General features: G+C 42.0%; 2 protein-coding genes across 3 annotated transcripts; both read right to left on the bottom strand.

The window, feature by feature from the left end:
* Positions 1 to 4703: 4703 nt before the first annotated feature.
* On the bottom strand, positions 4704 to 5447 carry LOC147448006 (uncharacterized). Its single transcript, XM_086524471.1, has one exon. The coding sequence runs from the start codon at positions 5283 to 5285 to the stop codon at positions 4704 to 4706; it is 582 nt and encodes a 193-aa protein (XP_086380597.1). The 5' UTR covers positions 5286 to 5447.
* Positions 5448 to 49496: 44049 nt separating this feature from the next.
* LOC147448005 (putative TPR repeat-containing protein At2g32450) lies at positions 49497 to 53496 on the bottom strand. Of its 2 annotated transcripts, none has more exons than XR_015189670.1 (2): positions 50429 to 53496; positions 49497 to 50265 (listed from the first exon to the last, which is right to left on the bottom strand). XR_015189670.1 is itself a non-coding variant. In XM_086523902.1 (2 exons), the coding sequence occupies exons 1-2, from the start codon at positions 53076 to 53078 to the stop codon at positions 50208 to 50210; spliced, it is 2553 nt and encodes an 850-aa protein (XP_086380028.1). In that variant the 5' UTR covers positions 53079 to 53496; the 3' UTR covers positions 49497 to 50207. The 2 variants fall into 2 exon arrangements, 1 of the variants encoding a protein (XP_086380028.1); XM_086523902.1 differs by having other exon boundaries at positions 50584 to 53496.
* Positions 53497 to 72089: the final 18593 nt, after the last annotated feature.

The following is a 72089-nucleotide window of genomic DNA, read 5'->3' as shown; positions in this document are numbered from 1 at the left end:
TACCAAAAGACTACGGATAAGATGGATCAAGCTGCTTTGCAACCTAGTTTTCGTGAGCTGAGCAAGATTGGACATAAGTTTACACATGATACTTTGAAGGAGTTAAAGATTGGTTGCAAGGATAGTTTGACACAGGTTGAAAGAATATTCTTTGAAGAAAGGCTTGTAAAACATGGAAAGGCTTTTGCATTCGAGCTACATGAGATAGGGTGTGTTGATCCATCCATTGTTGCTCCTGTGGTGATCTTCACTATCCCTCATGTACCTTGGAACTTGAGGCCTATTCCAGTTTGAAAGGCCAATTTGGCAAAACTCATTGAGTTGCTTAATCAAAAGATCAAGATGGGTATTTTGGAGCGTTCTTGTGCTCCGTATTCAAACAGGTGGTTCATAGTTTCGAAGAAAAATGGTTCTTTAATCTTTATTCATGATATGCAACCTATGAATAAGGTGACAATAAAATATGTGGGTACAGGGTCAATTGTAGATAAGTTTGCATAGGCATTTGCCTGAAGGGCAATATATTCTATGGGGGATTTGTACTCAGGGTATGATCAGTTCTAACTAGCTATGGAAAGCAAGGACTTGACTACCATGAGAACACCTTTGGTTTTGGTAAGGATGTGCACCTTACCTCAGGGAGCAACTAATTCAGTTGCACACATGATGAATGGTATGAACAAAGTCCTACATGACTTCACACCGCAAACTACAATGCCCTTTCTTGATGATGTGCCAATTAAAGGATGTGATATGAGTTATATAGATGTGGCTTTGGACTCGAGGGGGTGCCGCAAGTATGTGCCAAATCATATCAATGATTGTGATGAGATCTTGTAAAGATTGGAAGAAGTGAACCTTACCTTTTCTGGGCAAAAGTCAGTGTTTGATGTGAACGAAGTTCTTATTGTGGGACATATGTGCAAGCCATATGGTAGAAGGCCTTGTCCAGCAAAGATTGATGTGATTCAAGGAATGAAGGAGACATGTATTAATGTAACGGAGGTTTGAAGGTTTTTGGGTGCATGTGTGTTCTATATTATCTGGATTCCACATTATGTGCATGTGGAAAAACCTTTGTATCGACTTTTGAGAAAGAACCAAAAGTTTCAATGGGAAGAAATGCATACCCATGCCATGAGAAAACTAAAGAAGTTGTTGCTTATGTCTCCAACTTTGAGGAAAGTAAACTATGAATGTAGAAGATATGTAATTGTGATAGTGGATACTAGCCCCACAAGAATTGGATGGGCGATTGGGCAAGATGATGATGATGTCAAGCGATATGTGGTGAGATTTGGAGCAAAGGTCCTAATTGCTCGTCAATGCAACTATCCACAGGCAAAAAGAGACTCTATGGGGTGTAGTCACAACATTGAAATGTAACAAAGAGTATTTGATAGGAGCAAATAAATAGTGGAGCTATCCCCTCTTGAAATGATCACAAGCTGCTCAACTCCCGACATTGCTATGTTGAGATGGATTGCCTACATACCGAATTCTACAATGTACATAGTGTGATATATGCGAAAACGGTTGCCATAGTTGCAGCGTGTACATACCTTGTCGGGCAGGCGAGGCCGGGGACGTGGTACCGTTGCATGTTTTAACACATTAAAGCATGCCTTATTTTGTTTAGGAATGTACAAATGTCAAGTGTTTCGAAGTGGCACGCTCGTTTTGACTAGAAAGTTCCATGCGGGTGATCTTGGCAAAAAATAGCAGGTTTCATACGTGAGCGAAAAAGACCTGTTCAAAGTGCTTACCAAGTGGGAACATGAGGTTCAACATTAAATTTGAGCTAAATGGGAATTTTCCACAAAAGTAGGGATTTTTTCGAGCTCGTTCGGACATTTTACGCACAAAAAGGGACATTTTTGGGCAAAAAAGGACTAAAAATGGTCAAAAATAGCCTAAAAGTAGCAAAAAATGACTCAAAAGGCCACATCAACGACGGTATTGTCGTTACTTAAGTTGAGAAGGAACTTATAGAGCCAAGAATGAGGTCATTTGGGCATATAAGCAAGGAGATATAACCATTACAATCCAGGGTGCTAGTGCAATCCCGTGCTGCTTCCACTACATTTGGGCATAATAAGCAAGGAGATATAACCATTACAATCCAGGGTGCTAGTGCAGTCCCGGACATTTTACGCACAAAAAGGGACATTTTTAGAAGAAAAAGGACTAAAAATGGTCAAAAATAGCTTGAAAGGAGCAAAAAATGACTCAAAAGGCCACATCAACAACGGTATTGTCGTTACTCAAGTTGAGAAGGAACTTATAGAGCCAAGAATGAGGTCATTTGGGCATATAAGCAAGGAGATATAACCATTACAATCCAAGGTGCTAGTGCAATCCCGTGCTGCTTCCACCACATTTGGGCATAATAAGCAAGGAGATATAACCATTACAATCCAGGGTGCTAGTGCAATCCCGGACATTTTACGCACAAAAAGGGACATTTTTGGGGGACAAAGGACTAAAAATGGTCAAAAATAGCCTAAAAGTAGCAAAAAATGACTCAAAAGGCCACATCAACAACGGTATTGTCGTTACTCAAGTTGAGAAGGAACTTATAGAGCCAAGAATGAGCTCATTTGGGCATATAAGCAAGGAGATATAACCATTACAATCCACGATGCTAGTGCAATTCCGTGCTGCTTCCACTACATGTTTGAGGCTATAAGACCTCCAATTAGGGTTTCCTCTCCTCAAATAACTACGTGGGCTTCTCCAATCAAGTGCTAAAGTTTCCATGAAATGATCACGCCGAAGAATCAAAGCGTCAATTTAGGGTTTTTAACATGTCAAAAGAGAACTGCATCTATGCAAATGGGAGCGAGGCTATACCTAATCTTCACACGCATAATAGTTTTGAGTTAATCTTGGTTCTTTTTCAAAGTGGAGCTTTCATGGCTGCAGTTTTGTTCTTTTTGAGTGTGGTTTTAGCTTCAAATAATCTATGTCTTGCTTGATTTTGCTACGAATCCTCACAGACAGAGGCCGAACACTTTCCTAGCCGCACTGCGCACCTCTTGACAACGTTTCAATAGACGAGTATTTCATATCTTGACTAAGGGTGGCTTCACCAACTGGCACCACCGATCGTGAAACTTGATGCCAATGGGCAGCCCAAAAATTTCGTGGCCGGATGGATGAGTGACGATCCATTCAGAGACAACGGACAAAAATGTTTTCCCTTAAAAGGTTAACATGAAAAGCTATTGGTTGGGTTTGTTACTCTACTTGGCGTGTGAAAGTAACCTTCAAAGATCAAATCTCTTGGCTTAACTTTTGTTGAAAAGTTGCAATGTCAGTAGCACCCATCCTTTTTTTTTCTGTTTTGGGGGGGGGGGGGGGGGGGGGGGGGGATGATGGGACTGCCCACTCCCGCCCTTTTAGTTCTTGTGTGAATCAAAGCCATGGGCCCATGTCTTACGTGGTAGCACAACAATGGTTGTTCTCTTTGTCCAGAGTGAATGGGCGAAGCTGCCTAGCGCCGATTTTGAAAAACCAAAAAGTTTCAATACTGATAGAGAGAGATTTAAACTATCCTTCACATTAGACGTTATTCTAAAATTCAACGAGCAAACCTTAGGTAGCCTATTGAAGTTACGAGGAACTCCAGTGGCCGGGAAAAAGGGGCTGGGAATCATGGGACAAAATGTTATTGGGTGTGGCAAAAATTGGCCACTAAAATTAAAAGACTACACGCTGGGGGTCGAACACAACATGATCTTTGTAGTCATCAATCCACAGAGCATCAGGATTGCTCCTGCAGATGACAATGTTCTGGTTGTGGGTGTCAAAGCTACTTCTATGGAGTCTCAAGACCAGTTGCCCATCAAACATGCCCACCACTTCCACCTTCCCCTTCTCTGTGGACATCACAAACCTTGCCTGCCTCTCCATGCCAGACAATCCTTGCTGTGAATTCGTGAATAGTCGCCACGACTCCTCCACCGGCACCGCAAACTCTCTCTTCCCTTGGATATCCCTGCACTGGAAAATGTAATGGTTTGCTATGCCCTTTCTGACCATCTCCCTCTGCAATATTGCCAAATCCTCACTATTGTCATTCACCTTCCTTATAATGGGAGTTTGATTCCTCAAGCTTATGTAGTGCCCTCTCTTGTTGAACTCCATTACTGCTTTCTCTGTGACATCCAACCACTTGTAATTACCTGCAATCTTAGCATCACTCTCAAAGCACCGGCCCGCGTTGTTACGCCGCCAAAGTCCATTATAATCCTCCGTGTGCCCGTCATTCCCAATTCTGGAACAACTAACAGCTACAGCTTCACTTATGCCATTATTACTCAGGTCACTCTTTGACACAATCCCTCCATTCAGTTTTGGCGTATGTGAGCGGCCAGTCTGCGTGCTGTCCTCCCTCCCATCTATGGTCTGATACTCACCATCCTCCATCTTCAAAAACTCAGCAGGATGTGTGAAATGGACTGAGAATACAATCCTTACATGTGGATAAGCTGCATGTATCATATCAAGCATTGCAAAGAAATTAATGTCAAATCTGTAAGGGAAATATGCCAGCTCTTTCGTCCCAATCCTGATAGTTAGTACGCCTGCCTCTGCAAGATCGATAATGTACTCTGCCAATGTGGTATTAGGTAGAATCATGGGATCACCTCCTGATAGAAGAGCTTCAGAAATCTGGAAATGTGGGTATTTTCTCATGCTCACAGGCAAGCTATTGAACTCCTTGATATACCGCGCCGCATCCTCACTGCGGATGACGGTCTTCCCGCTCTTGTTCGTGAAGAGATCAAATCTGTAGCAATACCGGCAATGAGCACTACATGTCCGGCCACAAAGAGCAGCACCATCTCATACTTGTGAAGCAAGCCAGGCACAGGCGAGTATTTGTTCTGGTTAGAAGGATCGACAGAGCCCGATAGATCACGCGTCTCCTCCGGCCTCGCTTTAACTAGATTCATCAGGCTCTCGCTTTGCAAAGCAAGGTTGAGGTAATGATCTGTAATCTTCACCGTCATTCTCGCCTCCACATCTCTGTCTGTGGATTGCAACTGCTGCAGCTTTTCGAGTTCTTGCGGGGAGTAGACCGTCTCGAAGCCCAAGGGGATTTTTCCAGTGAAGAAGGGCTTTAACCCTACCACCCCACTCCCATACAAGCCTCCTCTGTCAAACCTTGTGTTCTCAATCTTAGCTAGCAAGCCCTCTTTGTCGATGGAGGGGCCGGTTGACGATGTGCTTGGGATTGGTAGAGGGGGTGTAAAGATGGTGCACAGAAAAGATGACATGCCTCTAGCCAGCTGCAGCTGCAACGCAGATGTAGAATTTTAGAAGGCCTCAGAAGTTACCTAGGCTACTGTGATGTTGGAATGGCAGGAAGCTTGAGAGTTCAAAAATACACATTAGCCATTCATATAAGCTGGCAGAAAAAGAGGCAAAGCTTGGCACACATGAAAGCTACCGTCCGTTGGTTTGTAGTGAGCACAACTCACATGAAAGCTGGAGCTCTCGGGTACTGATTATAGAGAGCAAAAGGCTGACACTTACAGTACAACTTTTAAACATTTTCTCACTTTGAGCAAAAGGTCCTTTTTCTACCCCTTTTTTCCACCCTAATGTGAAAAAAAAACATAGCAAGTGTGAATTATTTTTCTCATTGCTTTTTTTTTTTTTTCAATTGTCACTTTTCTTATCCATGCGTCAAATTTTCTCATTCTCAAAATGAGAATAAATCTCTTGCAAAATAAAGTAGTGACGTGAAAGATAATCAAGCTCATAGTTATTATTTTCTTTCTTCAATTCATAAGAGAAAAAAATTGTTGATGCATAATAATTGTTCATCCTATGCAACAAAAAACCAAATTCACAATATGAAAATAATTTTCACTCATGACCTTGCAAGTTCATGGTGTGAATTTTTTCTAATTTAGGCTCTTAAAGATTGTGTTGTACCACAAAGTAGGTAAAAATTAGCACCATAAAAATATTTTCATTCTACATTTATATTGCTAGTGCAAATATTTTTTACTCACACATCTTATAATGATAAATATTTCCTCTCTTAACTGAGAGAATTATTAATCTTGAGTGTAAATTATTTCCACTTTTGACATTGAAAATTTTTCATTCTTAAGCTGATTTTTTTTTAACGAGCTAATTAATACATTGGATAGGTAGAAAACCAGTGGAATTTATTTCTAGCTGGAGCCTTGTCCTTATTTTCTATGTAAAAGAGAGACATTAATGGTCACCGTTAGTGCAAAAAATTGAACATGGTAATTTTTTTTTCTCTTCACAATGACCAGGGATTTTAATTACGCGATGACGCATTTTGTTAAATGTTAATTATTGTTGTTATTATCACTATTTTTTTCATGTTAATAATATATCTAATGTCATGACTTATGAAAACCGGTAGAAAACGTAGAACCGGCGGGGCAACCAATAAACCTCGGCAGGCCCGACGGGCACTTTACAAACCCCGGCGGGCCCGGCGGGCAAAGCAAGACTCCCGCCGGTCCGGTCATGTTCCCTCTCCATATTTGGCGGCTCTATATAACCTTGTAGTAGACATCACATCATATCACCGCTTCCTCTAAATTTGGTCATCTTTTAAAATTTAGAAGAAAAACTAAAGGTAAAAAAATGAATAGTCTTTAAAAAAAATTAAAACTTAATGAAACTCTGATCATGGATCATTAGTTCTTTTTTGGACTGAACTGATTTTTGAAAGGAGGTAGAAAGGTGAATCTTTGGGTCGGTATCTCTACATTTGGGATGGACTAATCTCATGTTTGGTTCACCGTTATATTTGCTAAATTGATTGCTATATTGATTAAACCTTCTATCATAGGTCATTAGTTCTTTTTTGGACTGAACTGATTCTCGAAAAGAGATAGAAAGGTGAATCTTTGGGTCGATATCTCTACTTTTGGGATGGACTGATCACATGTTTGATTCACCGTTGTATTTGCTTGCTATTCCGATTAGAGCTCCAATCATGGGTCATTAGTTCTTTTTTGGACTGGACTGATTCATGAAAGGAGGTAGGAAAGTGAATCTTTGGTTCGATATCTCTACTTTTGGGATGGACTGATCACATGTTTGATTCACCGTTGTATTTGCTTGCTATTTCGATTAGAGCTCCAATCATGGGTCATTAGTTCTTTTTTGGACTGGACTGATTCATGAAAGGGATAGGAAGGTGAATTTTTGGGTCGATATCTCTACTTTTGGGATGGACTGATCACATATTTGATTCACCGTTGTATTTGCTTGCTCATGTTTGAGTACATTGAGGTTTATTCCCTTCAGGCTTCACTACTACGCTTGTGTGTGATATTGATTATAACACTAATGTTTGGTTTGAATAATACTTGAAAGAAGAGATAGCATACTGAGCTATGTTTATTGGTATTGCAAGCATCCAATAAGTATGTCTTCCACCGGGAATGTGAGCGGTGATGTTGGTGTCTCAAGCCTGGCTTCCTTGAGGAGACCTCCTACCTCGATGCTAGGTCCTGCTTCACAGGGCACCACTTCGCAGGGCAAGTGAAAGGCAGGTGGAAAAAGTCCAGGACCGGAGTGGAATTTTGCCACAAATTTAAATAAGTATCAAGATTGGAAATGTAACTTTTGTGGCGAAGAGAAATCTGGAGGAGCACCACGAATAAGGGATCATTTGCTAGGTGGCAATACCAGAATCCAAGGAGGAAAGTGCAAGGGCTTAGGTGCAGAAGAAGCAGCTATGTGCTTAAAAGCTTTAATTGGTAAGTTAATTTCCACGAGCAAAAGATCAAAACTCTCTACTTTCGACCATCACACCCCCGTATCGATAAGATCAAACCAGTATGAGGATCATTGGGTGTAACGCCCACCAATGGAAGCACTCAAAGTAGGGAACCAACTTCTCATATCGATGGAAGTGCACCTCCAAACCATGGATCTCCTGACTTTCAGGTAGGATCGTCAAAAAGTAGACAGGTTAGCTTACAGACGAGCTTCAAAACACTTGCCTTAGAAGAAGCACAACTTGCACTAGCTAAAGCCGTCTTTTTCACTGGGGGATCATTGGCCATTGTCACCCGTGATGCATGGAAGTCAGCTTGGAAACGCATTGGGGAGTATGGTGCTGGATTTACCCCTCCAATATATCACCATATGAGAAACCAACTGTTGGATAAATGTTACACAAGCACACAACAGGATATTCAAAGGGTAATATTAAATGCAACAGAACAATCTGGATACACCATAGTTAGTGATGGTTGGTCCAACGTTCAAAGGCGGCCATTGATCAACATCATGCCTGTATGTCCTCGTGGTGAATGTTTTATCAAAGCTGTGGATTAGCTCTGGTCAAATAAAGTCTGGCAGTTTTATAACTGACATCATTGGCGATGCAGTTGAGGAACTTGGAAAAGAAAATGTTGTCCAAGTAATCATGGACAATGCCAAAAATTGCAGGGCTACAGGTAGAATACTTGAAAGTCGCTTCTCACCTATATAGTGATGGTTGTAGTACACACAGCTTGAACTTGGTATTGCAAGATTGGTACAAGAGGGAGGACACAGAGTGGTTCAAATGGATAGTAGACAATGCTCGCTTAATAGTCAAGTTTGTTTTGAAGCGTCAGAGGGTTCTTGACATGTACCGTCAGAGGATGTCTACTATGTTAAAACTGCCGTGCGAAACTAGATTTTGCACCAACTACTATACGGTAGAATCACTAATAAAAAATAAGAATGCTGTGATGGAGACATTTGTTTGTGCCACTTTTTCAGAATGGGAGCTCGGATGGCCAGCGTGCTCATCGCAATGACCTTGGATGCCATCTTGCGAGTCTCAAACTCTATTTGATAGTGGCCACACCCAAGGAGCTGAACGTTGATGATCTTGCCCACCTCTGCTAGAGGGCCGGCCTGGAGGAGATCACGCACCTCCCCTTTGATGGATCTCGTGCCGAGAATTATGCACATAACAGAGGTGGTCTGAAGGTGTGCCACCTCTGCCTCCAAGCTTGCTTGCTCTATCAATGAAAGAGCAAGTCGGATGGTGGTTTCCGCAGAGTAGGGGGTGAGGGGGCTTATGTCGAGTCCCTGATGCGTTAGTACTGAAGATGCAAGAAGATCTCCGTGTTTTTATGGATAATCAACTACAAAGCTGGCGTACACTTAGCTGCTGAGATGAGACCACAGCCACCCACTCAGCAGGTTGTGGTGCAACACCCCGAGTCATCCAACACTGACAGAGGTAAGAGTGTTGTTCCCGAGGGTTTTGATGCTGTTGATTGGGCACAAGCTACAGAGGATTGTGCTGAAGCCCAGGCTCATGTATCTTGTTTGCAGAAAATGATTCGTCGATTTTGTAAGGAGCGGCGCAGGGTCTGTTTTTGGGTGGAGACCTTAGCTCATTCTTTTTCTCTCAGCATACCACCTTGCCCTCCATTTTGGTCTTCTCTTAATAGATACCTTTCTCGCTATTATCCTTTACATACACCTCTTGCTCCTCTGCCACAGGCGCCTCAATCTATTTCTTTGCCAATGCAGTTTATTCCTCGGGCCCCCTGGCCGGAACATTTCGAGATAGATCCACATCTTTTGGACGAGGTCTATCGGGCACATACTGCAGATTTTTGAGGTTTTGGCTATATTGATATTTCCTCTTCACCAGAGAAGGGTACAGAGCAACCACCGGAACCTTCCAACCAAAGGTGCTGAGTGTGGATTCGCGCAATCCACCGTGCATGCTAGGTGTTACGACATTAGCCGCACATGCGGTCTTGCGGTCCTGCGGAGGTCTGGACACTGCGGATAAGGAGTATGCGGTATGCGGCGGCCGTAGCGGCAGTTCTTCACAGGATATCATGGGACAGGAGTGTGTGCACCGTTCCCGATCTGCGCTAGAGCAGCGGTTGTATATGGAGGGACATACGTGTCTTTTGATGTAACTTAACCGATCTCTATGATATTCATGGCATCTACTGTTGTAACTCTGTGTCTGGATTACACATAAATGAAGCAAGAGGTGTTCTGGGCCTATGTACTGTGTACTTCCTTCTCTTGTCATTCAATATGTTGATGTTCATATAATGTAGTTGCGGGTAATCATTCCTGTAATGCCTATTGCTCCTGTGCGGGAAATAGCTATTACAAGGAAAGATATGTTCTTTCCTCCCACTTTGAACTTCTTGAGCTTGGATGACCTCTTCCATGCGGCAAAGGATTTCCTATGGCCTCTTCTCTTTGATGGTTCAAAAGTTACACCTTTGCTTTCTTCAAAAGATGAAGAATTTGAGGAAGATGGAGAAGAGGGTGACCTCTTTCTCGCCTTTTTCTTGCCTTGTTACTCTTTGTCTGCACCATCACTTTCTTCATAAGAGGAAGAGGATGAAGAAGATGGAGAATAGGGTGACCTCTTTCTTGCCTTTTTCTTCTCTTGTTTTCTGCCATCCCTCTTTGAATTATGGTGTGGAGAAGTGTGCGATCATCTTCTCCGTTTATGACGTGATGGAGAGTGTTTTTCCTGCTGTCTTCATGGAACCATCTCCGCCGAGGTGGCAGGAGACTCACTTCTTTCTCGTTCTTTTGGTGGGAGCTCTTGAGTTCTCCTTTGGGAAGGAGATGCATCCTCAAGTAGTAAATTTTTGAGCCCTTAGTACGAATCCTCTTCTTCTTCCCGAATCAAAGAGAGGCCTCTTTTGGAAGTCTCACAAGGATGCTTCCTAGTTAATCTCTCGTCATGGTGGGGAGTTTGGAGAATCCCATGAGCACGTAGCTGCTGTTGCACTTCACTTTGGAGGGATGGATTGCAATTAATAATACCAACTATTTATAGCTAGCTTGAGGACCTCCCTTCTTGATCAAGAAAAGAGAAACCTTGTGCTTTGATATCAATGTAACATTAATGGCCTAGTAACTTGTGTGTAGCGGAAAATAGCATAGACATGGTGAGCATTTCATAAGAATAGATTCCTAATGAGCATAACAAGAGTGCTTGGATGGAGAGAGCAAAAAAAAGCATAACACCTAGTTAGATAGGCATGAAAAATACTTCAAAAGAGAGAGAAATTAAGCTATTGACAACAGTTGAGTACCGGATTTACATGGAGCCGGGGTTCCCCCTCCAAAAGGCTTTGTATTATAGGTTTCCCCCATCAAGGGAGACATTTTACAATATAATACTTTGTGCTCCTTCAATATCTTGCTGGTGCAATGAAGATGGAAGCTTCAAGAACCATGCACACACTTATAAAACACAACATCAATTCCCTCACTATCTCAGACCCAAGACCTCACACACCTTTGAAGATGGTGAGAGCTAGCGGGGTATGAGAGTAGATTGAGAGGAAGGAGTAGTCTTACAAAAAAGAAGTATATCTCCTTACCTAATCACTCATAATAGCTTAGCATAGCTTAGTAATTATCATGGTAAAGGATAAGAGCATGCATTGGAGCTTGGCTCTTGGCTAGATTTGCATCACAAATCCAAGAGTTGTTGGTGTAGGCCTCCCTTCTCACAAGCTTGGAGTAGGTGACGAAGTTTTCATTAAAGCTTGAGAAGGAGAGAGAGTCTTCTTTGCTTCACACATGAGATTGTGTGATTGTGTGTGATAATCCTTGACAAAATCAGTCCCCTCTCTCTCTTGGTCAACCCTTCATTCTTTTTACTCATGCTGACACCCCATTGGACCCTGCAAAGCCTAGCCAATGATAATTAAGAAGCATAAGTGATAGCCTTGTGATATGTGTCCCCTTTTCCCCTTTTGTGAGAGCTTTAGGGAATTTATTAATTCAAGTAAACTCTCATTGGACCCTTTAGTCTTCTAGCCAATAGGAATTAGGCAAGCCATTGGGCTGCTGAATGCTCATTGGACCCCTTGGTAGACTGGCCAATAGTCTTCTAGAGAGCTTAATTATTACTGGTTCTTTTACTAAGTGTTTTTAAATGAATTAAACTAGATTTTCTCTAGTCTAATTCTCATTGGTCCACCTCTATGGCCATTCAATAGGATTTGAATGCACCTTGAGGGCAATTGGGCTAGGGAGCTGACATGTGTCCACTATGCCCTTTGTGTAAAGGGGCTTGCATGAGTGTGTGTGTGTGTGTGTGTGTGTGTTTCTCTCTCATCCCCTACTAAAAGGGGGCTCGCCCCCTCCTCTTTAGGAGCTTGCAAAGACTTTTTGTACACTATCAAGCATCCAGTTTTCCTAAGCATTGACCTAACCTTTGAATTTTGAAACCATAGCATTTTGGAAGTCTTGATGGGCTGAACCTTAGGTTTTGGAAGCCCATTGCTTGCACATTGCTCTTCTGTAGATGGTCCCCCTTTGGATCCCTATTTACCCTCCTTTGGATCCCTAATGTGACCAGTTTGCTAGCCTTACCAATAATCTAGCTTTTTCTCCCTTGGTACTTTCTCATTTTAAATGATCAGTTTAACATGAGAAAATCATTAGGAGAATTAGATATTAGTTATTATGACACACACCCCTTGTTGGCCTCTGGTTTGAGCGCCACGAATGCATGTCTCTCTTCCTTCATTGCTGCTATTAGGACCTCCCATCACACTCGAGAGTTCTGGATTTACACTAAGGTGCCCCAAAGGTTGGGCACCTTGACTTTTTTAACCCTAAGGGTGCTTCCACATCCGTTAACATCACCTTGAACATGATTCTTGCGCGAAAAATCTTATTTGCCTGCATAGTATCAACATGAAGTGGACACAACTTGTACAATTTTTGTAGATACTTCGACATGGTCTGCAAATTTTGGCAAGTTTCTCTTGAAATCTTTTCACGTGTTTATTGAAATTTTCTCGCCATCTTCACACTGTTCAAGTTATGGTGCAAAGTATCCGTCAACTTCCACTCATTATTCCAAAAAGTTAGGAAGTTGGCGGCTTTCAAAAGTTAAACTTTGGTGGAAAGTGAATTCTAATGTTCATCATCGACATAGCAACTTACTTTGACTTCACGGTTTTGATCTAGCAAGGCTAATTGATTTTTCTATTAACGTTGCTCACTTCCAATCCTCTTTAATTTCTCCAGAAGATTTTTAAAACAATGTATTCCTCTTTTCTTACTCACATAGCACGGATTTCGATATTGACATACATCATATTTATGATTTTCAAAACCCTGCATCGGTTCCACCTCAGGTTGCCCTACGGTCAGCCACTCTCACATGGGGTGCCTGCATGGAAACTGGCCCAGAAGATAGCATAGAACTGCTTGATATGCAAGAATTTAGGGTAGTGCCTGCATGGAAACTGGCCCAGAAGGTTGCCCTACGGTCAGCCACTCTCACATGGGGTGCCTGCATGGAAATTGGCCCAGAAGATAGCATAGAACTGCTTGATATGCAAAAATTTCGGGTAGTGCAGACATGCAATTTTGCACAGTTAACTGTGTTCAAAATGTTTGATATGCTTGTGCAATTCATGCAACAATCGTCCAAGGGCCCAATTATGAGCAAACTGGGGTTTCTTTGGTCCCCCATGTTTGGGATAAATACCCATGGTATGAAAAAGAAAGGCTCCAATCTAGAGGGACTACCCCTTCTCTCTCAAAAAGAAGTGGATGACTTGTTAAAGAATAATGAGCCACCAATTTCTCAAGGGGAGGAAAAGAGCACAAAAAGGATACTATGAACATATTCCTCAGCAAATGGGATGGTATTCACGATCTTAGACGCACTCTAGATGCCAAGGTGTGGGAACACAAGTAAAGGATGTACCACTAGAGATTCAAGGGGATCATACGTTCTTGAATTTCCAAGTCATAAATATGGATCAAAAAAATGTGGTACTAATTTGGGAGTGGTTATACGGGTTAGGGTCCCCATTATAACGTACCTATGAGCATAATAGTTTGATGTTAAAATCCAATGGTGTGCACGTACTACTGTTGGGAAAGAAGAATTTCCTTCCTCACCACTTATACGTACAACCAAGCTTATGAATCTCTCTTCTCAAGATGAAATAGAATATTTTTTTGTGCTACTCGTTGCGTCAATTTTTATCAAATGTTGATGATGGTTTAATAGATGATGATTCCTTATTAACGCCGCATTCTTCTCTCTCTTCTCTTCCACCTCTAGCTTCTTCTCTATCACCAGAACAAGCAAATGATGCTAGTAAATTTAAAGAACTATTAATGGAAATACAAATATGTGTCTCCAAACAATTTACCACTAGGATTACCGTCGACACGTTTTGTACAACATGGCATATATGTGGTTGCAGATAGTAAGCATGTTAGTAAATTCACCTATAGAATGATTCATTCTAAAGCTATTGAGGTGGAATGTCAGCTTGTTGACTACCTCAATAGAGGGTTCACTCTACCTAGTTCTTCACCATGGGACTCTCTCATTTTGCTGGTGGTGAAGAAAAAGGATGGTAGTACGCGCATGTGTGTAGATTATTGTGGACTAAACACAATTACTATTAAGAACAAGTATTCATTGCCTAGAGTGGATGAGTTATTTGATAAAATCACCATGCTAGTATCTTTACAAAGATAGATATATGGTCAAGGTATCATCAAGTATGCATTAGGCTATTGATATACCCAAAACTTCTTTCCGAACAAGGTTTGGACATTATGAATTTTTGGTTATGTCCTTCGGGTTGACAAATGCGCCAATTACTTTCATGATGCTTATGATTAGTCCTAATTTGGGCAAGTGTTTTATCGTTTCTCTCAATGAAATCCTAGTGTATATTGCCTCTAAGGAAGAGAAATTACAACATCTAAAGCAAGAGTTTGAATTATTATGAAAAAAAAAATGCCAAGGATTTCGAGTCTGATAGATGAGACTTACTATTTGGGGGCATGTTATTTTGACTTTCGATAGATCTTCATATAAATAAATCCAAATTTGATTCCATTCATAGATGTTCTTCTATTCAAAATCCAAAAGAGCTTTAGATTTGCAAATTTGCAGATTTTTATTGACGATTCATAAAAAATTATGCTCATATTGCTGCTCCTAAGACGGATCAATTGAAAGCCAAGGGAAAACCTTGCAAGGGGAGAAGCTCAACAACAAAGTTCTGATGATTTTAAGGTCACATTAGCTACAAGTCCTATTTTGACTATTGTAGACCCTGTGAAATTGCGTGTGCTAGAAATGGATGCTAGTAATCATGCTATTGGTGTAGTCCTTTTGCAAGAGGGAAGGCCAATTTCATTTAAAAGAAAGAAACTTGATTCTATATAGCAAAATTACTCTACTTATGAAAGAGAACTCTATGCAATAGTGTGTGCGTTGAAAACATGGTGACATTATTTGTATGGAGCTCAATTTGAGATTGTGTTAGACCATGAGATATAAAATGGTTTACACAACAAACCAATTTAAAGGTTTCAAAGGTTATGTGGGTTGAGATTCTTCTAGACTATGATGCAAAGCTCCGGTATTGGAAAGGATGATACAATGTGGTAGTTGATGCTCTTAGCCATATGCTCGAGATCAACTCTCTTCTCTTTACATTGCTTTGAAGTGAGTTTTTGGAATATTTAAGGAAAAATATGAGCATCATGAAACATACTCCAAAGTGTGGATCCATGTGAAAATGAGGGATGCTTCTCACTCCAATGCTAGTAGTGTGTCTTTCTTCTCCACACACAATTCTCCTCTTTCGAGTGATAAGGTGCAGAGATGGAAGAATTTATCCATAGATGATGGGTATCTACTCCACCAGGAGAGAGTTTATGTATCGATGGATGCATACATTTAGTACCAAATTCTTTATGAATGTCATGATAGCCCTAGTGCAGGGCACCTAGGCATAAAGAAAACTTATGCACTCGTACGATGATGGTTTTACTAGCTGGGTTTATATGGGTATGTTCAAGACTATGTCTTGCATTGCCAAAAATGTCAAGTTAATAAAGCAGAGCACCTGAAAGCAGGAGGTCTCTTACATCCTTTGAAGATTCCCAATGGTAAATGGGAAAGTATCTTTATGGATTTTATTGTGGGTTTTCCAACCACTGTAGGAGGTCAAAACTCGGTGTAGGTGAAAGTAGATTGATTGACGCACCAAGCCCATGATTATAACTCCAAAGTTAGCAAAGTTATTTGTTGATAATCTATATTAGGCTTAAAGCATGTTTAGGTGGTACCACTTTTTGCACCTTTTGGTGTTACAACTTGCAAAAAGTGGGGACCAATAAAATTTTCACAAATTTACTTAAAAATTGGCGTTCCTTATACTTTACATTCTCCTTAAGAAGAGCTATCTATTGATATATACTATGATAGGTGATATTTTGAATGAAGTGTGAGAATGGGGGTCCCAAAGTACTAATTTAAGTAGTATCCAAGACACCCAAAAGTGGTACCATCTATATATGCTTTGACCCACTAACTATATGGACTGCCCAACAATATTGTGAGTGATTGTGATCCCAAGTTTAACATTCATTTTTGGAGGACTGTTTTTAAATGATTGGTCACACAACTTAACATCACTACTGCAAATCATCGATAAATGTATCGAAAAACTCAACGTGTTAATCAGGTGCTAGAGGATATGGTAAGAGCATACATTATCAAAAAGCAATTTGATTGAGAAGATTATCTTCCTATTATAGAGTTTGTTTTATAATAGTGCAAAGTATGTGACAACTACTTTTAGTCCTTTCATGCTTATGTATGGTTTTCAACCTAGATCACTAATTATGGAGGGGTTGGAAATTGAGAAACTTCAGCAGGTCAAGGATCTTCTCCAAGATCATCTAGATATGCTGAAACTTGCTCGTCAAAATGTTTGACAAGCACAAGATAGAGACAAAAAATACACTAATGAGAAACATCGGCAAGTACCCTTCATGGAAGGGGAAGAGGTAATTTTATGTGCTCCAGAACGTTCAAAAATGTTGAAAATTGGGCCAACACCTAAATTATCCTTGAGATATTGTGGGCCTTTTAAGATACTCAAGCAAGTTGGATATATACTCTCAAACTCTCTTTACCCTCACACTCTCATATTCTTCCGATTTTTCATGTAAGTTGTTTACGTAAATGCTTGCATAGGGTGACAATGTCATTGACCAATAGATTTATCATGATATTGCTCATCTTCTTCAAAGCCACAAGTCCCTACCAGTCCACCACCCTCTACTAGCAGTGTACCCATTCATCAAGACCCCTTCTCCTTGCTGTCTTTTGGAGCCTCTTCATTGCAATTTTATCCTTTCTAGAAGCCTCCAGCTCCCATTACTCCCAGGAGTCCACTCCACCTCAAGTAAATGCAATTCCAGATTTAATTGATTTCCAATCATCCTCCCTCAAGGATGGGTCAAAATCCCAACATGCACCTGACTCTTAAGAGTCCCCGAGTGTGATTGTGCCAATAGCTACTCGAAAACTTTCCAATAAAAGAGGAAGGAGATGAGAAAATGAGATTTTTGATGATGGACCGCTCAAAGGTCATCAACTAAAGCATACCAAGAAGAGTGTTAAAGATGTTGCAAGTTTGTAGGGAGCATTGGGTCATCCAACTCGCCCCATCCTGTATGGAATGAATGATGAATTCACCAAGGCTCACAAGCAAGGTGTCAACCTTTGGAGTAAAGCGGCAATCCATCTTGCTTAATTTCATCTAGATCATGACAAGGATGGGGAGAGCTACAAGAAGTGATGGAATAAAGTTTATGACTCTTACAAGAAGGACAAACTTTACCTCTCAATATCCGATCATGATAAAAAAAATATGATGGGGAAAATATGACGTAATTTTTGATTTTTGCTAGATTGGGATCACACTTACAAAGGTAGATACTACTTTTAGAGTAGCTATACTAGTGCATAAGCGAGTTACAAAACATTTGCATTTTCTAGAAAATGGAGAAAATCTATAGGTGGTAGCAAACTAGTACAACATATTTGTGGTAGCATGTTGACTTCTATGATACTATTCATAAGTCTAGGATGCATGATTTATACATCAAGTGGCCATCATCAATGCGCATGAAATCTCTCATTGCCGACTTTCAAGGATTGCAAGGAATTATTAATTTTATTGGTGTTGTGGATGGAATCCATATCTATTATTGCTCCACATTGCCACCATGAACATTACTTCAACCGCAAAGGTTTCCATCGTGTAATTGTGCAAATTCTTGTCATAGCTAAGTATTTGGTGTGCAATTATCATAATGGTTGGCCTGGGTCAATGCATGATGGCAACGTGTTTCAATTCACATACTTGGGGCAACAATATGAAAATGGTGGGCTTGATTATTGCCTTCATTCTTGGTGAATGTGCGTATCTAGGAAGGTGTTGGATGCTTCCTCCTTTCAAAGCCTACAAAGATGGATTTTTGAAAACTTTATATAATCAAGCTCTCTGAATGGGCTTTTGGGATGCTGAAAAGTCACTTTAATTATTGGTTGGCATGGGTCAATGCATGATTGGAACGTGTTTCAATGCACATACTTGGGGTAGAAATGTGAAAATGGAGGCCTTGGAAATTATCGTCTTCATTCTTGGTGATTGTGCTTATCCGGGAAGGTTTTGGATGCTTCCTCCTTTGAAAGGCTACAAAGATGGAATTATGAGAGAGAAACTACACTAGAACTTTATATAATCAAGCATTCAAATTCCTATGCAATGGATTTTGGAATGCTAAAAAGTCACTTCAAAATCTTATTGAGATATGTTGTTGAGTAATGTTTCCAAAATGGTGGCGTACATGGTCTTGAAAAATACATGTAGCGTCCATGGCAACATATTTGACAACACATGTGTGCAAGAGCCACAAATTGAAAGGACACTAAGAACTATGCATCATCTCCCCCATCCATACTCCTTTGTAGGCCACCTAGCCCCTTTATAATAGACCCCTTGACAATGCATGTTTACCCTAGGACCATGTCCCCCCTAAACCTACCATTGCCTTGACATTTCTCTACCCTTGGAGAATAATTTTTATCCTATTAAAAAGAATTGGGGTTTCCCACCCAAGCTATACCATGATAGTCAAGATTATGTTAGAGTTGGGAGGTTCAATAAAATCAACAAGAACATCTTGATCGATGACATTGTTGTCTCTATGTAGCATTTACATAAACAATTTACATTAAAAGTTGAATGAATTCAAGAGTGTCTAGACTAACTATCTAACTAACTTGAGAATGGGTCACAACACGAGACATACTTTTTGAAGGTTCTGGAACACGTAAGAATGCCTCTTTTTGTGACTTTCTATGAAAGTGGCCAACATTTCCCATTAGCATACTTCTTGTATTTATACAAGCAACTTTTGACATATCCATATGTAATTTTGGATAATGCCCTTAACTTGGTGAATTTTCTTAGTGTAACTGGTGATCTATGTTGACAACCATACATAAGTATGAAGGGACTAAACCTAGTCTTAACATGCTTCACTTTGACAAATTAAAACTCCAAAATATGGAGATAATCTTCTATTTCTTCTTGCTGAAGTATACTCTTAGCATATCCTCTACCACTTGATTAACATGTTTAGTCTTCCCAATATTGATTTGTGTTCCCAACCATTTGAAGACAGCCCTCCAAGAATGACTGATGAACTTGGGACCACGATCACTCACAATATTGCAAGAAAATCCATATAACATAGAATGGTTGGCAAAAAACAATTTGAGTAACTTTGGAATTTTAATGGCGGACTTGGTTGAAATAAACTTACAAAGTTAGTCAACCTACCTACAATCACCCATATTGAGTCACGACCTTGTATGATGGTTGATAGATCCGCAAAAAAATCCATAGAGATGTTGTACTTGTTGTGACTAAAAAGCTTCATAAGCTGCCAAATGCATGGATTTTCATTCCACTATAGACATACCTTTGATTAAAAATAGTGGATCCATAACACCTAGTATGCATTCATTAGCAAAAATTTATTCGAGCGAGCCTACGTTTCCATTATTGGAGTGTTTTGTGTTTGCCAATGCTCATGGTCTAGTTTATGCTCATAGCATACATGAGAACTTGAGGGGATAGATGTGTGAATAGATCTTTTGAAAGAAACTAAACACTTCCCACCGTGAACAATAGCAATTCATAATATGCTAGATGGAATGATTATCAGGTAGTCATGCTAACACATTTGAACCATAATAGAACATGAACATAATTCACATTTAGATACATACAATGAAACAATTTCATTGGCATGAAAAATACAAAAAATTACATCCCCAGGGAGTTCACTAAAGTATATGTAACATAGCACATGAGTTCAATAGAAGGGATTTTATATTCTAGTAAAGTTACAGAAACATGTGTATATAAGGCTTATAAGGGGTACTTTTAATCCATTTTGGTGAACACACATGATATAGGAAAATTTTACATAGAAAACATCCCAGGATTACATATTCTTGAAAAAGCCTTGCTATATGCATAATAGGTGAAGTCACGGAGCGGAGCGTGGGTCAACTCTCTCACACACACACACAGTGAGCTTACACAGTACAGTACGCAGAGAACTGTTAGAAGGGTTATCTCCCAATACCTTAGTATTCACAAAGTATAAGTTAGTATATACAAAGAGTTAGAGGGAAGTGAGTTAGGCGGGCGGCTAGCCATATCTGCATAAGAGGCCACTTGGGATTTAATCCCAACAACCTCCCACTTAAAGTCCAATGTGGCACTTTAAGTAACTGTAAATCTATGAACATAAATGTACAAAGATTTACATGGTTGCCATCTATCCAATGCCCAATAACTCACGACAATGCACAAAGCCCTCTCCTGGAAGTCCCTTTGTGAGTAGATCAGCAGGATTGTCCTTGGTGTGGATCTTCAACAGTTGTATATGCTTGTCTTCAAGTACTTCCCTAATGAAGTGATATTTCACATCAATATGCTTAGTCTTCGAATGGAACACTGGATTCTTTGCCAATTGTATAGCACTTTGACTATCACAATATAACTCTGGCATATCTACTTTGATTCCCAAGTCTGCAACCAATCTACCAAGCCAAATAGATTCTTTGCATGCCTCATTTGCTGCAACATACTCAGCTTCTGTAGTAGACTGCGTAACACAATCTTGTAATCGAGATTGCCATGATATGGCACCTCCAGCCAATGTAAAGACATAGCTTGATGTAGATCTCCTCTTATCCAAGTCTCCTGCATAATCTGAGTCAGTGTATCCTCTGACACTCAAATCCTGACTACCATAGCATATGCGCATACTCTTTGTATGTTTTAAGTATCTCATGATACCTTTCACTGCCTCCCAATGTTTCTTGCCGGGATTTGACATATATCTGCTAACCACTCCCACTGCAAATGCAATATCCGGACGTGTAGCAATCATTGCATACATCAAACTACCCACTGCAGACGCATATGGAATCTTATCCATTTCAGCCTTTTCTTCCTCAGACACATGACAATCTTGTTTGCTAAGTTTCACATATGGTGGCAATGGAACACTCAATGCCTTTCCCTTCTCCATATTAAAACGTTGCAAAACCTTGTCAATATACTCTGTTTGAGATAACCAAATCAACTTCTTTGATCTGTCTCTCTCAATGCGCATACCAAGTATATGACTTGCCTTACCCATGTCTTTCATGTCAAACGATTTTTCCATCTTTGACTTCAAAGCTGAAATTTCTTCCAAGTGTTTGCCAGCAATCAACATGTCATCCACATACAAAATAAGGATCAGCCAACTGCCATCCTTAGCCTTCTTTGTATATAGACATTGATCGAACTCACTACGTTTGTAGCCTTGAGAAAGCATAAACTGGTGGAACTTATGGTACCATGCCCTCGGTGATTGTTTTAAGCCATAAAGACTCTTTAACAACTGGCATACCAAATGTTCCATGCCTTTCTCAACAAACCCTTCTGGCTACTGCATGTAAATTTCCACATCTAAATCACCATGCAAGAACGTTGTCTTGACATCCATTTGGTGCAACACCAAATCCAATATAGCAACCAATGCAAGAAAGCATCTCAATGTAGTCATCTTGACCACTGGAGAGAAGACTTCATCAAAGTCAATGCCTTGTTCTTGCTTAAAGCCCTTGGCAACAAGCCTTGCTTTGTACTTTGGCTGACTATCATGAGCTGTGATCTTATACCTGTAAACCCATTTACAAGGTAGAGCCTTTTTGCCCTGTGGAAATTTAACCAACTTCCATGTCTGGTTTTTATGCAGAGCTGTCATCTCTGACTGCATGGCCAACTGCCATTTTTTCGAGTCAACCACTTGTAATGCTTCCTTGTAACAAGATGGTTCTCCGCAATCTGTGAGCATGACATAATTTAGAGATGGCACATAACGATCAGGTGGTTTGGAGACACGCTCAGAACGTCTCACCACAACTAATTCTGCCTCTCTAGCCCGATTCTCCGTAGCCAAGAAATATACACTTCTTGCTCTTTGGTGTTAGCTTATTTCTAAACTCCTTAGGAATATGGCTATAAGCTTCACAACCAAAGACTCTGAGATGCTTATACGAAGGTGCCTTGCCTGTCCATAGCATCTCGGCCACTGCACTCTTATCCAGAACCCTACTAGGAGACCTGTTGATCAAATGGACTGCTGTAGCCACTGCTTCCGCCCAAAATCCATCAGGCAACTCAACATTTCACAACATGCTTCTGACCTTCTCTTGTATGGTCCTATTCATACGTTCTGCAACCCCATTCTGTGAAGGATTATATGGTGCAGTAAGTTCCCGCTTAATCCCTTTTGCTTCACAAAAGTCTTGAAAAGCTTTGGAAACGTACTCTCCACCATTGTCAGTTCTCAAGCACTTCAGCTTCTGACCACTCTGATTCTCCACCAGTTGCACGAATGTCTTAAAGACCTTGAGCACCTCATCCTTGTGCTTCAAGAAGTAAACCCATACTTTGCGAGAATAGTCATCTATGAATGTACAAAAGTACGCTGCTCCCCCTAGTGACAAACTAGGCATTGGTCCGCATAGATCACTGTGTACAAGAGCTAACCGTTCGTCCCTACGATTCCTCTTTGATCTGTGCGGTTCCTGTGTTTGCTTACCATAAACACAATGCTCACAAAACTCGAAATCTTGAAATGAAAAGCCAGGCAAATAACCATAATGAGAAAGTATTTCCATTCCTCTTTTTGACATATGTCCCAACCTACGATGCCACAGTGACACACTTGGCTGCTCAATCACATTAATTACATGGTTTTTAACCTCTGAAACATGTAGAGTGTACAGAGTTCCTGACTTGCTGCCATGTGCTACAGTCATCGAACCTTTGGAGATCTTCCAAGCGCTGTTCCCAAAAACTATCACATAACCCGCATCATCCAACTTCCCTGTACTAATCAAGCTCTTTCGGATTGCTGGAACATGTCTGACATTCTTGAGCCATAAAGAAGAGCCATTCTGAAACTTCAACTGCACATCTCCCACTCCAAGTATGTCACAAACCTGCTCATTGCCAAGTCTGACATAATCTTTAGTAGCCACATATGATGTAAACCACTCTTTGTGCGGAGAAACATGTAAAGATGCCCCTGAGTCGATAATCTAATCACTCATAGCATGTCCATCCTCTACAGTCAAGAAAACAGAATCAAGATTGCTTGTAAGGAAGATGTCACCAGCTGCTATACCAGAATCACTGTTTGAACCAGATCCTGTGACATTCACCTCTTCAATCTTCACTGAACTCTTCTTTTCATCTTGCTCAGAACTCTTTGTTTTTCCTTTTTCTTGTTTCCACTTCATACAGTCTCGCTTCATGTGACCCTTCTTGCCACAATGGTAGCATTCTATGTCATCCTTTGACTTCGAATCACGAGACTTACTTCGGTTTTGTGCCTTCTTACCCTTCTTCTCTTTAAACTGTTGTCTCCCTCGAACGACCAAAGCACTATTGCCTTTGCCTTTGTCAATGTTCTTCCTGTTCACTTCCTCTGTGAGCAAGCTGCCTTCTACATTGGCACTTGTAAGACCTTCTGGCGCGACAGAATTACTTAACGTTGTACGAAAATTATCCCAACTGTCTGGCAAAGTGATTAAGAGAAACATAGCCTTCACTGAATCTGGAAAGACTATCTCCTGTGCTGTTAACTGGCTGAAAATTGTGTGAAATTCATTCAGATGATTTGACATGGTTGTCCCTTCCTTCATCTTCAAATCCACCAATTTCTTGAGCTAGTAAATCTGAGAAGCAGCACTTTGTTTCTCGTACATACCACATAGCTTTTGCCATACGCCATACGCTTTAGTCTCTTCTGCTACGTTGAAGTAAACATTTTCTGCCAGTGTCAGCATGATTGTGGAACAAGCTAACTCGTCAAGCTCTTCCCACTCATCTTCAACCATACCTTCTGGTCTCTCCCCTTTGAGCTTCAGTGGCTTCACTTGTTTTTTCTGCACCAAAACTTGCCAAATCTGCTTCTTCCAGAATGGAAAGTTTGTGCCATCCAGCTTCTTTATGTTGTAAAGAGTCTCACTTTGAGAAGATGCCATATCTGCCAAACTGCTTACTCCTGACAAAAATCCGACAGAGTTTCCCCTGTAAACTGGCCTCTGTACACAGTAAACAAGATGTAATCAACAAGTTGAACACCTCTCCTCAGGAACTGTCAGTATTTTGAAAATTTTTGACAGAGTCTCCCCTGTAAACTGAGCTCTGGGAACCAAAAGATAGCTCAAAAAACAATCATAAATAGCTGACCAATGACAAATCTAAAAAATCTCTGTAATATGCTGTCCTGTAAGCATACACTGTCTCCTCTCTGGGCGATGACGAAACCTGTATCTGTCTCAAGACTGAACCCTGAACAATGCCTCAACGGCCTGACGCATAAGATGCAATCCAGTGTCTACACAAAGTCATACATCCTAAGGGATAAAAGTCGCCGAAGAGGCTGCGTGTAGAGGGGAACTCCAACAACCTAATCCACCTCACACTGGGTAACCCAGCCCCCAGTGCTTGGCTTCAAAAAACATCACACACGACCCTCTCAGATGGCTCAGCAAACTGCCGAGAACTAGCATACATCCTATAATAGACCAATCACTATCCTACGACCGCTGCGGCGGTCTGTCTGCTAGCGTGACTCACAACTAGCAGACCCACAATCACAGTACATCAATCTACAATACATGCCAGTGGTGTCAAGCCGTCGTATGGCCACACCTCCCCTGGAACCTGGCAAGCACAAGAAGTAGCAATGCAGACTGCAATATATATATCTGATGATATATATGTGTACCTGGTCTATAGATGATGCTCTGAAGACTAATAAGTGATGTATGTCGATGCCGATATTGATGTCGACCACCTCCTGCTTGCCAATCTACACAAGACGGATTTCTTTGCGGCTGAAATCTATCTTCTGCTGTAGTGCTTAGAACGAAATTCTGAGGGCATAAACGACTTCGAAAGGGGGGTAAAACCGCAGGTCGCCTGATGGAAACGCCCCCGGAACGCCGAGTGTGAATTTTCGAACTCCGGATCCAGAATCTGCCGGAAAAGTGCGCGCGCGCGCGATTGCGCAAAATCCGCACTGAACCAAGGCTCTGATACCAATTGAAGTCGCGGAGCGGAGTGTGGGTCAACTCTCTCACACACACACACAGTGAGCTTACACAATACAGTACGCAGAGAACTGTTAGAAGGGTTATCTCCCAATACCTTAGTATTCACAAAGTATAAGTTAGTATATACAAAGAGTTAGAGGGAAGTGAGTTAGGCGGGCGGCCAGCCATATCTGCATAAGAGGCCACTTGGGCTTTAATCCCAACAATAGGTACACACAATTACATCCGTGGGGAGTTTAAAGTATATGTAACATAGCACGTGAGTTCAATAGAAGGGATTTTATATTCTTGTAAAGTTACGAAAACATGTTTACATAAGGTCTATAAGGGGTATTTTTTATCCATTTTGGTGAATGCACATGATATAGGAAAATTTTACATAGTGAACGCCCCAAGATTACATCCATGACCATTTTCTAAAGTTGTTTATAGTACTTGTTACTTTAGCAAGTCTGACTAGATATTCGACAATTTTTTGCCACTGAATTTTTTCCCAATGTCGTGTGTTTAAAATGGGCTAAATAGATTTGATTAGCATAGAGAGAGTCTATTCTGACACATAATTAAGAAAAGGCACCAGTGTTAGTTCTAGAGACACACATTCTCCACATGTGGAATATGTCTCATATAGTGATGTCAATAGATGTGAAATCCATCAAGTACGAGAAGTACTTGTGTGCGGAGGTAGCTGGAAACACTCGGTGATAAGAGTGAGAGGGACCCTCATAAATCTTTCTTGACACTAGCTAAACCAAACTCCATGAGTTCCTAGACCATGTTGTACACCTTGTGATTGACAAGAAGTGCCAAAAACGATCCCTACCTTGTAGGCCTATGATCGCCTTAAGAGAGTTTGACCATTAAAAAAGTTTATAATACCCAGACTGGACCCTTGATTCCCTCATAAAGGAAAGTAGCACGGATAAGGAATATTATCAGATGAGGTACTTGGTACACGAACCTCTAACCCTTCCCATAACTGCTATTGTGCATCAATCAGACATTGTTACTATTTTCTTGAATGATGACATATTTGAGGCAGTTTATGTAGCAAAATAGCCTCGCGGTTTTGTCCATAAAAGGACAAGAAGAAAAAGTGTGCAAATGTAAGAAAGATTTTTATGGGTTGAAGCAATCTCCTTGTGCTTGGTATGAGAATGCTGACAATCATTTGGTTAAACGAGGCTGAGGAAGAGGGTGAAATGTGACAAAGGGGTGGATGTGGGTGCAAATGCAGAGACTCGGGAGGTATCAATATCTAGTCCATGGTGTAGACAGAGAGTGGAAGAGCTCAAGGGTGTGAAAGGTTAGAATGAGTTATGCAGCCCCCCTTTTATAATGGTGCCTTTTTGAAAGAAGACACTTTCCCCAAAAAACACAATTTAGAAAAAAAGCACTTTTATCAAAAATGAACTTTTGTCTCAATGTGACGGCGGGTAGATTTCAATAATAATAAAGATGGTTCTAAAATAAGTTGTACACAAGACGGCTATTGTAGAGTGAAAAAATTATATTCAAAATCTTAAATTTGCCGAATTAAAGAAAATTGATTACAAAGGGGATTGTTTCCAAAAATGCAAGTTACAAAGCTATAACAACGATAGCATAGTTACATCCATGCCCCAATCCTCCTGGACCTTCCTTTTGTCTTTCATTATCTTTCCAATCTGTGGAAATTCTTAACCATAAGTAGGCAATGATTGTCAAACTTTGATGGATTGAAAATTTGATGGAAGGATTCTCAGCTTGTAACCTTGTAGACATGCATATTCATAAAGGTCCTCAAAACCCATAATAGCCAAATTTTCTCGCACATTACTGAGATTCCAATGCTTGTTCACATGGACAACCTCGAAAGCATCATTGGGCATCCTCATTGCAAACAATAGCGCCATATACACTCTATAAGGGAGTCCACACTCCAAGCTTGCACATCCAACGATCATAGTGAAATTGTATGTACAAGGAGCTGTGGAATTTTAATTAGCGCATCCCAATACGTGATGCTTAAACCTTACAACGGTGCATGTCCTCCACAAAATCCCAGTCCTCTTCTAAAAGCTTCCCTAAGTCCTCATAATGCACATCTTTACATACAAGCATTGTGGTAGTCTCCACAAATCCAAACTCTCTGAAGATATGCACGAAATAGTGAATAGGCAAACACCAACTCAAGCCCACAAACCTAGAAGATTTAGAATATTTCAAGGGATTTTGGACATCTATTATCATCTTTTGCTTGAAAGATGCTACCGACCACAAATGTGGTTGTGGCCACTTCATACTTAATAAGGAAGATACTTTGATTGGTTCAAGGTTTCCATACCCTTGTGTAGAAGTAGGCACAATATATGAGTGAGAATAGAAGAATTTTTTTCTTGAACCAGTAGGGGGCACCGGCTGGAGGAAATTAGAAAAAGCACGAGAATCTCATTGAGATGCCCTTCAAGAGCGTGTGCAGCATCGACGATTTCATGAAATTGGCTCCTACTGCATGCTCGTAGTGAAAGCAAGGGACGAGCATGCATGCAAACCGAAGGATTGTCACCAGCGTTGGTGAAGCGACGAGCGGCAGAAGCTGGGGGAGCAGAGGCGACAATGTTCTTTTTTTCAATACAAAGAGATGCCCTCTAAGACAGCATGGCCATTGTGCTAGAATGGTTAGATCACCAAGCATGAGTTGATTTCTCAGCATTCGCAGTTCGTCCTACGTTGGCACTTTTGGCTGGTTGTGAGATAGTGCAAGTAAGTGCAAGTAAGTAGACTACGAAGGGATCTCGGAAGATTCCTATCTATTGAATATGATTTGAACCATTATGGTTAGACAAAGATGTGCAAAAATTGTTGCTCCAATATCCGCATGTATAGCATTGAATGTGCCAGAGAGGATATGTAGTGGCTACTCCTCCACCAATGTGGATAGAAATATGAGTGTAAAATCATGGCAAATCATATTTATGAATCCATAAGAACATTCCACTGTGATTTCACACCCAGCTTTGTATTCTCAAAACATGTACTTACAATGTGTTGGAAATCGAGCTGGTTATTGCAATTGCATGCTTGATAATTTAGAAAACATGTTGTACAATGGCTATGGTCCCCCTGTCTTTACGATTCTTGAAGCCAAGGAGCTTCCTTTCCAGTAATGATCCAAATTTTGCACCATTTCACGCACAAGGAGGGCCAATAGCAGATGGCTTCATGTATACCCAAGCACCTTTGGTGAACTCTTGTGGCACCCACTCACCTTACATACCTCTAGTGTTGTGGCATGCAAGTGTTGTGACCTCATCCTTTGCCACCTTTTCTAAGTAGAGTTGGCCATGGGTGAACAAAGAAAATTAAGAGGAGGAGGAGGATCTTGCTTGCTGCTACAATGTAGGTGGGAGAAAGTGAATGAGTTTGCTCGGTGTGCCAATGGGAGGTGGTAGTGGCAGAGGGGGGAGGAGCGTGGTGGCAATGGATAAACAAGAAGGTGGATGACCCTTGCTTGGTGTGGCAATGGGAGGTGGAAGTAGAGGAGAGAGAATCTCCCTTGCTGCAGCGTTGGAGATGGTGTAGAGAGAGAGTGTTGGAGTAGAGGGTGAGTGTGATGGTTGCAACCAAGGAGGGGTTGGAAAAGGGATTCTAGACAGACTTTTTAACTGAGGAATAATTTTGAGGGGGCTTTGGATAGTAAAAAATGATGTTTCAAAAATTTTCCAAGAAAAGGAATTTTAGGGTCTTTTGGTACACATTTTGACTTTTGGAGGTCAAAAAATGCTTTGTTGACCATAAAATAGGTTTAAGGGGATTTTAAGAAGATAAGATTTTATTTTTGAAAAACAAATTATGGTTTTTTCAAAATTGGGTCAAGGAGGGAATCTTGGAGGTTCCAGCCCCCCCCCCCCCCCCCCCCCCCCCACCTTCTCACTAGGTAAGAGGCCATTAAGAAGTGTAAGATTACTTTGTCCCCCTACTTTTTTGAGGGAATAGAGTGTGTCCACCACCCTCTTCTCATTGGTTGGGCCCCTAAAGGGTTCATATTTTTCCTAATGGATTCAAGGTTAGTCTCTTGACACTAGTGGGCATGGTGATGCAAATATGTCAAGTGGAAGTAGCTAGAGAAACAATCATAGGTAGAGAGGTCATAGTTACAATCGTGCACATTCTCAGGATTGCAAGAATGCACGTAGCAATAGCCATGGATGTGACACAAGAAAGAACACATGAAAAAGGATCTACATTTGTTTCAAAGAGAGAAGAGTAAAGACATTGTTGAAGTCATTCATCTCCTAATAGCAATGTGAAGATAGAGGAGCTCAATGTGGTTGAGTCTTCACATGTTGATGTTGTTCATGGCATGCCACAACCATCAGATGTATTGGTCTTCACTTCTAATTTGATTCTAGAGGCGTTGTTAGCTCTTGATGAATGTTATGTGCAAAATTGAATGCTCTTGATGAATGCTATGTGCAAAATTGGATCATTGACACATGTGCCAATTTCCATGTAACTTCCCATATGGAATGGTTCTCTAGTTATGATTCTACGCAAGGTTCAGTTAGGCTAGGTGATTCTCATCAACTTGAGATATGTGACATTGGAGATGTGAAGTTGTGTTAAGTATGGAGCCTGATTTACCCTTGTAATTTTCTGTGGTAAAAGCGCACATTTGTAAGGCCCCCATTATGAGGAGAAGCCATTGTGCGTGAAGGAAAATCACTCACCGGAAACCAAAATTTTCACGGACAAGAATCAGGGGCAACTTTAAAGGCCTCGGGGGCGGAGGCCCCCGAGACTTTTTTTTTCGCCGGAATATTCTTTTTCGCCGGAATATTATGGCCGGACGGCGGCCGAAAAGTGGTCGGAAAACAACCGGTCGGTTGGCCGGTGGCCGGTAGTCAATGGCCGATGGCCGGTGGTCAGAAGTCAATGGCCGGTGGCCGGTGGCCGGAAGTCAATGGCCGGTGGCCGGTGGCCGAATTCAATGGCCGGTGGCCGAATTCAAAAGCGGACTTGTCTTCTCAAGGGCGGCCACACATGGGCGGATTGGAGGGTCCGATTTGGACTTATTCGCACAAGGGAGGCTACACATGGCTGTCTCTCATAAGAGAGGGCAGCCCTTTTGGCCTATAAAAGGAGGCCATTTCTACACACATTTCATAGTGTGAAGTTGATGCAACAAGGTGAGTGTGAGGTGGTGAGAGTGAAGTAAGGCGGGAGCTCCATTAAGGGTATAATCCCTTTATAAATTACTTCTTGTTTTGAAGTACTAAAGCCATTGAGTGGCTGCTTTCCCGTGGACGTAGCCCACATTGGGTGAACCACGTATATCGTGTGTACTCTCTCTCTCTCTCTCTCTCTACTCTATAATCTCGTGTATGTAAATCTGTCTCTTACCATTAAGTAATCTACTCAATTATCTATTTAGCTACGTCTTATTTCCTAACAACTGGTATCAGAGCAAGGTTTGCTCGTAGCTAAATTATCTCAAGGAAAGATTTCCTAGAATTGAGTGGGAGTTATGGCGGAGGAAGGGAAGCTCAAGATTGAGAAGTTCAACGGCAAAAACTACCAACATTGGAAGATGCAGATTGAAGACTATCTCTACCAGAAGGACCTCTATTTGCCACTAGGTGGTCTTGCGAAGAAGCCCGCAACAATGGCAGATGAAGCATGGATTGTCCTTGATCGAAAGGCACTGGGAACAATCCGGTTAAGCTTGGCGTCAATGGTGGCCTTCAATGTTTCAGAGATGAAGACCACGGAGGACTTGATAAAGTCACTTGACGACTTCTACGAGAAACCATCGGCATCCAATAAGGTATTTCTTATGAAGCGCTTGTTCAATCTAAAGATGGCAGAGAATGGTTCAGTTGCAGAACACCTAAATGACTTTAACACAAACATAAGTCAACTTCGATTAGTGAAAATCAATTTCGATGACGAAGTGCGAGCTCTCCTTATACTATCATCTCTACCAGATAGTTGGGACAGCCTTGTGAGTAATTCTATCTCTGGCACAAGTACTCTTAAGTTTGATGATGTTCTGGGTGTTCTCCTAAGCGAGGAAATGCGAAGGAGAAGCACAGGAGAATCATCAAGTGCTGCACTATCAGTGGAAACAAGAGGAAGGCTTAAGGAGAGGTTCAAAAACCAAAAGGGTCGTGATCGCTCAAGGCGGAGCAAGTCACGCACAAAGTCAGTTCTTGAATGTTGGAACTGCGGCAAGAAAGGCCACGTCAAGAAGGATTGCTGGTCCAAGAAGAAGAAGGAAACAGAGTCTCAAGACAACAAGCCAACATCGGAGGCCAATGTGGCAGGTAAAGTAGAGCAAGATGCTCTAATTCTCTCATTAGACAATGTGTCTAATTCCTGGATAGTAGATTCCGGGGCTTCATTCCATGCGACACCACACAAGCAACATTTCCAAGACTACACTAAAGGTAATTTTGGGTATGTATACTTGGGAGATGATGAAGCTTGTGAGATTGTCGGCAAAGGTACAGTTTCTGTCAAAACTGCTAATGGAAATGAATGGAAGCTTAAAGATGTTAGGCATGTTCCTTCTCTTCGCAAAAATTTGATCTCTACAAGACAATTGGACGATGAAGGTCACAACATTGCATTCGGAAACAAACGGTGGAAGATCTCAAAGGGATCTTTGGTGGTTGCCAAGGGTGAAAAAGTCGGTACACTTTACTTGTGTACTGTTAGCACGCAACCTTCAGCTTGTGTAGCAACTACAGAAGTTGACAGTGCGGTGTGGCACTACCGACTTGGGCATATGAGTGCCAAAGGAATGCAAATCCTTCAAACAAAGAAGCTTCTACCAAGTTTGAAATAAGTGGACTTAGAGTTCTATGAAGATTGTGTTTATGGTAAACAAAAGAGGGTAAAATTTCAAAAATCAGGAAATGAAAGAAAAAATAAAAAACTTGAGTTGGTTCATTCTGATGTTTGGGGTCCTGCAAGTACACCATCACTTGGTGGCTCATTGTACTATGTAACATTCATAGACGATGCGACTAGAAAAACATGGGTTTATGTCATGAAGAATAAATCCGATGTATTTTCCATATTTCAAAGGTGGAAAGCCTTTGTGGAGAATGAAACAGGTACCAAGGTTAAATGCCTTAGATCCGACAATGGAGGCGAATATTGCAGCCAAGCTTTTGAAAGCTTTTGTGCTAGCAATGGCATTCGGAGGCAAAGGACAACCCCAAGGACACCTCAACAAAATGGGATTTCGGAAAGGATGAACAGGACAATCATGGAACGAGCACGAAGCATGCGGCTACATGCAAGCCTACCGCTTGAGCTTTGGGCAGAAGCTGTAAGTACGTCTGTGTACTTAATCAATCGGTCACCCTCAACGGCATTGGATGGGGGAGTTCCAGAAGAGGCATGGACAGGTAAATCGGTGAATTATGCATTTCTCAAAGTGTTTGGGTGTGAGGCTTTCATGCACATAGATAGAAGCCTAAGATCAAAGTTAGATGCAAAGTCCAAAAAGTGTTTCTTCATTGGCTATGGAGAAGGAGACTTTGGGTATCGCCTATGGAATCCTGAAGATGGTAAAATCTTAAGGAGTAGGGATGTAATTTTTAACGAACAAAATATGTACAAAGATTACTTGGAAAGAAAACAAACAAAAGAAACAGTTAGATGAGTACATGGAACTTGAGGACGGTGAAGACTCAAGGACTGCAAACGGTGACAATGTGCAACAACGTCAACCAAATGAGGAGCCTCAACCTATTCCCCGAAGATCTACAAGAGCAAGTAGACCTCCAGAAAGGTTTGTTCCTTCCTTCAACCATCTCTTGATCTCAGATTCTGGAGAGCCGGAATCATATGAAGAAGCTATGCAACATGAATCCAAAGAAGAATGGACGAAGAGCATGCAAGTGGAGATGGACTCACTACATCACAACCAAACATGGGAGTTGGTTGAGTTGCCTAAAGGTAAGCGGGCACTTCAAAACAAATGGGTGTACAAGATAAAGGAAGAAGAAGGTGGGAAGAAAAGGTACAAGTCTAGGCTTGTGGTAAAAGGTTTTTCTCAAAAGAAAGGTATTGACTTCAATGAAATATTTTCTCCTGTTGTAAAAATGAACTCAATTAGGCTTGTCTTAAGCCTTGTGGCTGCTCATGATCTAAATCTCGAGCAAATGGATGTAAATACGGCATTCCCTCACGGTGACTTAGAGGAGGAAATCTACATGCTTCAACCAAAGGGGTATGAAGTAAAAGGTAAGGAGAAAATGGTTTGCAGATTAAAGAAGAGCTTGTATGGTTTAAAGCAAGCATCAAGACAATGGTACTTGAAGTTTGATCGATGGATGTTGGATCATGGATTCACAAGATGCAACTCGGATCACTGCGTCTACACAAAGAATTTGGGAGATGGGAAATTCATCATCCTAATGTTGTATGTTGATGACATGTTGATTGCAAGTGCTAACATACAGGACATCAAAGACCTAAAAGAGGAGCTGTCCAAATCTTTTTCAATGAAAGATTTAGGTGTTGCAAAGAGGATACTTGGTATGAAAATATCAAGGGACAGGACGAAGAAAACAATAAAGCTATCTCAAGAAGATACTAGAAAGGTTTGCAATGCAAAATGCAAAACCAGTTTCTACACCTTTGGCTGGTCATTTTAAACTAACGAAGGATATGTGTCCAAAGACACAAGAGGAGATAGCCTATATGTCTAAAGTTCCATATGCTGCAGCGGTAGGTTCTCTAATGTATGCTATGGTCTGGACAAGGCCAGACATTGCACATGCAGTGGGAGTTGTGAGTAGGTTCATGGACAACCCAGGTAAAGAGCATTGGCAAGCTGTGAAGTGGATACTTAGGTATCTAAAAGGGACAAAAACAAATGCTTTGTATTTTGGAGGAACTAATATTTTTCTAGAAGGGTATGCTGATGCAGATATGGCAGGTGACAAAGATACTCGAAGGAGCACTACTGGCTATGTGTTCACGGTTGGAGGCACAGCAGTAAGCTGGGCTTCAAAGCTGCAGAAAGTGGTTTCACTCTCTACCACAGAAGCAGAGTATGTAGCAATGACGGAGGCAAGCAAAGAAATTCTGTGGCTTCACAGATTCTTAGAAGAGCTTGGATTCAAACAAGACAATTGTGTCTTGTACAGTGATAGCCAAAGCGCTATCCATCTTGCGAAGAACTCAGCCTTTCATTCAAGGACAAAGCACATTGAGGTGAGATATCACTTCATACGCACTCTTTTGGAAGAGGGACAACTAAAGCTAGGAAATGTGCATACAAGTGAAAATCCTGCAGACATGTTTACAAAGGTGGTCAACAAGGAGAAGTTGAGCTTTTGCTCATCTTCAATCGGCATTCAAGGATAAGAAGCCAGAATGGAAAGCAGTCAAAGGTTTGGTTTGGAGATCAGGTCTCCAAGTGGAAGATTGTTAAGTATGGAGCCTGATTTACCCTTGTAATTTTCTGTGGTAAAAGCGCACATTTGTAAGGCCCCCATTATGAGGAGAAGCCATCGTGCGTGAAGGAAAATCACTCACCGGAAACCAAAATTTTCATGGACAAGAATCAGGGGCAACTTTAAAGGCCTCGGGGGCGGAGACCCCCGAGACTTTTTTTTTCGCCGGAATATTCTTTTTCACCGGAATATTATGGCCGGACGGCGGCCGAAAAGTGGTCGGAAAACAACCGGTCGGTTGGCCGGTGGCCGGTAGTCAATGGCCGATGGCCGGTGGTCGGAAGTCAATGGCCGGTGGCCGGTGGCCGGTGGTCGGAAGTCAATGGCCGGTGGCCGGTGGCCGAAGTCAATGGCCGGTGGCCGAATTCAAAAGTGGACTTGTCTTCTCAAGGGCGGCCACACATGGGCGGATTGGAGGGTCCGATTTGGACTTATTCGCACAAGGGCGGCTACACATGGCTGTCTCTCATAAGAGAGGGCAGCCCTTTTGGCCTATAAAAGGAGGCCATTTCTACACACATTTCATAGTGTGAAGTTGATGCAATAAGGTGAGTGTGAGGTGGTGAGAGTGAAGTAAGGCGGGAGCTCCATTAAGGGTATAATCCCTTTGTAAATTACTTCTTGTTTTGAAGTACTAAAGCCATTGAGTGGCTGCTTTCCCGTGGACGTAGCCCACATTGGGTGAACCACGTATATCGTGTGTACTCTCTCTCTCTCTCTCTCTCTCTCTCTACTCTATAATCTCGTGTATGTAAATCTGTCTCTCTCCATTAAGTAATCTACTCAATTATCTATTTAGCTACGTCTTATTTCCTAACAAGTTGTGCATGTGAAAAGTTCATGTTGTGAGGTGTTAGCCATGTGCCAAAGCTAGCTAAGAGCTTGATTTCAGGAGGAAAACTTGATGATCTTGGATACACTACAATGTTTGGCAATGGTTCCTGGATTATCTGAAAAGGTACATTGGTCATGCTCAAAGGCCAAAAGTCCAGCACATTATATTCCTGATATGTCTCTTTTATGAAAGAGAAGTCTATCTATATAGGCGAGCCACCTTCGACTGAGTTGTGGTATAGCAGGCTTGGTCATATAAGTTACAATGTTTTTGCTATATCCCTATATTAAACTATTTTGATTTTAGTTTGTGTAAGCATTGCATATATGGAAAATAGACCAAACTTACCACTTTTCCATTAGATCTAAAGTTAGGGAATCCTCTAGATTTGGTTCATAGTGATCTATGTGGGCCTATGCCGCACAAAACTCTAGGGGGGCATTATATTTCTTGACTTTCATATACAAGTCTACTTGAAAGGTGTGGGTCTACCTCTTGAAGAGGAAAGAAAAATTCTTTAATGTTTTCTAAAAGCTCCTATCTATGGTCGAGAACAAGTCAAGAAAGAAGTTGAAGACTTTGCATACTGACAAAATAGAGGAGAGTACATATGTACTGAGTTCAAGAACTTATATAGCGAAGAGAAATTCATCAATAGTTTACTATGAGTACATACTTGATCAAAGAAGAGTTGTTGAGCACATGAATAGGACTATTTAGGAGAGGGTCACTTCCATGCTATCTATGAAAAATTTACCTCAAGAGTTTTGGAGAGAGCGTTGTCATGCTGTGACACGTACATAGTGGGATCACATGCTATAAGATCTATCTTGTAATTTTTTAGATACATAATAATCTTTCCTATAATGTACATATGCATATTTAAGTATAATAATAAGCCTTCTATCTCATCCTATTATTTTTCTCAAGGGTAACCTATTCTTACTTTACCATCAGAAAATACTATGGGAAAAGCATCAATAGCTCTACCTCTTTAACTTGGGGCAAAAAGCATTGATTCTTTATTTCTACTATCTCATTATCATCTCACACCCTAGCTAGATCCTATATCTAGGGTAAAGTCCAATATATATATATTCTATGTATTTTTTATACTTTTCTTATATTTCTTTTTAAATAGCTACTAGGAGGGAATCAAATCCTAGTGGGACACTATGTGGCATGATTTCAAAGATACACTTATTTTAATGCATTATTGCAATCATGATTACAAAACTTTGTCAAGGAGCAATGTCATGCTTTCATATGGCATGAGGTGTTCTTTGGAATTAAATGAAAGTCTAGGCTAAGGGGACCACGGGAAGACTTTTGCTGCCAGAAATGGACCCTATTTTGATGAATTTTTTACACAAGGTTCCAATCCGAATTGGAAAATGATTTTAAAATGAAAATCCTAGCTAATGAGCTGAAGTTTCTGCCCATATTTTTATGTTTTTATTTGGAGCCACGGTTGAGGAGATATGATCAAAATACTGGACCCCAGTCTGCCCACATCATGCAGGGACAGCTCATTTCCAACTTTTCCAATTCCTATTCACACTGGCTCCTCTCTTCTTGTGTAAACCCTTGGGGGTTCCCTTCACCTATAAAAGGGGACCTCTTCTTCCTTGAAAAGGAACTGAAGCATTCAAGCCATTGATGAGAGGAATTCTTGAGGGAGTGAGTAGTAATGCCTAATTGTACTTAGCCCCATTAACATAAGCCCAAGCCTACACTTTCTCCTAGAGGAAGACTAGCCATTCTTGTACGCTATCCTTGGAAGATCAACTCTAATCAAAGAAGGTGTTGTACTTCGCGTATCAATCAACGTTGAATTCTCCCCTCTTCTTCTCTCTCCCATCAATAATGGTGCCGAAGGGTTTCAAGTAAGATGTGTTCTACATTGATGTTTTCTTGATTTCTTGTTGTTTTCATTTTCATCTCTAATCCAACATATATATATGTATCTAATCTCATCTCCTTAACCAAACCTATCTCTCTCATTCTTAGTAAGTCATCCTCTCTAGGTTCTCTTTGCTACAGGTACATCTCTCCCCGCAGTATCCTTATTGCCTACGGGCAAGAATAGGGCTTGGGAGGGAAACTTCTCATCTCTTCACTTCTCTCATATCTACATTTCTCACATACTATCCTAGATGAATAACCCACATGATGATCATTTCTATCGCTTTCACTCTGTACGATCTATTAGAATTAACGTATGGATTAGCCGAAAAATACACTTTTAACAACGTATAGTGTTTCTCTTTGGCCCAGAAAGGCTTAATGAAATACTTCTATCACCGGATCCCATCATACTACCTCTCATAGACTATAAATTTTCTTTTGACGTAAGCGTAGTTATCTTGCTATGAACCAAGAGGATTTGTACACACAATTAATCCCAATCACTAGACAAAATATATATATTATGGTAAGCACAAAACTACAATTCCAAAGAACAATTCGTAGCCTATTTGGTCAGCCAAGATTGAATTCCATTAACTCATCTATTAACCCTTTCATATTACCCATGATACGATATGACCATAGCCTTGATGTTTTCATTTTTGTATTGTTTTGACATTCTCTTTTGTGTTCTTTCTTTGTGTGTGTGAGTGCAAGAGAGAAAGAGTGAGTCTTCTTTGATTGCACTTCTTTCCAAACCCTAGTCTTCATGGCATCTATGGTTTAACTCCTTCATATAGTTTTTGTTGAGTTCTCTCATAAACTCTCACAGCCATAAGCCCGGTGCTTTCCTGGCAAGACCGCAAATTTCTCGACAGCGTGTTATGACAGTGGTGCATATCATCAATAGGTTGCCTAGTACAACATTAAGCTACAAGATTTTGCTAAAGATGTGGATAGGCAAGAATCCCAATTACGAAAAACTATGTGTTTCTAAAGAGCTTAGAAAGAAGTTGGACCCCAAGTCACACGAATGCACCTTCATTGGCTATGGTCTAGATGGGAGAGATGGGTTATCGTCTCTGGCACCCAAAACCTTGAAGAGTTATTCACAGCTCAGAAGTGATCTTTAATGAATCAAAGATGCACAAAGAACCCATGAGGTTATTGCAACGTGAGAATGTAGTCTCAAGTCCAATTATACAAACAACTTAGCCTACTAGAGATGTACCTACCACTAGTAGTGCTCCAAAGAGAGCTAGTGATGCTCATGAGAGAGAATAGTTCATCAGTCAAGCGGTGAGGAGATCCACATGTGTCTCTCATTCCCCCGAGCATTGTTAGCCAGGGTAGACTATTTGTTGGTCATTGATTGCAGAGAGCCTACTTGCTACCAGGAGGCTATTGACATGTAAGATAGCATAAAATGAAAGTAGACAATGCAATTTGAGTTTAACTCGATCATGGAAAATGAAACTTGGGACCTGACAAAGTTGCCAAAGGGTAAACAAGCCTTGCAAATGGGTGTATAAGAAAAAAGTACACATCAAAAGATCCCAAGCCTAAGTATAGGGCTAGATTGGTTGCTAAGGGATTCCAAGAGAAGAAAGGCATGGATTTTGATGATAATCTCTCTCCTGTAGTCAAGATGGCTACATTGCATGATATGCTTGGACTAGTAGCCACTAAGGACATGGAACTTGTCCATAAGAACATGAAGATAGCTTTCCTTCATGGGAATCTTGATGAGGATGTCTACATGAAACAATGAGAGGATTTTGAGTCAAACCTAAGAAGCTTACGAGGGCATAATTGGTGTGTTGATTGCATAAGTAATTGTATGGCCTAAAACAAGGCTCAAGGTAGTGGTACATGAAGATTGACAAGTACATGTAGTCCCAAGGGTATGAAAGGAGCCAGGAAGGTCACTGCCTGTATACCCAGAAGTTGAATGATTGTTCACTTATCATTATGGTACTTTATGTTGATGATATGCTCATTTCGGAGAAGTGTAAAGACATATGATCATCTTGAGGAAGTCACTTAGCACTCAACTAAGGCTACATTGAGTACCCCTATGCAGGCATATGAAAAACTTAGCAAGAATGATTCTCCTTAGTATGATGTTGAGAAAGAGGAAAGAGCCAAGGTGCCATATTCTTTAGCATTTGGTAGTCTTGTGTATGCCATGGTAGCCACAAGACTAGGCATTGCTTTTGTAGAGGGAGTGGTTAGCAAACTTATGGCGAATCCTAATAGAAAAGACTGGGAAGCAGTGAAGCACAAGTTGAGATATCTGAAAGGTATGGGAGACAAGTCCTTACGCTTTGGGAAGAGTGATGCATCCATTGTGGGCTACACGGATGCAGATTATGCGGGTTGTGTGAATAGTTGAAGATCCACATATGGCCATGTTTTCCTCCTTGTTGGAGCAGCCGTGCCATGCACATCACGTCTCCAAAAGTAGATTTCATCTTCCACCACAAAGGTAGAGTATGTGATAGTTTTTTATGCTAGCAAGGAAGATTTGTGGTTAGCTTCCTAGTGAGAGATCATGATATTACTTTGACTCCAGTGTTGTGTGGTTAGCTCGCCTAGTGGGAGATAAGCCCATTGAGCTAGTCAAGGTTCATATGGATGACAACCTGCAAATGCTCTCACATAGAGTCTACCCTCAGTGCGGTTTGCACATTGCATGGAGACGATGGGTGTAGAGTGAAGCCATATGATTGCTTCACGATTGTATAGATGTAGATAACACCTATAGCCACTTGGGCCATGTTGGCCTCCAAGTGGGAGATTGTTAAGGTTCACACCAAATGGCCAAAACCCCATCACATTGATCGTACTAACCTGATCTATTCTCTGTTTATATAGAAAAATAAGGAGTATTGAGGTATTCCAATCCTCATTGAGAGCTCCATCAACACTCTATGTCTACTCTTCTTCTCCCTCTCACTCCACAGACACCGTACATTCTTTGGATAACCAATTAGTAGGTGGCAATGATGTCCTTGCATTGTAGCAAAAGCATAAAAACTACTTGGGGGAATTAACTCCACCTTATTGGCATGCCTAACATGCAATTTAAAAAAATAGATTGACAATCCCTTGGTTGCAAGGATGGCCTCAATGGTTTTAGCCAATACCTTTAAGTGCATTGCATTATCCAAAACTATCCAATAGCTAGTTTTGAATAGTGCCTTGCACTATCCAAAACTAGCATGGATACATCACAAATTGACCTTGTGATAGTAAAATGTGAACTTGTGTCCCAATAATGGAAATTCACTAGCCTTTGGTACCGTGTTGTCAATCCTATCTCAATGATCATGTTTTATGGGTTGACACAGGAAAAGTGTGATGGTAAATTCATCTTCATTATGAATCTCGATGAGTGCCAAGTGAAATGTCAACTTCTGGAAAGGTAAACACTATCTTGATGAACAAAGCCTTGGTGAGCAACATCAATGTTGAGCTAAATGCCAACAAGAAGGGAAAGAGGTGTTTTGGGGTTCTATTAGAGAAGAGTATTTGGAGGTTGGCAAATTTTCATCTCCCACATGAGACACATCAGTCCCTCAAGTGGTATTTTAATCACACTCCAATTATTGATGTCATTAATTAACAACAACATGAAGGACAAAGATTGCATGTCTTAGGTCTGGATACGTTCTAAGTTGAATGGAACTTGGCAAAAGACTTGAAAATTTTTAAGTGTATGTTAGGGTGCAAGCAAGGTGCCATGACCCTCTTTCCATGCATTTATTACTACCATAGTAAAGTCTCGATGATCAAGGACAAAAAGTGGCAAAGTTGGAGCCAACTCTACAAAAGGTGTGTCTACTACACAAACATTGATTAAAGCACTATAACAATGGTTTTAAGATATCCTCAATTGTGACCAAAGTGTACTCCCTAATCAGGACATGAAAGATCCAAATTGGGATCCTATTCTACACATTCCACCAGCAAATATACATGTGTGTACCCTTCATGCACGTTCAAGAATTCTTGATAGGTTGCCAATGCTCCACATTAATTATGCTTGGAATATGGAGCTTGTAGAAATAAGGGAAGAGTGTATAAAAGAAGAGGCTATTCTATCAAGTGTTGTCTCTATGGTGGTGCGGTTGCGCTAACAAAGGACAATAACGCATCAACAACTACATAGGATCACCCCAATATAATATGTATGGGTGGTAGTAAAGAAAAGCATCTTCTTTCAAACTAATGTGACTCCCAAATTCCTAATGAGTTTCATTTATGGAAAAAGATGTGTGACATAACCACCTATAGAGGTAACAAAGCTGCCTTTGGAATTAAGCGTGCTCATGTGTGATGATATTTTTAGGCTGCTTGAAAAGCGAAAGCTAACCTTTGATGAGCTCTTCACCTTGAATTTTGCAATCAATAGTTTCATAGCCAAAATGGTTGATGCCTCGGAGGAAACACACATAACACATTACATAGTGAGCAAAACACTTAGTCTATGTAGTTGATTGCTTGTGAGTTTGAACTAAAGTCATCTATATTTGTTTGCATCACATATTTTTTTTTGCATATGATGCATTTTTTCTTTGACACATATGGTTCATTGTGAATTTGGAGTAGCCAAGGAATGGAGTGCTTACACTAGCAAACAAAAAAGTCTACTTCAAATAAACATGCCATCGAGGTGGAAGGAAAAGGAGAAATGTTTTGCATTTGATGTTCAATTGATTCTATACAATTTTAGTGAGAAGAGAGAGAAAGAAGACTTGAGCCAAAAGTAGTCCAAAATGCAAGATAACAAAAATGACTAATGTGAGGCAATCAAAATCGTATCATGCCTCAAGTGCAAGAGATTGTTTCTGGCAGTGGTTAGAGACTAGGTGACAAAATAACAGACATTGAATAGAAAATTGACAAATTTCTATCAAATTTACCATCTCTATTGTAAACATGCATAGTAATGCGAAGTGACTTTTTGCTAAGCACATCGGTGGTTTCATGTAGAGAGTTTCATATTTTTTTGAACTTTTATTAGTTTTATAAAAATTCTACTTTTTAAGAATTTAAAGAACTATCCACATGAGGTGACTGCCACTTGATCCAATAGTCCTAGGGTCTTTCCATGTAGCTATCTGCCTACTGCAATTTCATATGGGTTTTTATGAGGGTTGGTCTTTCCTACATCTACTATATGTCTTTCGTAGCTATGGCTACACCTTCTTTGCTATCTAAAATAGTTGTCGTTTTGACGTTTCCGTTTTTAAATGGCAGGGTGGTTCATTCTTCTTCTCCTTCACAATATTCTCCCACTTTGTTTATAGGCACAAGTGCAGTGCTCTTTGTCTCATACATTTTTATTCCTTTTATTTTGTTTTGATGGATTTCTTATAAAAAATATTATGCCCATTTTATTCAGGTTCTTCCCTACTTCGGCCCATGTATGTGGTCTTATTTTCAACAACTACTCAGTCATTCATTGGATGGTTGTTGAGATCCATTCTTGTAAGCTCATAGAATCAATTATTTTTGGAGTTTCCTTATATTGCAATGCATGACTGTGACTTATGATTTGGCTTCATGTTCTCTTGTGTAAGAGGGTTAGGTTTTCAAGGTGCAAGGTTGGCTTTCTCTTGAAATGATAGATGTGAAGGAATGGATCATAGGCGTGCGTGTGTGTAGCAAAGATGGACAGAGAAGAGAGGGAAAGAGAGAGCATGACTTAGGGATGTGGGGTAGAGCTCCCAAATCTCGCTGTATGAGCACAATGTGAGAATAATAGAGATCTCCTTATTCTTTGTATGTATAAAGAATAAGGAGATAAATGTGGGCGGCTAGACACTGATTGGCGGACACGGGAAAATCACGGTGAGGCACACCGCCTTTACCTAACATTCTCCCACTAAAGGCTGTGTGCCAATAAGTGGCAAGAAGACTAGCCTACAACTAGTATATACAAGAGAAGATAGATCTCAACGTATGCACACTGGCTCACTCCAAATATGTGAGTGCATTTGTAACCGCTCTAGTGGAAATGCAACATGCATACCACTACGGCTAGAGCCATGATGACACTCCTGATGCAGGTATTGAGTGACGACCTACATGGCTACACAATGCACAATGCCGATGTCAGTCATCACACAACTGACAACCCCCACTACAAATCCACCAATCGCATAAGCAAGATCAGGTCTCGAGACCAAAAGGTCAGACATGAGAGACCCAAAATCCAATGAAACATGCACTATGTGTGACAACCTATCCCTATCAGCAATCTCAGTGCCATATGCATCCTCATCAAGAATCACCTGACTATGCATTACTATGTCAGCATCGTCTGGCAAAGGCATATCTGCTGAGAATGACTGTAAAATTGAAAAATCAGCACCACTACAATCACACAAAACAATCTGAAGGACACTGTCACCCTCAAACCTATCAAACGCATCATAGAACAATGCATTGGTCTCCGGCTTGGTCTCCGGCTCAACTGATGTCACCTCAACTGATGACTCACCAAGTTGTGCATCCCGAGAGATACCACTGCTTGCATGAATGTCACCCCAAAACAAATGCACAACCTGCTCTCCATGCAGCACATCTTCAAAAGAGACACGCCTTGTCTCTCGCTCCAAACATGGCTGCAAATTCACAGAGACTACACCGCCTCGTGTGTCAAAAATATGCAAAGGGTATACCAGACCACTCCTAGCCCCTCTGGCTATCACCAGTGAACCCCAATGCATCTGAAATGACCGCTTTCCAAGTAGTACACAATGTCCCCTACTCTACAACTGATGCACTAAAATGAGACTCTAACTGAGTCCTGGTACATAACGTACATCTCGTAGCGTAAGCAATGCACCGCTAGGTAAAGACATGCATACATCTCCAACACCCTCTATGTCATATGTTGAACCATCAGCAAACTGCACACAACCAAGTCTCCCATTAGAGAGAGAAAAACAAATTTTTACATGGCATCACGTGAAATTTTGCATGCTCGTCTAGTAGAAAACGCGTAGACAATGTGCTATCCCAAGACACAAAGTAGTCTGAAGGCAAGCTAGACTAAAAAGTGACATGCCCATCATGCATACTCTCTAGTATCTTTTCTCATAGTAGTAGCATGCATCTCCCTCTTTTGTTGCCTCATACTCTTGAAGCAACGGTGCCTAATATGCCCATCGTGGCCACAGTGCCAACATGTCAATCTTGCGATCGTGAGCGAGAACCGCCTCTAACCTGAAGCGCCTTCATATCCATGCCAAAACCATGGCAAACAATGTTGGAATCACAAGACTCTCTCACCCAAGAGCAAACCACTATCTCAAGCAAAGAAGGTGAGCAAACGGTCAAGCTCACTAGCCTCCGCAATAACATATCTGAAAAATTTTTGGCAGAGTCTCCTCTGTAATAACTGGAGCAAAAAACTCAGCAGTAAAGTGCAATGGAGACAACAACAAATGCACAAATGGACAATTTGGGAATGTACTCATCTGGAATCACTTCACAAAGTCATATACAGAGCCAAACCGCTCAAGCCGGAGTATCACTCAACGGTGCCACAAATGACATACATATGTGAGTGAAAAACTACTACCAAAATGTGTCAATGAATGAACAATGTGCTAGAAAACCGTAGCATACAAAACCCATGTAAATGTGGGAGTCAAAACTCAAACACTATCAAGAGTAACAAGAATTGTACTTGTAGAGTAGAACAAACTCATGTATGGATGAAAAATATGGCTGCAAAAAAGCCCCAAATTCAGCTCTCAAATAGTTGAAGAAACAAGTCACAAGTGTGTCATAAATTAGCTTACAATTGAGCCATACGTAGGCACCTACAAAGAGAGAACGATGGCTGAAAAATTCAACTCACAAATGACCCTCAAACCTGCCTGTAAACCTGTCAATGTGAGAGCTAAGCTCGATCACAAACTATGGCGAGTAAACTCTAGCCACTATCCCACAAAAGCATACACAAAGCAAAAGCTCAAGACACCTGCTCTATCAAAACCAGTATGCAAGTCAAAACACTGGAGAAGATGTACTCAATTGCGTACTAGACTCAAAACTGGAAGCTCCAAATGGCCGAGTACTCACAGCTCAAAGACCAAAAATGCAGAGCGGAACACGCCTGCGATGCACCACCCAAAAGGGAAAACAATGTACGCAAATAATGAGTGCTACAAGAAATCGCAATCTTGATTGCAACAATGATGCGCATAAAACGGGTACAAAACCAGTAACCAAAGTGATTGCACACTCAAAACCATGAGCAACCAAAGCGCATCAAACCACACTCCAAATGCATACACCAATCTCCACACTTTGTATACATTATTGCAAACACCTGCAAATTTAGTACACAAATACCTGCTCTACCTGTGACTGCCAAAAAACATGCTCGAGACATACATTGCCGAGCTCAAACTGCAATCACATCAGTCTCCCTGAGCATCAAACCTGTATCTGTACCTGTACTTGAATACTTGTATCCAGAAAAGAAGATCTCCCTCCTACAAAGACAACTTGTCCATGCAAGCGCCTGTTACCTATGTGCGTGCCTCCTAGCATACGAAATCTCAACCTCAAAGGGCTGCTCTGTAGTCTGAGATACACACACCAGAAGAGGGAAAAATGGTCAAAAATCGATGAAAAACGAAATATACAGGTTGCTGCAAAAACTTTTGTGATCAAAATTAGGTCAAACGGACACCACAATTGCATCCAAAACGTGCCAAAAAAACCCCAAAATAGTCCTGGGTTGCACAGATCTGAGTCCATATGAGCAAATTATGGCAAAAAACGTGATTTTCGGGTCCAAACAATGCTCCTACGGATATCAATTTCTACAAATCTTCTACAGTGTGGGTTGAGTTGTAAGCACTAGAAAGATTTTATAAGCTCTCTGTATGGCTGCTCACCTGTCCAAGCTCTCTAACAGCTGCTGCTATGACCACAGTGTTGCGGATTCGTGCCTGCGTCGCCTCCCCTACCAAGCTCTAATACCAATTGTGAAGGAATGGATTGTAGGTGTGCATGAGTGCAATGAAGATATGGAGAGAGAGAGAGAGAGAGAGAGAGAGAGAGAGAGACAGAGAGAGAGAGAGAGAGAGAGAGAGAGAGAGAGAGAGAGAGAGCACGACACAAGGATGTGGGGTGGAGAGAGACCAAATCACACTGTATGAGCACAGTGTGAGAATAATAGAGATCTCCTTATTCTTTGTATGTATAAAGAATAAGGAGATAAATGTGGGCGGCCAGACATTGGTCGGTGGACACGGGCAAAGCACGGTGAGGCACACGGCTTTTACCTAACAATAGATCCCATGTCACCATAGAGAGACATGATATCAAGGTTTAGATGCTTGTGTTCCATGTTTATCTCAAAGATTAGGTTGGATTGATGGGTTGCACTATCCTCCTTTGCATTCCTTATCACTTCCCATAGTTTATTTGTCCATGGTTCCTCAATCTCTTGGATAGGTGCTATCAATATGACTCGTTGTCATCTTTGGTGCTCCTATGGTGTTTGCAATCAATTTGAATTTTTGGTCTAATCATGGCTCATTGTTATTCATCAAGTTGTATTTTTGGCTCATCATCAATTTGTGGTTTTCTACCTCCATGTTTTTTTGTGAATTTTTTGTCTAATCACGGCTCATTGTTATTCATCAAGTTGTATTTTTGGCTCATCATCAGTTTGTGGTTGAGTTTCTACCTCCATGTTTTTTTGTGGTTTTGGTTCCATTTTTGTTTGAGGGGATGCTGCATCAATTTTTTCTTTAAGTGTCTCAAGCTATAGAGGCAACATTGTCTCACATAGTAGTAGGAGAAAACTGCATGTGCTTGACGTGAACGACATGTTTTTAAAACATTGACACGGGGAAAATGGGATAGAGAGAGAGAGGGGGTGCACAAGGGAGGGGGAGAGAGGGTGAAAGAGAGGAATCAGTAAGTGAGAAAGAGATGTGGAGGCAAGGGGAGGGAAAGTGCATGAGAGGTATTCAGTGGATGGAGGATAAGGAGGTGAGATGAAGGGAGATATGGCAATGGCATGAGTGAGATCAAGGTGGGGTGCCATGAAGAGAGAGAGACATGTAGCCTTCAACCTTCAAAATAGGATTAGTGTGTCCTATTTATAGGTGTCAAGATTGGGCTATGAGTGACTGGAACATTCATACAATGTACGATAACTGGTGGTAACTCTGTCATGTACTTGATCACCTTCAAGGTAATTATTCAGAGATAACCCGTTGTCCAAGGCATCTCTTCAAGGATTGCTTCCCACTTTCTACAACAAGCCAAGGGAAAAAACCTTCTAAAGAGGGAAAACAGTGTCTAGTCAATCCTAAGTGTGTTCGCACACATCATTACGATAATATGATAACAGATAAGCATCATTGCTTGCACGCGCGCACACACACACAAAGAGAGAGAGAGAGAGAGAGAGAGAGAGAGAGAGAGATGCCTTCGTGCACGTGGTTGCCATTTTCAAAGAGATAGTTATTCTTCAAAAAAATGAAACATTTTTTTCGTTTTATTTTTCCAAATTAAAACGTGAAGAAACTTCAGAGAGACCTATAATACCTCCTCACTATGTGGGCATTCTATTTCTAGCAACCTTCTGCAAAACTCAAAGAAGAAATATATATTCACCCCTTGCTCTCTTCCAAACCATAAACACATCGTAAAGCCATTTAGATCTTGTGCCATTAGCAAATTTTCGATGTCTGATTGAGGCAAGTAGACAACCATTTCCTAGGTTTTTGGGCATTCTTGGTGTTAAAATCCACCTTTGAACGGCGGTTTTGTGATTGTGTACAAATGGATTTATGACGTACACTTTTTCGAGTGATTAAACATCTACCATATGAAAAAAAAAACTTGCATTCAATTACTAGTTCAAAAAGTACTTCTTTATTGAATGAGGAAGTGGCAATTTTATCATTTTTTGTTATTTTTGCTTGTATTCGTTCTTAGTGATTGGAAGCGCTTTTTTTTTTTTTCCTTTTAAAAAGCCCTCTAAATGACCCCCAAAATCTCCTAATGCCATTTTATAAATTTTGAAAAGACCCTTTTACAAATTTTAAAAAGACTGCAAACAAGCTATAGGGCACTCCACGCCATACATAGCCAGCAGACTCTGAACGAAGATTTTAATCGTCCAAAGTTAAGAAAGCAACTTGCATCAACACCCTCTCTGAGAGAGAGAGAGAGAGAGAGAGAGAGAGAGAGAGAGAGTGTTTAATCAGAGAACTACCATTGTAGGAACAATCCCAAAGTCATCTGGACCATACACAAGAAGTTTTGGACAAATTCTCACAATATTTCCCACATTGTGACTTACTCAACATCATGAGCTTCTGTGAGGGAGGCGCCGCATACCTAGCTAGGTACGATTGGGATGCGGTGCCTCTCGAGCAGAAGCTCATGATGTTATGCATTGTATGAAAAACACTGAGAAAGACTCCGTTTTCCTACATGAGAAAATTTCTAAATCTTCTTGTGATAGGAGTCCTTGGAAAGACTTTATATTCCTAGCGATGGTACTTGCGAGAATTTCTTCCTTTAGGTAGGACTTCAATGTGCTACCATTATCAGATGCAAGGCAAGGATTTGCTGATAACAGAGAGGCATCCTTGAAGAAAGTGGTGCCGCTCTTTTGTAAAGATGTAATGCAACTTCCAGTCAGACCACAGATCTCAATTTTTCACTAATAAAGCATGTATCCAACAAACAGTCAACTTACTTGTCCAGCTCGTGTTATAATATATACTACAGCAAACTCATGTTAATGGGAAGCCAGTGTTGATCACAAGTCTTATTTGTTGCACCTATTTGCTCAGGAATGGTGGAAGCAAATGGTTCCTTGTATGGGGGCCAAGGCGCTCTCTTTAGCACATACGCACAGATTGTTAATACAAAGATTAGAATCTATAAGGGTGGGTCTACTGCAGGACAGCCTAATTGAAATGGTAGCTCTGCTGCATCCATGCAAATTTTGCATTGTAAACAGCAGCAAATTGTCTGCACTATATGGACTCTGCCACGAGTTCGTTGTCCCCTCCGATTCTTCATGGTAGCAATGAAACAAGGATCAAATGAGTAATCTGTCCGTAACCCCTTTACAGGAATCATTCATGAGCCCTTAAGGGTCACCATTGATGGGCCACCATGGGACATCATTGATTTATGATGTCAAAGGGCAATGCTTTGCAGAATCATGCACCTCACTGCACATACGATGTCTGCACCACATGAAGCCATTATCCACCTCATAACTTCCAAGTGATCCTTTCCCCCGACAAAAAACTTGCCGCTGAAGCATTATCTTGTCATTGCAATGGAAATCCAAAACACACCTTCCATGCATTTTTTGTCAAAGGTTGTCTAGAATCCATTCAAGTGGGGCTTTTGTCAAAATAATCATCCGCAAAATTCACGGCTGCTGCAGTTGAGCATCACACCCCAAGATGCAAGAGGTATACTCACCACATCTGCAAAACCATACAACACCTCAAAACGAAACACCAATCCTCTCTCCAAAGAAGAGAATATGTACTCATGAATTGGTCTTTCTATGTGATAAGCTATGTATCATGCATGTTATGGGTAATGTATTCTCACACAGAGATGTAACCAGCATGCTGGAGAAGCTACCTTTGCAATTGTGATGGCCAGAATACAAAAATGCCAAGCCCCATAAACGTAGAATTTACTGTATTATCAAGGTAATGCTATTTCACATGTGCTATTTCACGTTTACATGTTATATCTATGGATGGTGCCGCAACCGTGATTTGAAAAACTTTAACCTGTCTTTGACTGCTTCTACTTCACTGTTGTACTCCTTGAAGTAGTACTCCTCTTGCCTTGATATCAGAGGAACCTTGCCGGTGCTGTAACAGAAAGAGCACAGGCTAAAGTTGGATCGCACTTCTTTGAAGCGAGGACCAATGATAGGATATGAACAGACAGAGCACGTCTGTCGACCGTGCCTTACACGGTCCTCTGTCTCTAGCCTTGCTAGAATATTCAAGATCCCAAACCCCCATTCAGCATCATTAAAAAGCTCAACAAACTCTGGATAAGATATGCTAGTACGATCCTCCTCCTCCTCTCTCGTGATTTCCACAAGTTCATTCTGCTCTTGAGGCGAAGATAGGTACGCAGCCCTCAAGACCTTTATATACTGGCTGGCATCCCCCTTGGAGATTTCCCCACCCTTATTCGCCGAGGATCGCCACACCAGTGCATCGAATGCTGTATGCTTCCTCTTATCTAATGGACCCCCACATATTGGTGCAAGCACCGCAAACACCATGCCCAAGTCTACTCTCCCTGACTCATTCAAATCCAAGACAGTTAACACCTTCTCATTAATCGCTTTCACGGCACCCTGAAAGGCTTCTGGTTTCAGAAAATGAAGGAGCTGCCTCAAAATCCTCTCCAACGCCTCTTTCCTGATGGATTTTTCAGCTGTTCCGGCGCCAGATGTGGATATGGGAGGATTTGGCCTACTAATTTCCTTCTTTATGCTGGATATGTCACACTTGCTCAGCCTTGTACACCTCTGAAATTTCCGGATTTCTAAAGCGCATGCAAGCCATTGGCGGGGAGTAGTGCTCGCATTAGCCCTTCGAAACCTTGCAATTTCAACCGTCGTTGAGTTATCTTCTGCTCTAAAGCTATCTCCTACTGAACCACCATTCTCCTCTCCTCGCCGTAGAAAGCTCGAAAGCCCTTTTGGCCTTCGTTCCATTTGCCTCAGATGTACAATGGCATCATACAGCTCAGCTCTTTTGGTCATCTTGTAAGCTTCTTTAAAAGCTCTCTTGGCCTCATCTATTTGCCCTGCTCCGAGCAACGACACTGCACGATTCAGCTCTGCTCGCCAGTTTCGGCTTTGCAACGCCAGCACTCTTGCATACATATCAGCAGCTCTTTGAAACTTTCCTGTGTCTTTGAAGAGAGTGCCTAGGTTGAAGAGAGCCTCAATGTGATCTTGCTTGAGCTCTATAGCTTTTTGGAACTCCTTCACAGCATCGTCACAATCACCCAGAGAATGTAAAGTGGAACCAAGATCACAATGCGCATCTGCATAATCTGGATTCAGAAAAATAGCCTCTGTGAGAGCTTTCTTTGCCGCTCTATACTCACCAACACCATATAAAGCACTTCCCAGATGCTTCAAAGCTCTATAGTGCTTGGGTTCACGTATAGCCGCCTCCTTATAGTGCTCACTAGCACCAAGAAGCATACCCTCGCCTTCCAAAGCTATGCCCAGATTGACATGAATTTGAGGAAGCAGGCTACCCCATTGACTGCTGCTGATTTCCCCTGCATCCAAAGCCAAGGTATATGCCTCCCGTGCTTCTGAGATTCTTCCCAATGAGTATAATGTGTTACCATACTGAAAATGGGGTCTCACATCTGTGGGTTTCAGCTCAGTAGCTCTTCTGAAACTCACTAGAGCCTCTTTGTAGAGCCTGTGTTCAAAGAGAGCTCTTCCTATGGCCATGTGAGCATCAAAAGCCTCTTCTTGTGTTCTTGTTGCATTTGCCCGTTCTCGAATTTCACCTAAACTTCTTTGAAAGTTGGCATAATCCGTACCAAGTTCTTCCCAAGGTCTTTTGCCGATGGCAACCTCAACTGTAGAAGTATTACCTGCAGCCCCCATATCCCTAGATAAACCAACCGTAGTGGTCGTGGCAGAGACATCATCAGCCTTTGATTTCCTGTTTTTTGCATCCATTTTGGCCTCAATCCTCCTTATAATCATCTCCAAATCCTCAACCAGACGCCAAGTATCATCATAAGCTATGCCATTCCTGGGCGAACCAGCCCAAGACCCAACACTTCTCTTCCTTCGAGAGGCAGGGGTGACGTTTCTGTCATCCCCAGATACAGAGATAGCACCAGATCTCTTGCTAGGTAAGCTAGAAGCTCGAGAAGTACCCTCCAAACTAGCAATGTCATCCTCTTCCTCTTCGCTTGTCTCTTTCAGTCCCTCCAGATTTAGTGCGTCGAAGTCCCTGTCCACATCACCCGCTCCATCATCATAGGTTTGCAGTAGGCCCTCAAAGGTGAGACCTTTTTGACTGTCAATGTAATCGCCATATGTGCGGAAAACTTCATCCAAAATGGCAGAGATTTGGTCCTCACTGAACTGCACTCTAGGGTTCACAGCCACTACTAGAGCTGACATTTCTTCTCTGTTCAAATGCCCATCTCCATTCGTGTCGAATTTGTTGAAGATCTTGGTTACTTTTTGCACTCGGAGGCTTGGAGGATGTCCTGCTGTAGCCATGGTCGACTTTCTGGGTGTGATTTGTAGCAGATTTAAGAGAAGGTTTGGCAGAGCTTATGCGAAATGGAGGCAGAATGGAGGGGTAATTGCAAGCCTCGCATTACTCAAATTTGTTCTAGTTCAAGCAGAAAAAAGCAGAGACTTACTTCGGTTAGCAGAAACGGGGGCTCTGCAGGAACGTGTGTGTGTGTGTGTGCGCGCGCGCGCGTGGGTGTGTGTGTGTGTGTGTGTGTCCCCGGAGCCGTTGAAGAATTGTTGGAGAAATGTGTAAATTCTATTGGGTACTATATGCTCTCATCAGTGAGAGTACTAGACTACTAGTACATGCTCACTCTGTACAGCGAATTGCGTGTGCGTGCGCGCGCGCTAGCTTTCCCCTGTGGGGTGGAAGCTCCGCAAAACGGCTAGCAAATATTAAAGGCAGAATGAATCAATGAGTGTTAGAGAAGGAAGGATTTTAAAGGGGACACATGATGTGAATCTCATTGGTAGGAATGATTCGACAATGAGGTTTCATTGGTAACGTGGTGAGAATTTGCAAGAGGTAAATTGAGAGGAGGGACTTCCTCGTTAATAAATCACACGGGGTGGACCGAGGGATCAACGGCGTGCATCCCATCCACCATTGATCCCTGTTTTTGCGTGACCTCAAAAGTTTAGGCTCCCATCGCCACGTTCGTGCATCAAGCCCCCAACCTCATCCCATAGACTCCGACACCCTATCCAACCCGCCTATCACGCATCCATGCAAGCATTGTGAGGCCGCGCATACAAATCCTCCCCCCCCCGGTCATGTGGATCCGACGGTCTAAAGCCCTCGCCCCGCCGAAAAAGAATCCCTGTCGTAGATCCCATGATTGATACCCCGTGTCACTTATAAACGAGGGAGGGACTTGGGAGAGTGCTGGCCTATGTGGCCACTCGCAAGTGATAAAATTTGTGGGCAACGACAAGAGTTCTCTCTCTCTCTTGTAGCGTGCACATGCTACGGTCACTCCTGCCTTCGATTGCATTTGGAACGGGGCTTGCCGATCGTTTGTTAGCGCACACGACGTGTTGAACTAAACGTTTGTTTTTGTCACTGTCGAGATGAACACAAACTATGTGCACAGTGGAAAGTGTTGCAGTGAGCGCCACCTCAGTCGCTCGATAGCAGCTTTTGTAAGCTCTCTGCGCATCCAGCTTCCTTGTTGCCAACTGAATGTTCAACCGTTCACGTGAACGTGGGGGGGGGGGGGGGGGGGGGGGGGGGGGGGATTATTGCGGTGAGATCCATGACTGAGTCGTTTCTTTGAGACAAGGGTGTGGCGAGCTTCGTTGACGTGGCAGCCCGCCCCTTTTTGAACGAACACTGAGGTGAACGCCTACATGTGCGCAACACAAGAAGCTTTGACTCTTGTAGTGCGCACATTGTACAGCCACTCACAACGTTCAATTAGCTTGGCCCACCATTTTTTAGACGAGTGTCGAACGCTTGGCCAACTAAGCCACCACAATGAAAGCCTCCCCGCCCCCCCCCCCCCCCCCATGCGTTTGCGACGGCCACACACCAAAGCAATTGGGCTCTTCATAAGCGCTACTGCAAGGTGTGTTCCTCCTCATTCTTCTTCTTCTTCTTCTTCTTCTCTCTCTCTCTCTCTCTCTCTCTCTCTCTCTCTCTCTCTCTCTCTCTCTCTCTCACACACACACACACACACACACACATGATGTACAAAACTTGTAGCAGCATTTCCAACACAATATGTTTGTTTCCCAAGCAATTGCCTGGGTATTTTACCCTACACACACACACACACACACACATGCTGTACAGAAATTGCAGCAGCATTTCCAGCACAATATGTTTGTTTCCCAAGCAATTGCATGGGTATTTTACCCTACACACACACACACACACACACACACACACACACACACACATGTCGTGGTGAAATTGCAATTGCATGAGTATTTTTCCTTCACACACACACACACACACACACACACACACGTGTGCTCGTCGAATGTCGTAGCAAGGCCATAGCCTCTTCTTCACACATGTTGTTTAGTACTTGCGACACTTTGCAAAACTGGAACACACATAAAATTTTCTCAAAATTCGTGGGTAAATGGAGAAATTAACAAACTAATTGTCACAAAATATATTGGGTCATCACACATCTTACTTCGCAAGATGTCTTCTCCGCCTCTTGCCACTACTGGCATGCAGAGAGCTGAGCAAGGGGAGGTTGGTAAGCCGTCTAGGCCCTCTTGGGCAATGCATTCGAACTCAGCACTGGTGCTAGAGAAATGCAAGGAATAGGTTCCTCTTTCCCAAGAGACAACGCCTTTTGAGAAGGCAACTTCTATCTTGGTATGATGGAGGAGGCTATGGTTACGCCTCCTTTAACTAGGAAAAAATGGCTAAAGGTAGAGATATATGTGCCAACACATACTTCAGATGAGCAACCACAAGTCACAAATGCGGACACTCAACAATCAGTGTGTTCTCCCCAAGATACAGATGAAGGCAATAAAGGAACGAAGCGCCAGAGGGCAACAACGATAACAACTGATGACAAAAACACACATACTTTAGGGTCGACGGGGATCAGTGGACGGACATCAAGAAGGGTAATTTTTTGCCTAAAGATTGGGAAGACTTGGCTTTTGCTCCAGATAGGGACATCAATGGTAGCTTCAAACCGAAGCATGCACAAAACCGTAAAGAAGCTTCACAAAAAGGAGCTCTCCAAGCAAAACTCTATTGGCAGTACCCCCAGCACTTGGCACTTCTTTAATATGTGCGATGCTTTGTGGGGAAGACTCCAAAGTGCAATAGTAGATGCATTAGGGTAAAGGCGGTGTGCCTCTTACCTCGGTCAGACACGTCATAGATGTCCGACCGTCCATTACTTGTACACACCTTATTCTTTACTAGGTATAAGAATAAGAAGCTCTCTCACACATACAGTGTTGAGCTGTTCCACTCACATCATGTGTTCTCTCTATCTCTCTCCTCATTCGCACCTCACAATTGGTATCAGAGTGCATGGCGATCGCAGAGAGCACGCTGACTTCGAGAGTTGCGAGGCAATAGCTCGCTCGCTTTTGACGATGGAGACATCAAGAAATCTTGAAAGCTTTGTTAGAATGCAATGGGAGCTTGTGAGCTCAGCTGAGAGTGATGTATTGTCATAAAATCTGATATCTAACTTTACCAAATGATTTTCTCATATTAAATTGATCATTTAATGTGAGAGAATAAACGGGAACAAGAGTTAGAATAGAGACATGTGCTTCTAGACCTATCTCATTACGGGATCAAAAGGAGAGATGGTTGCATCTCAATAGGGGTCCAAAAGGAGATGGTCTATCAAAGAGAAAATGTGCAATAAGTGCTTCTAGACTTACCTCAACATAGTCTATCAAAGAGCAACGTGCATCTAATGGATCTTAAAAGACCTTATGGTTAGCTTCATTAAAGACCTCCAATAGTTAGTGTTAAAAGTCCTTTGACCTTAGGAACCTAGGGTTGAGCTGAGGTGGGAACCCGACCTAAGCTTAAGGTGCTTGTCATGCTTGATGACTAAGGTGCATGCTTGATGACTAAGGTGCTTGAGGTGCTTGTCATGCTTGATGACTAAGGTGCTTCAGGTGCTTGACATGCTTGATGACTAAGGCACTTGAGGTGCTTGTCATACTTAATGAGGGGTAAGGTGCTTGAGTCAAAAAGAGACCCTACAAACTTAATGAGTAAGGTGCTTGAGAAGCTTCCTATGCATGAAAGTCTCAAAGTTAGGGGAATCTTTGACTTAACCTCCCACTCACCCAAAGGGCACCCCTTTTCTCAAAGGGCACATGAGACACATGTCAGACTCTCCGTATGCTTAACCACATAGTGTGCTTAAATGCTATTGGTTGGGCTAAAGAGGGGTCCAATGATCTTCTAGTTCCATCCAACAAATATCTAGATATTTTCAAGCTCTCTCTCTCTAAGGGGTAAGGAGTACACTTGTCTAAAGACTACCCATGCACCCATCCAACAAATATCTAGATATTTTCAAGCTCTCTCTCTCTAAGGGGTAAGGAGTACACTTGTCTAAAGACTACCCATGCACTTGAATGCATGCTGCATGTGATTGGCTAGGGAGGAGAGGGGTCCAATGAGCTTGAAACATGTGTAAAAGCTACAACTTGCCCCAAGAAATCAGGGGGGTGCTGGGGGGTATACACCACACACGCACTCATTTTGTGGATTCATTCTCACTTAGTGAAAGTTGAGGAACTCCACCTCCGTCTCCAAGCTTGTGAGAAGTGAGAGCCTACACCAACACTCTTGGCTATGGAATGCAAATCCAACCAAGAGCCATGCTTCAATGCTTAAGCTTGCCATCTTCTCTATCTTCATTACTATACTATTATGTATGCTAGCAAGAAGAGTAATGATAAGTGAGGAACTATTTCTTTCTCCTATGGAATGTTTCTTCTTCCTCTTCCCTATCCTCATTCACCGCCAGCTCTCTCCACCTTCAAAGGTGTTTGAGGCCTTGGGACTGAGGCTTGGGATAGTTAATGCTTTCTACAAAGGTTATGTGATGTTTGTGATCCATGAAGCTTTCCATCTTCATTGCATCACCTAGGTCACAAGGAACACAAAGATTGTATTGTACCAAGTCTCTCTTGATGGGAGAAACTATAAAACAAGTGGCTATTGGAGGGAACCGGCTCCATATGAATCCAGTCCTCAACTATTGTCGTGTTCTCTAAACTCTCTCTCTTGCAAAAGTATTGTTCATGCCAAAGTTAACTAAGTACCATGTTTATGTTGTTACCATCAATTAATTTCACGTGTTATGCTCACAAAGTAATCTCACAAAAGTGCTTCACCTAATTTCCTAATTCCGCTACTCTCAAAGTTCATAGGCCATTTCCATTACATTGGTATCAGAGCGTTTGGTTTCTCTTTTCTGGCTTAAGAAGAGAGGTCCTTAAGTAGCCTATTAATGGTTGATTTTGTTAATTATATTAGGGTAAGTGGGACTGGGATCTATTATCGATTTTGTTGAGCCCACTATGTGGGATATGGTGCACACCTCGGGAGCTTTGGTCTTAATAATGGAGTTTTTTTAGACTTGCCTACGGCTTTACCATTATTGAGCCATTAAGAAGTCCGAAAGGAGCTATCCCTCGGCAACTTCGCTATGTTAGACTCACTCCACTACTCTCTATAATTAACCAATTCGAGCCTTGGGTGTAGATACTTAAGTGCCTATTTTTAAAAGCTAAGAGGAGTAGCAACTAAGGTTTTGAATTGCCAAAGCATACACTAAGTAAACACATAATTTTAATTAACATGGATGACAATAACCAAGAGAGTAAAATGAACATTGATAACTTTGATTTTGCACATGAAGGTGCTAATGATGATGCCCCCGTGTTTGTTAATTATCTTGTTACTAGGTTGCAGCAAGCTATAGGCAACCCCGTTTTGCAAGCCGAAGTTACTTAACAACTTCGTGCTTATGGGATTTCCTTTCCTCTCCAAGAGGAGAGAGAGCTTAGGAGGACTCTTGATGGGACCCCCAAAAGAAGGCTCTCTCTCATACGAGAGGAGGAATCCAAAGAACAAGAAAGTAATGATTCCCTAAGTTTCTCCGAAGATGTGGCTCCATGAAGACTGCGGACTAAACGATCGCCTCCCAAGAGAAAACGATTAGCTCATAGTCCTTCTCCTCGTCACTCCGAAAGGGAAGAGAGAAAACAAAGGAAGAAAAGGGCAAGAAAGAGGTCACCCTCTTCTCCTTCTTCTTCACCTTCCTCCTCTTCCGACAAAAGCAATAGTTATTCTCTTAGAGAATACAAGAGGGGAGGACATCACAAATCTTATTCTCCATGGCGAAGGTCACAAAAGCTCAAGAAGTTCAAAGAGGGAGGAAGAGTATCTCTTTTCTCACCTATGATGGCACCTTTGGTGCTATTGACAAACTATTGGCCTTCATCTAACAATTTGATGCGGCCTTTGGAGAAGAGGGCTTCACGGAGTCCTCCAAGCTATGTCATGTAGCTATGCACTTCCAAAAATTGGCTCGTCAATGGTGGGCTAGCCTTCGTGGCAACGGCGAAGCCCCAAAGACATGGAAAACTCTACCAGTTTCCATCATGAAGCAACTCCTTGCAGGTGATGCAAAGGACAAAGTGCTTACCAAATGGTGAAGTTTAAAGTTTCTCTCTCATAAGTCTATCCACAAATATGTGGACAAGTTTTGGGATTTACATCTCAAGGCTATTGTCTTTCAAAAGATTGACTTTGCCAAGCAAAAGCAACAATTTTGTGCGGGATTACCCAAAGAGATGGCCGAGTATGTCAACTCTCAACGGCCTAGTTCTATCACTGAAGTAATCCACCACACCATGGTTGCTTCGCACATCAATTTCCAACAAGGGGCTAGACGGAATGTCAAGCCCATGGAAAATAAAGACAAAAGTAATGCAAAGGGGAAAACCAACGCCCAAAATTCTTACCAAGGCTATTCCAACAACAACAACAATCGGTCCAAGGAGAAGGGAGTTCACAAAGGTAAATATAAACTCTCTCCTAAAGAGCTAGAAGCTTTTTGTAAGGACCACAAAGTTTTAAGTGTGGGGAGCAAGGCCATGGTTATCGTCCTTGCCCCAAGAGAATTGCCCGCAATGAGACTCCTAGAGCCTCTATGTTTAAAGCTCCAAAAGAGGATGCTCATTGCCAACGATTTCTCCTTTCCTATGCTTGGGGAAAGGTAAGGGAGCATGATGCCTTTATTTTGTTTGACCCCGGTTCAACTCACAACTTCATATCCACGAAGTTGACCACCAAGCTAGGCATACAAGCCCACGAGATGGGAGATGCCGATGGATCTATCAAGGGACAGGACATCTCAATTACTCCCTTAATTGGAAAATTGAGGCTTCATGTCCAAAGCTATGTGGACAAAAAGGATTTATTCATCTCCCCTCTCAAACATGATAATATTATCATTGGGGCACCATGGTTTAACCACATGGCTTCCAACATGAAGTTCCCTGAAAGGAGAATCTACTTCACCTACATGGAAGAGAGCATGTACATAGATGCTAATGAGTTGGGGAACACCATATCCTTGCAATAAAGGGAATCAAGAGGATTTAGAGTTGTCTAATTTCCTAAATGGATCCCAAGATGTTTTCATTTATGACATTCTTTGTGGCTTGTCCTCTTTGTCTTGTTTTAGCCTCAGCCAGTCATTCTCCCCCCCTCCTTGCTCATGTCGTCCCCGACATGGCTGCTGATCCGCTTCTTCATCGTATGGTTTCACGCATCTTGATCAGTGATTCATATCTTTATGCAGGTTCATCATTGTTGGGACGAAAATATCAGTGTTTATGGTGAAGAAGCCTGTGTAGAACGTTTCTTCAAAGGCCTGGAGGTGATAGGATGGTAGAAACATTATCCTTTGATACAGCGCATGTATCACCTCCTTGGAAGGCTGACCAGACAGATCATAAGCGCATCTGTAAGTATCTTGGAAGAAGAAGATACTATCTGTCACCTGGCCTGGCTCGAATGTCTCAAATACTGCTAGAAGGGTTTTGCAGATTTTCTTCATCATGATGCACGTAAGGTCAGGTGAGCCAGTGAAAAATTTGATGGCGCCCGTTAGGGTTTTCACCATGTATTGGACACTTATTCTCTCACCTTCCTTCAAGCCCGACAGTGTAGGATAATTCAGCCAAGTGGGTTGGCTCCTTTGCAAGATCTCCTGGGCTTTCCACGTCCTGATCCTTGGTACAGGACAAAAGCTGAGGTTGTCTCTGATGTTTTTCGATGCCTCTACCAAGTGGATTAGGTATTGTGGGTACTTTGTGAGCCAGGCCTTCCTCCATTTTGGCTGAGAGTCAACTATTAGCTTGACCCCTTCTGGTTGGGAGGTATCTGCGTTGTAGAGTGGTACGGTCGGCTCTTCTCTTATCCGCTTATTGATGGTGGCTGCTTCATATTTCAGCAATGCATATGGGAGAGAGGGTTGAAGCCATTCGCGCTTGAGGTTGCTGTCATCAATCTTCTGAATGGTCATAGACTTGAAAACCCTCTGCTCCCACTCCAAGGCTTCCTTTGTTGTCTCTTTGATTTCCACCTCTATTGCCTTCCTTAGCTTCTCTTCCTCCTCCTGTGTTAGATCTTGTGGCTCTTGAGAGGATCCTTCTAGGATTTCCTCTTGCATAGGCGTGTCCACCGGATCTGCCACATTTTCTAAATCGATGCCCTCATTGGCTGCTGGCCCTGTGCCTTCTTTCTCTCCTGCTTGCTGTCCTCTCAGCTCCTCTATCTGCTTTAGTAGTTTCTGTTTTTCTGATTCAGCTTCTTCGCCCATATTCACGAGGAGGTCATTTAATTCGGCATTTATCCTTTCCGCCTCCTCGAGCTTTCTTTTTATACTTTCTACTTCCTCTTGCAGGGCTTTTTGGTCTTCTTCCATTCTTGTTTGCATGGCAATGGACCCTTCTGCCATCGTCAATCTTTGCTTTTTCTCTAGAGTCAGCTCCTTCTGAAGTTCTTGCATCTGTTCTTCATAGAGTTGACTTTCCGTAGTGATGTGAGTCGAGCTAGTAGCTCTGACTCTGGCAAGGGATGCCCGCAGCCTCTGGATGGTCTGATCTTTCACTTTGAGCTGGTCCTTGAGCTCAAGGAACTCATCCTGGCTGGCTTCTTGATCTATCTCCACCTTTTCTTTGGCATTTCTCATGGCTTCAACTTCTTTGGATTCCTCAGTCAGTTGTAGGGTTAGGTTATCCCTTTCCCTCTCGGCATCTATCAGTGATTTGCTGAGTTGCTGACATTCCTCTTCAACTCCTTGCATTCTTTGGGCTGATGCTTGATTATCTTCCTCCATTGCCTGGCATCTTTGCAATGCCCTTGCTAGGCCGGCCTGTAGCTCCGCTTCTCTCTCTTTCTGCCTTTGACTTTGTCCTTGCAAAGTGTCTACTTCCATCTTAATCTTCACTTCAGTGGCTTTGAGAGCTGCCATCTCATTTTCTGAAGCCATGGACTGCTCTCTCAACCCGGTTAGCTTCGTCATCACCACATCCCAGTCGTTGGAGGGCGGGTGCAGATCCACTGTATCTGTGGCAATTTCTTTTAGTTCCACTAGCCTGATGCCTTGCATTTGTTCTTTAGGCCCTGTGCTTGCCAAGTCGAATGCGACTGTGGCAGCCTCTTCTTTTGTGTACCCTACAGCTAGCAGGTCCAGAAATGTGATGTATTCTTCGTTTGGATTTTTCTTCTCACTCTTGGGTTTAATCTCTTCCCTTTCCTGGCTTTGTTCTCTCTTGGGCTCCTCCTGGCCTTTGTGTTTGTCCTCCTCCTCTTTATCTTCTTGTGGAGAGCTGTGAGGAGGTGGTGAGGGCGGTGGGCTGGGTGGTAGAGATGTAGGTTTTCCCTTTAAATCTCTGTCTACCTTAGTTTTTCTTTCTCTCTCTTGGTTCTCTTGCTCATCTAGTAGTTTCTGTCGTATTTGCTCCACTTCCTCCTTTGTAAAAGGTACATGCGGTATATTTTCTGATGCGGCATCAAGAATCTCAAATTTTTTGATATAATCCTCGAATCTGTCCCTTTGCACTCTTCGGGATGATCCCGATATTGACTCTAGAGATGGCTTCCAAAGTTCACTCAAATCACCTTTAAGGGCTCTCTCTACTCTGAAGCTCTCCATCAGCCTCTCTAATCTTGCAGCTTTTTGTGACCTTGTTTCTTTTGCAGGCACTTGGGAAAATTCCTTCTTTCCTTTCTTTTGCTCTGGCTGCTCCTCTTGAACAGGCTCTAGCCGTCTTTTCAGTCTTGTAGCAACCCTTGACTTTATCTAGGTCAATGGTTATGCCATTTCTTGAGACAATGTGTCCTAAGATGCGGCCTTGCTTAACCATGAATATACACTTTTCCGGGTTAAGACAGATTCGATATGTCCTGCATTTTTCAAAGACCTTTTGCAAATGGTCAATATGTTCCTCTCGTAGAAGAGAGTGTACACAAAGATCATCCATGTATATTTCTAAGAATATTCTTAGGTATTCTTTGAACGCGTGCGTCATTAACCTTTGGAAGGTGGTTGGGGCATTAGTTAAGCCAAACGGCATTACTCGATACGCATAAATTTCCCATTCTATGGCAAACGCTGTTTTGTGTTGATCCTCCCTTGCTATTGCCAGTTGGTTATATCCTGAAAACCCTATGGTGGCTGCATTTACCTTTTTGAGGTTTACACACACTCGCAGTTTTCCATTCTTTTTGGGAACTACCACAATGGGTGACACCCAATCTGTATGTTCAATCTCATAGATTAATTCAGCTTCCATCAACTTATCAATCTCTTCTTTGATTCGTTTAGCAAATGTATCATTGTATGTATAAGGACATTCTTTGCTAGGTTTTGCATCTGATTTCAAAGGAATTGTATGTTGGCATATCGATGGATCAACTCCTTTGAGGTCTTTATAGGACCATGCAAACACATCTTTATACTTCTTGAGAAGTTGTGTTAGCCATTCTTCTTCTTCAGGCTCTAAATCGTTTGCTATATAGATCGGCTGAGGCTTTTCACCTGGTTCTGCAAGGTCTATCCTTTTTGCATTTTTTGGCCCATCGTAAGATTCTTGGTTGGTTCTTTCCCGTACTTGTGGTGTCATGATGATTTTTCTGTCATGGATGGTAAATTTCCGATAGTGCGATGGTACATTCATGTTTCCCTTTTCGGACTCCCCTTTACCATCACTATCTTCTTCAGCACTCCATATCTCACGTAAAGACCGTTTCAGTTCTTGGTATTTCTGTTTATGCTCTAATTTGGTCCACTCTTGGTCTTTTGTTGTTTCTTTTTTTTATTTTTGAGATTTTTGTGATTTTGTTTCTGTTTTAGCTTTTCGTTCCTGTTTTATTTCCTCTCGCGTTTTTTTCCTTCAATCTTTTGAGAATCTTCCTGATATTTGATCTTTTACACAATCCTCTTCTTTTACAAGCATCAAATAGTGAGTTTTACCTTTTATCTTGGGCATCAGGTTCTCTCTCGCTTTGTTTCCTGCTCGTTTCCTCCTATAGCGTTCCTGGCGTCTAGGGTCTTGATTAGCAAAATCATAAAACTTGATATTCTCAGTTTCCCTTCCACACTCATTTGAGGTGTCTGAACACTCATTATCTGCATCATCATTTACTTCCAGATGTTCAGAGGAGTTATAAAACTCTTCTTGTTCTGGTGGTTCTATCGTCTCATCTTCTCCTAGTATAATGTTTACCATGTAGTAGGGTAGCACATCATAGCCATCCTTATCGCAAAATTTTGTTGTTAGACTATCTGTAATGGTACAGACATCCAGTGTTGCTAGTATGTGTTCCCATTCTAGAGGTTCCAAGGAATCTTCAGGGAAAGGTTCCGAAATATACTCCTTGTCCTCAATTGCTCTTTCTAAGACGCATTCTTCTCTTCTTAAGCTTCCACAATGTGAAGCTCCACACATCCATAGCTCTTTTTGTTGCCCTAACCATGCTGGGATTTCCGATCCTGCTACTGTAGCTGAATCAAACTCTTCCACAAGTGTTTGGTTCACATCTTTGTAACTATGGTCTTTTAGGTGTATTTTAGTTGTTGTCTCGCCATGTCTGAGGTATCTGTGGTCGTAACCCCAATCTTGGACCATCTTCAATTGTCGCATGAATGGTCTTCCCAAGATGATCTCATAATTGTTCTTTTTGTCGAAATCGACTATCGCAAATGTATGCTCATACTCGATCCCGCATGAAATGACAATCACTTTTTCTAAGAGTCCCAGAGGCTTCTCCATGAACCCGTTTGCCAATTGCAATTTCATTCTGGTAGCTCTCAAAGCTCGTTTTCCCCATTTTTTCCAGATTTCCTTGGTGGCGATAGCAACTCCTGCTCCACTGTCAAGAATAGGTTTGGAAACTACTCCTTGGAATTCTACTGGTAGTGTGGTGTTTCCATCTTCTCCCTCGCAATACTCTCCAACCTTGTTTAATGGTACTGGCCTAGTGTTTAGTTGAGGTCTGTCCAATTGCCTGATCCCTTCTTGTAGCCTCAAGGTGGGGTCTTTCACTCCAAATTTTTCTAGGAATTTACCTACTGTGGTCCACATGTTTGGTCGTAACCTAAGGAGTTCTGCTAATGTGATTGTGCATGCCACCGGGGTGGACAATACCTCAATCAATCCTTGTGAATCCATCACTTTGTTAGAAGAAAGTCTTTGAGATGGGATTGCTCTCACTTCCGACTTGGCTTCATACTCTCCTAGGTAAGAGGGTAAAGTTCTCAGCAAGTCTGGTTGGCTGTCCCTCGAACTAATTGATCCCTGGTTCCCCCTTGTGAATGTATCTCAAAGTTCATTTGTGACCTTGCCTCAAATTCTTCGATAGGAGGTAAGGTTACATTCTTTTCTTTTCTCATGCTATTCATGTGGTTACTCATCCTATTAGCCTCGTTGGCCTCACGGATTTGCTTCCACAGATCGTCTAGACCGTTACAGTCCTTACCCATTTCTATCAATGTTTTAGGCTGGAACCCATCACTTGCCTCATCTGTTGTATTTGGCACTATGATAGGCTCCCCTCTGGACTCATAGGCATTAGTGAGTCTTTCCTTTGTTTCTACTTGTTCCTCTAAAGTTGGTTGGACAGGGGTTGGAGCTAGTGCCTCATGCCAATTTGCAGGTTTACCCAGCGGGTCTTCCATCAATGATTGAGTTGTTTCGATCATCTCTTTACACATTTCCAACCTTTTTTTTTCTATTTCTGCGTATGGATAAGTCATCCACCTTTACTCCTGGGTTTGGTTCTTTTTTAGTCTAGCTTCATAAGCTTTTAGAAGCGCATCCAACTGCTCATTTACCTTGTCTACCAGTACAGATCCTCCTGATCCTGCACTTTTGGGCTCTGCTATTTCCTTGGGTGCTATGGTTGTCGTGGTGTGTGAGCTTAAGCTAGCTAGATCCTCTAACCGCTCTAATATATCCTTTGTATGTTTCAACTCCTCGGATAGAGCTGTTTGCTCTCGTTCTTTCTTGGCTTTCATGCGCGCTTTTCTACCTTTCCAAGTGCTTCTCTGATTTTTCATTTCTGAACTCTGGGCATCGGTTTTTGGCTCTTCAACTATGGGTTCATTCGTCATTCTTTGAGCTTAGGCTCTTGTTATTGCCTAAATAGGTATGATTGTTTCATTTTCTGACCCTCCACTGGAAGGTATTGTTTCTAGCATGTTCAAGGTGGTTTTTGCTCCTTTGCTCGGGTTTTTAGGGCAATCGGGAATCATATGAGTAACTCCACACTCGGTGTAGTATGCGTTGACTCTAATGATTTCATCATGAGGACAGTTTCTTAGCCAATGGTCTCCACCACACTTGTAGCAGGGTCCTTTGGGTTGTTGAGGTGCTCCTTGAGATCCTCTTTGTTGGTATGCATGTCTCTGTCCGCCCATGCCTCCGTTGGCTATGAACAACAATGTTCGTTCATCTAAGCTATATCTCCCTTCTCCTGCTGCCTGTGCAGCTGTTGGTGGTCCTGTACTTCCTATCATGCTCCATGGTTCTGGTGTCGAGGGTTCTTCCGGTGGATAATAGACAGAGTTTGCCGCATATTCATTGGGATCTTCATAATATGCATGCATAGGCACCAAAGCCTTATCCTCTGATTCAGTTACAGTTGTTGTATATCTTATACCAACTGGTCGTAATCCTGGTAGGGGTGGTTGTTGCCCCAACACCGGTTGTGGTCTTTCTACCAGGACCTACCAGGACCTGTAGGTGTAGAAAGACCACACTCGGTGTTGGGGCAACAACCACCCCTACCAGGATTACGACCAGTTGGTAATCGGTTTCCATCGATTCCTAGGTTGTTGCCCCAACACCGGTTGTGGTCCTAGGAATCGGTGGAACTTGAGGAGAGGCTACCGGATCTTGGGGAGCGTAAGGTCTCTCTCTCACATATCCCTTGTTATAATAACATTCCTCTGTCCCATGGTTTGTCCATTTTTGTTCAATAGCACACCACTTGGGCTGTTTAGCCTGGAGTTTGGCGTACAAGTTAATCTTTTTTAGCACTTCATCTACAAGCTTCTCTTGGTTTATAGCTACTTCTCCTTTTGGTGTCGTCTTAGAAGACTTGCTTCCACTTTGTTGTGAAGATGAATTGTCGTCAAGGTCCTTGAACTCCCCCTCTTTGTAGACCGCACAATTGTCCATAAGGTAAAGAGCCTCCTTGGTCAACTCATTCAACGTCATGCTCCTCTTCATATGTAAGTCTTTCTTGAGATCATCATTCCTTAGTCCTTGGATGAATATCAGCATGAGTCTGGACCGAGTTGGCAGTTCTTCCACAGGATAGAACTTAACATATCTTTTTAGTCTTAGGGATGTCTTTCGTACAGATTCCCCATCTTTCTATTTGAATTTATGGATTTGTGAGACGGTATTATGAGCTATCCCCCTTTGTGAGAATTCCTCGATAAATTCGTCAAACACTTCCTCCATAGACTCAAAGTCTCTACGCTCTACAGAGTCAAACCAAGTGGCAGCGTCATCCTCTAGGGTTAGTCCAAACCCTGCAAATTGGGTAGGGAAGTCTAACACCTCTTTAGCTCTAATTACACGCACAAAGGCTGCTACATGATCTCTTGGATCTCTGCTTCCTGTGTATTTCTTGTTTACCCATTTTTGCACTTGAGAAGGTCTAATTCTCCGATGGTCTACAAACCTCATCATTGGATCTCCACGTCCTAATCGATATACCTCTTCAGGTCTTCTGTAATAGGCTGGTTCCTCTCCTAGTGGTGCTCCTAAGCCATAATTTCTAACAGTTCTTGCCAGAGATGGTTCATCTCTTTGAACTAGTTCTATGGGTGGCCCTCCAGGTTCTGTTGACCCTTGAGTCTTTGGCTTACTCTCTCCTTGATACCTTGAATAGAGTGGTGGTTCTTGCAAATCCCTTAGCCCTCATGCGGCTTGATAACCATCTCGGTTTCGGTCTTGTTCCATTGTTGCACTCTGTCTAAGCCATGCCTGCAATGATGGCTGGTTTGCTGGTTGGTTTTGGTTGTTGATTGCCTGCGGTCGGGGGTGGAATGTGAGGTAGCATCATAATCTTTTGAAAAAGGATTCGTCGACTTGCTTGGGGTGTAGGTGGCTCTTGGCACTTCCTCAGGGGCATATGCTGATGCTCCTGGACTTGTTGCCCTTTCTACCTCCTCTGGGAGAATACGTTGGTATTCTCACCCATATCTATCAACAAAAACTATACCCTTCCCCATAGGAGTTTCATAAGAGAATAAGTAAAGAACATTGTCTTTGCTTAATTCGTTTACGTATGGTTCTTTGCTGCGAAAGTAAGCGACTATACCCTCACTCTCATGCTTGTAGATTCCCACGTTCTCGTTATAAGTTGGAACCCTGGTTGTTTTCTTATCATACATAAAAATAGCTCCGGGCCGATCAATGTTTTGTGGCGGTTCTTGAGCTTCTGAAACCATTTTCCCTTTCGCCACATTGTCATTAGGAAAAATGTGGACTCTCTTTGGGCCATATAGGATTAAGGTTAATTAGGCTCCAGCCAATAGGAAGAGAGCAATGTATATAAGTCTAGAACCTAAGAAAGTAGAGAGAATAATAGGGTTGTCCACTCATTTATTTCTTTGTATCCTAGAGGGAGGTGGATGGGTAAAAGAGGGAGGGAAAAAAAGGGAGGGGGGAGTGGTGGGTCCACACATACGTTTTGGCAAAAACCCTAAAATTTCAAAATTAAGAAAAAAATTAAATTCAAAATATTCCATCCAAAACTCCCCCCAAACCTACCCTATGATCAAAAAGTCATTTTCTCACTCTAGAACCTTTTTTCCAAGACTCTCTTCCTCCATAGCCCCTTTCCATAACACAAAGCTCTCACTCTCTCTCTAAACTCTTACACCTTCCTCCTTCTTCAAGCTCTCCATTGCAGCTTTAAGCTCCCACTATCTCTCTAAACTGTCTCCCTCCTCCTTACTCAAGCTCTCCATTGCAACTTTAAGCTCCCACTCTCTCTCTAAACTCTGTTTCCCTCCTCCTTCCTCAAGCTCTCCATTACAACTGTAAGCTCCCACTCTCTCTGTAAACTTTGTCTCCCTCCTCCTTCTCCAAGCTCTCCATTGAAATTTCAAGCTCCCACTTAAGCATCCATGGCAAAAAATGGTCAAAATAGACGCCCCAAACCCATCATTCAAAGTATGGTTCTCCACAACTCGAAGAATGAGGAGCAGCAATGGGAACCTCAGCTTTTTCAAGAAGGTGCGTGGGTCTACATGCAACCTTCCGCAATCAGTCCCCATCGTGTTCGTGAAAGAACAAACGTTGATCTCCATTGGAAGGGAAGACTACTAGGCTTCAAGCAAGTAAGAGAGAAGGGTACGGTGGCAATCATTCAACATGTTTTCATGTTTGGACACATGCGTCTACGAGGGATCACCAACCCAAGGGATTTTCCTTGTAATTGTATGTCCCTTGCACTTCGATGGTTTTGGTGGTAACAAAAAAATGGACTTTTTACATCTCACGGACTGTTTTGTTTCTATGTAGATTTTTTTCCTTCTAGCCTTGTGGAGGAGCAACCACTCTCGTGCCTTTCAGGCACACTTACGGCCATGCATGCAAGTCTTGGAGATATGCTCTTCTCCAACACAACTTCATCAAACCTTGCACGACAGAGGGTGTTCTTCTACACCCACAAGTACATTGTACCTACAGATGAGGAAGGCTACGGAGAGCTACAACCTTTGGAGGCTACAACCTTGCGTAGCATGGAGTGGCCAAAGCCAGATGCATTCACTGTAATGTCTTTGAAAGCCAAGATTGTAGCTGATGTGAGAGCATCATTAAAATTTGGAAAAGCCTCGCGTTCAGTTGGGCTTGGATGGTGTTGTCCTGCTCATGTCTTCGCTAGCATCTTTGGATCTTTGCCTTTCCATCATACAAATACTATGTATGTTTGCAAAGATCTACAATACGATACATTGGAAGCCATCCTTGGGGAGAAGTGGGGGTATCTTGAAGGACTTCACAACGGAGATCGCTTTCGGTGTCAGGTTGGAAGTTTCGGCATTGCTATCCGTTTCATCAAGGTGCGCTCCACTCTTTACGTGAGGTACTTCTATGAAAGGTGGATGTGCAAGCTTGGTGTATGGATTCCATTGCAATCCACCAATGCTACAATTGAGGTATTTGATATTGCAATCAAATTGTCGAGTGGTGCCGTTGAAACCATCCAAGTGAACAAGCATTGGACATTGGCCAATGTGCGGGAGCACTTAGTGATAATGGGTTTAGAGCATCGAGAAGATACAAAATTTTGCATCGGACGACATAAGGTGAATGATTTTTCTCTCTTAATTATGTTATATTTATGTTTTTTTTATTATTCCCTGCTCTAAGTTGGGTATGCTAATTTATTTATTTTTGCTAGATTGGTAGCCGCATGGAGAGCACGATTCAAATTGAAAAGGCGTGGACGATGAAAGAGAATTTGATTTTATCATTAGAGTAGTTATGTTTTGTACTTAATTTTTTTTATAATATCACAATTGTAAGTTCAAGCATATGGTTGTATCAAATTTTGGCAATGCACATTATCTTAAAGTTGTAGTGATGTGTTTTTTGAGTTAAATGATTGTAATTTAGTTTGTAAGTTTTTTATAACTTCTTGTTATTTGTGTTACTTAATGAAAATTGTTTAATATTTTAATTATTGATATTTTTTTTTGGGAGGGGGGGGGGGAAGGGGGGGGGGGGGGGGGGGGGGGCGGCGTGCTATATAAAGCCTCCTAAACCGTACCATTTTCACACTCTTTGCATGTTCACACTCTCATTTGAGCTCCAACACTCTTTGCATTCCTACTTTAAGAGCTAGCATTATGGCATCCTCCTCCACCCCTCCCGAAGCCACGGCATTACAACGCTTCCAAGCGTTTTTACAAACAACCGAGTGGCAAGATCGTGACGATCTTCACAATTTCTTCACCCAATTCCCTGATGTGAATGCAACTATTCACCTAAACAGCCAATCTTAGAATTTTTTGAATTTTACATCGACAAGTATGCTGTACCAATTGTCGGACAAGGGGAATTGTGGATTCCATGCGATTTGCTTCGCTACATACACAAAGGCGATCGGCCTTTCACCCAGCGACTTCAACAATTTTGTGTCATTGCGGGTGAGGCAGGTCAGTACATTGAAGATTCACGTTTGAAAAAGAAGAAGGTCGGCACCCAGTTTCTAAGTCGCTTGGTGACTTTTGTGTTTCTTCTTGCGGAGGAGCCTGAAAGATCTGAGGTGAGTTTGCCTCATTTGCGCCTTGGGGGTGTCGTCAAGGACACAAAGGAGCCCATTACAGCGCCCTGGGATGCAAGCAAAGAGGGCAATATTCTTGCCCTAACCTACCCAGGAGGTGTCATGGATGCCGCCAAATCCATGGGTGATGAGGGTGCAAAAGCATCCTTTAAGCCCGCTGCAAATGCACCGGAGGAGACATTAACTCCGGAGGTTTTTTTTTGAACACCTCTCCCTAATCGTGATAGATGGGGAGGAATATTTGTTTTTACATGATCTTGAAAAGACTTTTGACATCCACATGGATGAGTGTCTGTCCATCCTCTGTGCCACTGTAGAGTCCTCTGCCATTGACCCCTCTTCCAATCCTTTGGATCGAAGCCTCCTTCCCCTTGGAGAGAGTGTGGTAGATACAGTGGAGTTGGCAATGGTGGCGGTGACAGATGCACCGCACTCATCTGTGTCGGAGGATGAGTTTGTAGCTACATGCGCATTGCTTGAAGCCCAACGCACTCCTATGCATGTTCATATAGATGAACTTGAGAGTGTCGCTATGGCTCCCAATTCATCTATTTCTCTTGACAGCAAAGGCATAAACGATGAAGACGACGAAAAACAAGAGGTATTAATTGATTTTTGTTTTGTGATTACGTTAATTTTCATTGTTG

This window comes from Adiantum capillus-veneris, chromosome 11, assembly GCF_014529385.1.
Source record: "Adiantum capillus-veneris isolate H3 chromosome 11, ASM1452938v2, whole genome shotgun sequence".
Classification (NCBI taxonomy): Eukaryota; Viridiplantae; Streptophyta; class Polypodiopsida; order Polypodiales; family Pteridaceae; genus Adiantum; species Adiantum capillus-veneris.
Note: the sequence above shows the minus strand (reverse complement) of the source record. Positions and strands in the feature narration are given on the sequence as shown.

What these genes read in the sequence shown, in the direction of transcription:
- LOC147448006 (XM_086524471.1), bottom strand. Translation starts at nt 5,285, where the DNA reads ATGTCATCTTTTCTGTGCACCATCTTTACACCCCCTCTACCAATCCCA.
- LOC147448005 (XM_086523902.1), bottom strand. Translation starts at nt 53,078, where the DNA reads ATGGCTACAGCAGGACATCCTCCAAGCCTCCGAGTGCAAAAAGTAACC. An exon ending in GTAGAAGCAGTCAAAGACAG is followed by an intron (nt 50,266 to 50,583) that starts GTTAAAGTTTTT and finishes ATGGTTTTGCAG; the next exon opens with ATGTGGTGAGTATACCTCTT.